Source organism: Aegilops tauschii, chromosome 7, assembly GCF_002575655.3.
Source record: "Aegilops tauschii subsp. strangulata cultivar AL8/78 chromosome 7, Aet v6.0, whole genome shotgun sequence".
NCBI lineage: Eukaryota > Viridiplantae > Streptophyta > Magnoliopsida > Poales > Poaceae > Aegilops > Aegilops tauschii.
In genome coordinates, this window is record NC_053041.3 from 169279350 (window position 1) to 169350583 (window position 71234).

General features: G+C 47.2%; 3 protein-coding genes and 1 long non-coding RNA gene across 5 annotated transcripts; 3 read left to right on the top strand and 1 right to left on the bottom strand.

Moving 5' to 3' along the window:
• Positions 1 to 16414: 16414 nt before the first annotated feature.
• LOC109731713 (putative F-box/LRR-repeat protein 9) lies at positions 16415 to 18440 on the top strand. The gene is made up of 2 exons (XM_020290890.4): positions 16415 to 17076; positions 17635 to 18440. The coding sequence occupies exons 1-2, from the start codon at positions 16514 to 16516 to the stop codon at positions 18230 to 18232; spliced, it is 1161 nt and encodes a 386-aa protein (XP_020146479.2). The 5' UTR covers positions 16415 to 16513; the 3' UTR covers positions 18233 to 18440.
• A 5070-nt stretch (positions 18441 to 23510) lies between these two features.
• On the bottom strand, positions 23511 to 24751 carry LOC109731656 (uncharacterized). The gene is made up of 4 exons (XM_073503882.1): positions 24668 to 24751; positions 24434 to 24558; positions 23963 to 23966; positions 23511 to 23870 (listed from the first exon to the last, which is right to left on the bottom strand). The coding sequence occupies exons 1-4, from the start codon at positions 24749 to 24751 to the stop codon at positions 23511 to 23513; spliced, it is 573 nt and encodes a 190-aa protein (XP_073359983.1).
• Positions 24752 to 25861: 1110 nt separating this feature from the next.
• On the top strand, positions 25862 to 33934 carry LOC109731723 (proline--tRNA ligase, cytoplasmic). Of its 2 annotated transcripts, none has more exons than XM_045232017.2 (12): positions 25862 to 26044; positions 26651 to 26739; positions 27235 to 27327; positions 27900 to 28016; positions 28906 to 29093; positions 29737 to 29803; positions 30397 to 30519; positions 30600 to 30779; positions 32561 to 32845; positions 32982 to 33200; positions 33300 to 33393; positions 33546 to 33934. In XM_045232017.2, exons 2-12 carry the CDS (start codon positions 26695 to 26697, stop codon positions 33608 to 33610), a joined length of 1476 nt encoding a protein of 491 aa, XP_045087952.1. In that variant the 5' UTR covers positions 25862 to 26044; positions 26651 to 26694; the 3' UTR covers positions 33611 to 33934. The 2 variants fall into 2 exon arrangements, with proteins under 2 accessions (XP_045087952.1, XP_020146493.1); XM_020290904.4 differs by having other exon boundaries at positions 25934 to 26044; positions 26654 to 26739.
• A 755-nt stretch (positions 33935 to 34689) lies between these two features.
• On the top strand, positions 34690 to 35751 carry LOC141027993 (uncharacterized). The gene is made up of 2 exons (XR_012190080.1): positions 34690 to 35019; positions 35261 to 35751. It is a non-coding gene; the product is annotated as an uncharacterized lncRNA (long non-coding RNA).
• The last annotated feature ends 35483 nt before the right edge of the window (positions 35752 to 71234 follow it).

Sequence of the window (71234 nt, forward strand, 5' to 3'; positions counted from 1 at the left end):
GCAGACGTCCATTTTTCATTATGCATGTTATTATCTTCGTTATATCAAATCATGCATGATGAATTGTCTTCATAAGTTGAAGAGGATCTCCACAAATACAACCTGCCATGTGCATTTGCATTCCAAAAGCAAATTACTTATATGCACATCTTCAGGGGGAGCCTTTTGCTACTTATGAATACAATACCTTAATCCTTTACAATTTCACATACTTTTATCCCCGTTGAAAACTTCAACCAGTTTGTCATCAATCACCAAAAAGGGGGAGATTGTAAGTGCATCTAGTGCCACCCCTAGTTGGTTTTGGAGTATTGACGACAAACCTGGTTGAGGGACTAATGCGTTTGTGAGAATTGCAGGATAACACAGGTAGCAGTCCCTCATTGATTCGGTTTACCTACCGGAGATGACCCCTAAAAATGTATGAAGACATTGAAGACAATGGTGGTGTGTGAAGATATTCACATTGAAGACTATGACATGGAAGACATCGCGTGAAGACTATGGAGCGCGAAGACTTAGTTGTTTCCTTTTCTTCTTTGTTGAGTCATAGGAACCACCGTACTGCTAAGTCGGGTCCCAGTGAACAAAGTCAGAGTGACTGAAGTGATGCTCAACCAAATCCTATGTCTTCGAGCGAAGACAATAAGAGCAAATCTTATCCAGAGCTGGATGAGTCAGCTTTACTTGCAGCCCAAGTCAAGCTGCCGCGTGTGTTTGAAATCTGACTGTTGGAACACGTGTCAGTTCCTTAGTGACCCAGGGTCATTTCGGACAAATCAGGTCGGGTTGCCTAGTGGCTATAAATAGCCCACCCCTACACCATAAATGGGTGGCTGCTCGGAGTTAGTGCACGGCTTTTGTCGTTTGAGAGCAACCCACCTCCGAAGCTTTTGAGAGAGAGAAATCCTTGCGAGGACAAAGCCAAAACACCCAGAGCCAAAGAGTGTTAGGCATCACTGAAGTCTTTCTGTCCGCGTGACCTGAAGACTTGTTACACTTGAGGACTGTGAATCCTCCAGCCGGTTAGGTGTCGCGTTCTGAGCATCCAAGAGTCATTGTGGATCGCCGGTGAACGAAGTCTGTGAAGGTTTGGAAGTCTACCGTGAAGACTTACCAGAGTGATTGGGCGAGGACTGGGTGTCCTTAGCTCAAGCGGAATAAGGTGAAGACACGGTTTTCTGAGTTAAATCTCAGCCTCCCTAACCAGACGTACAATTGTCACAGTAACTGGAACTGGTCCAACAAATCCTTGTCCTCACCAAGCGACTGGTTCTATCTTCTCCCTCTCTTTATTTACAGTCTGTCTTCGTGAAGTCATTGCCTGCCTGTGTTACCTGTTTGACTTCATTGTGTGACTTCTATTGTTGTTTGGCTTCATACTATTTTCCATCCTGATCATTACTACCTAGCTGCTATTAGTCTTCGTGCTTTCACTTCTGTGTATACTTGACTATGGCTTGCATAGTGTAGTCTACCTTCCACTGCATGTTAATAGGTTCATTTCTATCGTTTGTCTTTGAAACTCCCATGTTTTGAAGACTTTCATAAAAATCGCCTATTCACCCCCTCTAGTCGATAACTAGCACTTTCACAACCCCATGTCGGTTGGCCGCGCCATAGAAGAGGAGATCCACACGCCGCCCCACCTGCTGCGCTTCACCAGCCACGACCCAGAGGATTTTCTGGTCCACTTCGAGCTTCCGGCGCACAAGGAGAACGCCGTCCGCCGCGGCGTCATCAATGCTGAAGGCGTCGAGTTCAAGGTCAAGGGGTGGCACGAGGACGACCACCAGGTGCCGGACGACTGCACCCTCCACGTCCGCGTCGTCATCGAGCGGATGCCCATGCGGCTGTGGTCGCTGGCGGGCGCGGAGGAGGTCCTCGGCGACCTCTGCATCGTCGACCGCCTGGATAGCCGCACCCACGAGCGTGGGCACACCAAGTCCTTCGCCTGCTGGGTCTGGACGACCGACGTCACGCGCATCCCCACCAAGTGCGAGATCTGGCGCGCGGCCCGTGGAGCGGGCCGGGTCGAGGCCATGCTGGGGTTCTCGCCGCCGAGCCGCCAGGTGGCTCCCCCTCCCGGCATCAGGTGCCGTGAGCTGCTGGTGCACATCGACAAGATCGAGGATTGGACCCCCCCGCACGCCGCAGTCCTCCCACTCGCGCCAAAGCGGACTCCCCTCGTCGGAGTCGGGCGACGATGCCCCCTTCCCGGCGGTGTACCCGGCGACCTGGACCTGGCACGTTGAAGACGGACAGGGGCGCCGCTAACCACCCATGGTGGCCTCCGCGGGATGCCACGGTCTGCAGCGTGGGGGCGGCTGTAGGGACCACGATGACCACGACAGCGAGCGCGGCGGCCGGCGCTCCTGGGCAGACACGCTGCTGGGCCGCGGCCACTCCAGCCGGGCCCCGGCGGCGGCAAAAGAGCGCACCCGAGAGCCTCGCCAGCGCAGCCGCACCCCCACCAGCCGCCACCGCAGCAAGGGCTGCCATGGACGAGAGATCGCCATCCGCGCCACCCCCCTGCCGCTGCGTCGTGCACTGTCCCCCACATCGCCACTCCCGCCACCACCAGCAAGAAGGAGCCACGCCAGCCACGCCGATGCCGACCCCGTCGCCGAGTTCTTCAAGAGCGGGGACGCTCAGCTCCCTCCCCCGCCGCGCGTCGAGCTTGGTCAGGAGGAGCTGGAGGAGGCCATTGCGGGCGCCCTCGCCGCCCCACTCGAGTTCGACGTCAACCACGCAGACGCTAGTGGTGCAACGGTGTTGACCACCGATGGGTCCATTGCATGCATGCAAACCGACTCGGTCCACGCGTGCAAGACCGCGCCCCCCAGCGGAAACCACGACCGAGCTGGGGGCAGTGATGCACCAGGTGCAGCAGATGCAAATTGGGCAAGGCGGCACCACCACTCGGCTCCTCTTCTGCGACGCCCCTGCGCCCCTCGTCACCGACACGCCACCTGCTCGCAGGCCGTCCGCTCCGCTCAAGACGCGCGCTCCCTCAGCCCCCGTTAGGCACAACGCCCGCCAGGCGGCCAACCCCTCCTCCACCCCGGTGGCACAGAGGGCCACCCTGCGCCTAGTCCAGGAGCTCGGCATGCTGGGTCCAAAGGAGAGGATGACGGTGAAGGCCGCAGAGGCACTGTTGCGGTGTTTCGACGAGCCGCTTTCCGAAGGCGACATCGACTGCATCTCCAAGCTCACACGCCTCGACATCGAGGCATTGCGCACCATGGCTGGCCTGGCCGGCCCGGACGGTGCAGCGCAGGACTAGATCATGTCAGACGCTACAATGGTTAGCCTCCGGTGGCAGCTGACTTTCAGTCAGTCTGAGTTAGGTTTTAATTCCATGATTACTGTAGGAATGCTGTGTTTAGCTAGATGCCAGCGTGATTTGGGGCCTATTTGTCGGATCTGGGGTTCCGGCAAAACCGTTAAGGTTCAAACTCTGGGGTGCGCGCGAAGTTCTTTCCCTCCTATCGATCCACGCCCTAGCTCGCTAAGATCTCATGGACGAACTCGCAACACAGAAAGACACGAGGTTTATACTGGTTCGGGCCACCGTTGTGGTGTAATACCCTACTCCAGTGTGGTGGTGGTGGTGGATTGCCTCTTGGGCTGATGATGAACAGTACAAGGGGAAGAACAGCCTCCTGAAGTTGAGGTGTTCTTGTGCTTGTCGAACTTGTGTGGGTGAGGACTCGATCAGTTCCAGATCAGATGCCCCCTACGGTGGTGGCTAGCTCTACTTATATAGGCCCTGGTCCTCGCCCCAAATATTGAGCAGGAAGGGAGCCAACAACGGCGGGCAAATTTGAAAGGGGACAGCTAGTACAAGCTATCCTGACAAAAGTGGTCTTCGCCTGCAAAAGGCTCTGGTGGTGACGCCGTCTTGGGCTCCATGGTGACCTCCGTCTTGCCGTCCTGCTGGTCTTCGGTCTCGTTGCACCAATATGGAAACCTTTGCTTGATGCCTCCGTACTCCGCGCCTGCGCCTGCCTCCTTAGCACCAAAGAGGAAACAAGGACGCAGCGCGTGCTGGCGCCTGCCTGGTGTCGATCGTCACGGCTCACGTCACGCGAGCCTCGCGAGGTTTTCCCCGCCTTGATATCTCCGCTCCTCGCGAGCCTACCGGGCGTGGCCGCTCCTGAGGAGGTCTTGCGCCGTCCGCCCCGCGAGGCTTGGCCCCTCGCAAGGGTCTTGAATGCCTTGTCGATGAAGATGGGCCGTACGGCCCGCTAGCTTAGCCACGCCGTGGGCCGCAGGCAGGCAAGTCTGGGGACCCCCGTTCCCAGAACGCCGACAGTAGCCCCCGGGCCCAAGGCGCGCTCGGGCTTGGCTTCGAGGCGAAGCCAAAGGTCAAGTACGGAGCGCCGCGAGCCCCAAAAGCCTGCGGCCTTGGTCGACGCGTGGCGGTTGATTGGACGTGGGCGTCTCCACTTCCCCACGCTGCCTCAGCAACTGCTCGACTTGACAAGTCCCTGCGACATGCAAGGAAAACCATCATTACCTGTGATCGTGGGAGGCGCTGGTTGGCCTTCTCTTGCTATAAATGAGAGGGGGGCGAAGCCCCCGTCGGCCATCTCTTCCTTGCTCGCTTGCTTCTTCCTCCTCTGCTCCACTACTAGCAACGATGGCGCCGTCGAGGAGGTTCTCCGCCGCGGAGAAAGGCAAGGCCCCTCGGGAGGGACCCGGCTCCCCGGCGCCCATGCGAGGATGTGGCCGTCCCCGCAAGCATGCCGCGACCCCCGCCGTGGCCCCTCGGGGTGGCGCCGCAGTATGCGGCAGGAGCCGCTCTGGTCGCGGTAGTCCTGTCGACGAAAGGAGACGCGCTATGGTCGCGCGGCCTCCTTGACCGCAGTTCCATGCGTCAGAGGTGCTGCCAGAGTTTGTTGTTTGGTCGGAGGATTCGGCCGGCAGCTGGCTCCAGCTCCCCCGCTTCTTTGCCGACGAGCTGTCGGCCTCCGGCCCAGGCAGGCTCTGGCTGCAGGCAGACGGTTGCTGTAGCCGGGTTTCTTGGGTCGCAGTCGAGGTCTTTGTCGCGGGCAACATAGCTCTAGCCCGCGGTTGGCAGACGTTCGCCCGCGCGAGCGGCCTGGGCAGGCGGTGCACCCTCCACTTCAAGTTCGACGGCGACGCGACCCTCTACGTGAGGGTGTTCGGGGAAGACGGTCGCCACGCCGGATGCTGCCCCGAGGTGAACGACGACGAGGAGGTGCTTGGCCTTGGCGATGGTCGGGACGAGGCGGGGGGCGAGCCCGCCGGCCGCGCCTCGTCCGGCTACGGTGGCTCCTCCCTTAGCGACAGTTCCAGCAGCGGCGGCTTTGACCAGCCGCCGCGCCCGCTTCGAAGGTGGTAGCGGGTCGTCTCGTCGCCGCGCATCGGTGAAGCGTGAGGAGGGGTCCGACTAGACCCAGGACGTCGCCAAGGCCCTGCCTCCGTCGGTTGCTGCAGGGGCGAGCGCCGCTTTTGTTATGTTCCTCTTTTTCTTCCTGCATCAAAATGAAACCAGCTTGGGCCCGGAGGGGCGTGTATCGAACCATAACTTATTAACCATTATGCTACGCTTGTTGTTCTGTGCCAAGATAACTTAGCCTGGTGCATTCGGGACGCCCTCCTCCTTACGAGCGGCGTTTATTTCCTTGTGTCCATCTTGACCGAGTGGTCTGCGATTGCTCAGGAACTGCAAGAAATTCGTTAGGGAGTTCGCTAGGAGATTCGTCGTTCACTCAAGCCTTGACCTGGCGCTTTGTATTGCGGTACCCGAGGGGCACAGACTAGGAGGGATGCGCCAGTTTCCGGGCTCGAGCGAGGGTGGCTCGTGAGAAGGCAGAGAGAAGAAACACGCTCGCGAGGGCACCTGCCTAGCCCCCTCGCGAGATTATGCGAGAGAGAGAACACGAGCGAACCAGAGTCAGAAAATGCGGTAAGAGGCGAGGGAATCGAATCAGGAAAGAACACCAGAAGCAAACTTCGATTAAGGAAAAAGTGAGCCAACTACGGAAAGCAAATGAAAAGCCGCGTCCGGCACCTAGTCTAGTCTTCAAGTCTTTCACCAGCGCGGAGCTAAGTGCTGCCACTAGGCATGGGAGGGAGCCCCAGGGCCTGAGGCCAGCGCTCCTGAGACTCCGTGGCGTGTACAACCCCACTCATTATTACGTGAGAGTGTCACGGGCGGCGATTCTTCATAGGCACCGGGCCTTCTTCACAGGCTCTAGGCCTTGCTTCATGGGTAGAACTTCCGGAGGTGCTGGATGTTCCAGGCGTTCTGGATGGGTATCCCGTCCTGTGTCTCCAGGCGCACGGCGCCAGGCCTGGAGATGTGGACGACCTTGAACGGGCCCTCCCACATGGGTGAAAGCTTATGCAACCCTTCCCTAGAGAGGACCCGCCTCAGGACGAGATCACCCGTCTCGAGCGTCCTGGAGCAGATGTTGCGGCAGTGGTATCGCCGCAGTGCTTGCTGGTACCTTGCCGCCCTCAGTGCAGCTTCGCGACGACGTTCCTCCCCCAGCACAAGGTCCATCCCCCGCGTGGCGTCCTGCTACGTTTCATCGAACGCCAGGACCCGTGCAGAGCGATGCTTGACCTCGTGAGAGAGGAACGCTTCAGCTCCGTAGACACGGAAGAATGGGGTCACGCCCGTTGGCTTGGTGGCGGTGGTGCGGATGGACCACATCATGGACTGGAGCTCGTCGTACCAGCCCTTGCCAAAGGCCTCGAGCTTCTTCTTGAAGGTCCTGGTCTTGAGGCCCCTCAGGACTTCCGCGTTGGCGCGTTCGGCCTGACCGTTGCTCCTGGGGTGCGCCACCGAAGCATAGCAAATCTGCGTTCCAAGGTTAGCACAGTAGGTTTTGAAGAGGTTACTAGTGAACTGCGAACCGTTATCGGTGATGATGTGGTTGGGGACTCCGAAACGGCTCACGATGCCCCTGATGAACTTGACCGTGGATCCGGCTGGGATGGTGCGAACAGCTTCCACTTCCGCCCACTTGGTGAATTTGTCAATGGCGATGTACAGGTAGCGGTAGCCCTCTGGCGCCCGAGGGAAGGGGCCCAAAATATCCAGCCCCCAGACTGCGGACGGCCACGTGATTGGTATGGTCTGGAGGCCCTAAGCTGGCTGATGTATCTGCTTGGCGTGGAACTGGCAAGCTTCGCAGGACTTCACAAACTTGGCCGCGTCGTTGAGCGCCGTGGGCCAGTAGAATCCACTGCGGAACACCTTGCCGACGAGAGTCCGTGACGACGAGTGATGTCCGCAGTCCCCACCGTGTATGTCAACCAGCAACTCCCTTCCTTGGTCACTGGAAATGCAGCACAGCAAAACATCATTCGGTCGCTTTCTGTACAACTCACCGTCCTAGATACAGTACGCGGTGGCTTGCCGGGCCACGCGCTCTGCGTCCTCTTCCTTCTCCGGCAGCGTCCCTTGCATCAGGTACTCCTTGAATTCCTTGGTCCAGCATTCCTCCTGGGGCTTGAGCGCCAAGAGAAGGCGAGCTCCTGAGGTCGGGCCACAGACTAGGGCTCCTGTGGCAGGTGGTTGTGGGAGCTCCTCCCGAGGCTGAACTATGCTTGAAAGTGCTGGCGTCACCGACGGCTTGAAGAGCCGCTCCTTGAAGATGCCAGGCTCCTGGGGCTACCGCTTGGATGCCCTTCTGGTGATGTCATCGACTTCCTTATTGGTGCCTCAGGCCACATGCTACACTTCCAGCCCCATGATCTGTTTTTCCATCTTACGCACTTCTGCGAGGTAAGCCTCCATGTGCTCATCCTTCGGCTCGTATACTTTGTTTGAGAAGTTGACGAGGAGCTGCGAGTCACCCCTAACAACAAGGCGCTTCACCCCCAGAGCTGCTGCGGCCTTCAGGCCAGCTATGAGGCCCTCGTATTTTGTGATGTTTTTGGAGACCTTCTCGCCCTGCCGAAAGCAGAGCTGCACGGCGTAGTAGAGCTTGTCCTGAGTGGGCGAGATGAGTACTGCCCCAGCCCCCGCACCCTGATGCGCGAAGGCGCCGTCGAAATACATGACCCAGCCGTCCGGCGCCTCGCTTCCCGGTGAGGTGGACCGGTCTTCGCCTACTTCAAGTGCCGGGGCATCCGTCCATTCCGCCACGAAATCAGCAAGCGCGGCTCCCTTGATGACCCGGGTAGTGCTGAACTCCAACTGGAATGCTTGCAGCTCGATGTTCCATTCAGCGACTCTTCCAGCAGAGTTCGGGCTCCTGAGCACTCTATCCAACGGGTAGGCTGAGAGGACCTTGATGGGGTGGCCCTGGAAGTAGTGCCGCAGCTTGCGCGAGGCCACCAAGAGCGCGAGCAGGAGCTTCTGAGGCATGGGATATCATGCCCTTGTGTCCCGCAACACCGTGCTGACAAAATACACCGGGTGCTCGACAAGGGCTGGCGCGTTGGTGAGGCTTGTGTCTTGCAGGGGCCCGGACGTCTCCTGAGGTGGTGAAACTCCTGATGCCTGGTCGCTTACAGGGGTCTCTGTGACGTCGTCCTGCCGAGCTTGGTCCTCGGTTGACGCCGCTGCGGCTCGCGCGGCGCCTTCCTGATCTTGCGTCATTTCAGCTGTAGCCTGGCACAGCGCGCCCTTGGCTCGGTGCTCCTCCCGAACCGCCACCACCGCTGCGCTGGCAGAGTACGGGGTAGCGGCCAGGTAGAGCACCAGGGGGTCGAGAGGTCGTGGCGCCACCATCACCGGCGGGCTAGTTAGGTATCTCTTGAGGTCTTAAGGCTTGGTCGGCCTCCGGGGTCCATTCAAACGGGCCTTTCTTCTTCATCAGCTTGAAGAAGGGCAAGGCGCGTTCTCCTAGTTTGGAGATGAAGCGTCCCAACGCAGTCACCCGACCTGCCAGCTTCTGCATTTCTCTGAGGGTCTGCGGTGGGCTCATGTCCTCAATGGCCTTGATCTTTTCCGGGTTCGCCTCGATCCCTCTGTGGGACACAAGGAATCCCAGCAACTTGCCGGAAGGGACACCGAACACACACTTCTCCGGGTTGAGCCTCAAGTTCACCTGACGCAGGCTCTCGAAGGTCTCTTCCAGGTCTTGGATCAGGGTCCTCGCCTCCCGAGATTTCACCACGATGTCGTCGACGTAGGCCTCTGTGTTCCTCCCGAGATGTCGCCCTAAGGCGATGTGCATCAACCGCTGGAAGGTCGCGCCCGCATTGCGCAGCCCGAAGGGTATGCAGGTGTAGCAGTACACCCCACACGGGGTCAGGAAGGCTGTCTTCTCTACATCTTCCACCGCCATCTTGATCTGGTGATACCCTGAGAACGCATCCAGGAAGCAAAACAAGTCGCACTCGGAGGTGGAATCGACGATCTGGTCGATGCGTGGGAGAGGGAACGGGTCTTGCGGGCACGCCTTGTTGAGGTTGGTGAAGTCGACGCACATTCGTTCCTTCCCGCCTTTGTTCGGTACTATGACGGGGTTCGCAGCCATGTGGGGTATCGAACCTCGCGAATGGTACCCGCGGCCTCCAACTTGCGGGTCTCTTGGATGATGAAGGCTTGCTTCTTCGTGGATTGCCGCCTCACTCGCTGCTTGACAGGGCGCGTGTCGGGGCACACCCTTAAGTGATGCTGAATCACCTCTCTCGGAACCCCCACCAGTTGATTGGGCTCCCATGCGAATATATCTTTGTTTGCGCACAAGAACCTCACCAACGCCTCTTCTTGGATGGAATCGAGGCCGGCACCTATGGTGAAGGTGGCTCCTGAGGACCCGTCCTCGTCGACCGGCACCTGCTTGGTTTCTGCCTTGTCTTGGGTGAACAGCTGCTTCTTCTTGGTAGGCACGGCCTCCTTGGCCTCGGGGGTACCGGCGTCGGCGGGCTGCGCTGCCGCTGCGGTCTTGAAGGCAAGCTTGAGTGCCGTCACGGCCTCCTTGGTGTCCCCCCTGATGGCGAGGACACCTTTGCTTCCAGGCATCTTCATGAGGTTATAGGCCGGATGAGTTGCTGCCATGAACTGGGCTAGAGCTGGGTACCCGAGGATGGCGTTGTACGGGAGGCCGATGCGGGCGACGTCGAAGTCGACCAACTTAGTGCGGTAGTTGTCGCGCATGCCGAAGGTGATGGGGAGGCGTATCTGCCCCAGAGAGTGGGCAGCGCCGCCACCAACCGCTGAGAAAGGCTTGCTGAGGCTGAGCCGCCTGGGCGGCACGTGAAGGAAGCCGAAGGCTTCCACGGAGAGCAAGTTGAGGCCAGCGCCGCCGTTGATGAGGGTCTTGGTGACGGCCACGTGGCAGATGGTGGGCGTGCAGAGCATCGGAAGCGTGCCTGAGCCGGCGGTGGAGTCAGGGTGGTCTTCTGAGTTGAAGGTGAGCTCGGCCTCAGGCGCAGCCCAGCCGGTCGGAGCCCCCGAGCGCCTGGAAGCGGCGCCAACCTGGCGGAGGAACAACTTAATGTGGCGATCCGAAGGAGGCGCCTGAGAGCCTCCTAGCAGGGCCGCGACCGCGTGGTGCGCCGGTGCCGCGTAGCGTGCGGTCAAGAGGTCGCGCAGCTCCTCCCAAGACGCCACCATGGATCCGGGGAGGTTGAGCAGCCAGGCGCGCGGCTCGCCGGTGAGGGCCATGGGGAGCCAGTTGGCCATGACCTTGTCGTCGCCCCCGGCCTCGAGGACGGCTTCCTCGTATGCTAGCAGGAAACTCGTTGGGTCCGCCACGCCGTCGTAGCGCGGCGGCATCTCCGGCTTGAACTTGGTTGGCCACCGCACCCGCCGCAGGGCGGGGGCTAGGGCTCGGAGCCCCCTGGCCCCGTCGTCGATGCTGGCCGCCGGAGGTGATGACGGTGCGCCGGCCATGCGGGCGGAGCGTAGATCGACGGAAGAGAAGCCTCGGTGCACCCCTACCTGGCGCGCCAAATGTCGGATCTGGGGTTCCAGCAAAACCCTTAAGGTTCGAACTCTGGGGTGCGCGCGAAGTTCTTTCCCTCCTATCGATCCACGCCCTAGCTCGCTAAGATCTCACGGACGAACTCGACGAACTCGCAACACAGAAAGACACGAGGTTTATACTGGTTCGGTCCACCGTTGTGGTGTAATACCCTACTCCAGTGTGGTGGTGGTGGATTGCCTCTTGGGCTGATGATGAACAGTACAAGGGGAAGAACAACCTCCTGAGGTTGAGGTGTTCTTGTGCTTGTCGAACTTGTGTGGGTGAGGACTCGATCAGTTCCAGATCAGATGCCCCCTACGGTGGTGGCTAGCTCTACTTATATAGGCCCTGGTCCTCTCCCCAAATATTGAGCGAGAAGGGAGCCAACAATGGCGGGCAAATTTGAAAGGGGACAACTAGTACAAGCTATCCTGACAAAAGTGGTCTTCGCCTGCAAAAGGCTCTGGTGCTGACGCCGTCTTGGGCTCCATGGAGACCTCCATCTTGCTGTCTTGCTGGTCTTCGGTCTTGTTGCACCGATATGAAAACCTTTGCTTTATGCCTCGGTACTCCGCGCCTGCGCCTGCCTCCTTAGCACCAAAGAGGAAACAAGGACGCTGTGCGCACTGGCGCCCGCCTGGTGTCGATCGTCACGGCTCACGTCACGCGAGCCTCGCGAGGTTTGCCCCACCTTGATATCTTCGCTCCTCGCGAGCCTACCGAGTGTGGCCGCTCCTGAGGAGGTCTTGCGTCGTCCGCCCCGCGAGGCTTGGCCCCTCGCGAGGGTCTTGAATGCCTTGTCGATGAAGATGGGCCGTACGGCCCGCTAGCTTAGCCACGCCGTGGGCCGCAGGCAGGCAAGTCTGGGGACCCCCGTTCCCAGAACGCCCACACTATTGGTGGACGCTGGCTCTCCCCGGTTGATCGACGGTGTAACTATACTTGGTTCCTCTCTTCAGTAGTAAATTGTTTGTCGCCGGAGCACACCTGTTTGCATTATGAGTAATACATCCATCCTAATCATGAACTGGAATGTCCTCAGCCTGAATTCACCGGCGAAGAGGACCACCATCTGTGAGGTGGCTGACGCCCATAGCCTAGCTCTGTTGTGCATGTAGGAGACGAAGATCGACATCTGGTCACCACAGATTGTCAGGGAGATTGGAGGCCGTAGACTAGACAAATGCGTCGTTCTGCTAGCGCTGGGCACCCGCGGCGGCGCTGCAATCTTCTGGGACTCCACCAAGATTACGATCAGCACACAGTCAGTTGGGCAATTTTCCATCACAGCCAGGGCTTTCCTCCCTCACGGCGGCCTCTCCTTCTGGATTACTATGCTGTATGGCCCGACTGTCGGCACAAGAAAGGATGAATTCCTCGATGAGCTGAGCAGAAGCAGGCCACCCCTCGGCGAGCCGTGGCTGATAAACGGCGTTTTCAACATCATCTACGAGGAAAGAGACAAGAGCAACCACAACATCAACAGAAGGATGATGGGCAGATTCAGAGATGCAATCGATCGGGCTTGCCTGCGAGAGATAAAATGCAAGAACAGGCGCTACACGTGGAGCAACGAGAGGGAGAACCCAACCTTTGTCGCCATTGACATAGTGTTCTGCAACCAGGAATGGGAAGCGCTCTTCCCCTCCTACATCCTTATGGCTGCATCCACATCGTGCTCTAATCACTGCCCCTTGCTGCTCACGGCCACCGCCACGAAAAGCAATCTTCAGATTCGAATCCTTCTGGCCAAAGTTCCCCCACTTCCACCAGACGGTCCAGAGAGCGTGGCAGAGGCCAGTGAACCACTCCTGCCCATTCACTAGGATGAAGATCAAGCTAAAAAGAGCGGCGGCATACCTGTAGATCTGGGCGAAGAACACTTTCAACAACGCAAAACTGCAGTTTCACATTGCGTCAGAGGTGGTGCTGCGGCTAGATGTGGCACAGGAGAGGCGACAACTAACCCCAAGGGAATTTTGGCTGAGGAAAACTCTAGAACTGAAGATAGTTGGTCTCGCAGCTCTTGAGCGGGTCAGGAAGCGGCAAGCAGCAAGGACTACCTGGCTCAAAGCGGGCGATGCGAAAACAGCTTTCTTCCAAGCAAGATCAACTCTAGACGAAGGAAAAATTACATACACTGCCTAGAGTCAAAGAACAAGCAAGCAACAGACCACAAAGAGAAAGCGGCCATGATCCATGAGCACTTCACAGCACTTCTGGGCAACAAGGAGAGACGGGCAAAAACAGTCAACTGGGATATGATTCAGCTACCTCGTCTGCAAACTGGAGGAGGCCTCGACAACCCATTCACAGAGCAAGAAGTTTGGGCAGCAATATGTGCGTCTCCAGTTGAGAAGGCGCCAGGATCCGATGGCTTCAATGGTGCCTTTTTCAGTGCTTGTTGGCAAACGATCAAGATGGACACCATGGCTGTCTTTCATGCTTTTTACCAGCTCGCCGGGGGCGATTTCGCGGCCTTAAACAGAGCTATGATCGTCCTGCTGCCAAAAGAGGATGGCGCAACCAAACTGTCCGACTTCCGCCCAATCAACCTAATCTATTCAGTGGCCAAGCTGATCGCCAACGTCCTCTCGATCAGGCTAATGGGTGTGCTAGACCAGCTCATATCCCCGGCCCAGAGCGCTTTTCAGAAGAAGAAGGGCATCCATGACAGTTTTCTTTATGTTCAGAACGTTCTACGGTTGTTTCAGAGGAGAAAGTCGTCGCTGCTCCTACTCAAGATCGACATTGCCAAGGCTTTTGACACGGTTTCATGGGAATATATCCTCGAGCTGTTGCAGCGGATGAATTTCCCGGCGCGTTGGATAGACTGGGTCGCCCTGCCTCTCTCCTCCGCGTCCTCCACCTGCATGCTAAACGGAGACCCGGGCCCTGCGATCCTTCATCAGCGGGGGCTGTGGCAAGGGGACCCCCTTTCGCCGATCCTCTTCATTCTGGCGATCAACACCCTTCACCGACTATTAGAAGCAGCTCAGCATGCCGGGGCCATCGCCCCCCTGCCGACCGGTGCAGCGCGTCTGCGGGTCATGCTCTACGCGGACGACGCGATCTTCTTTGCTAACCCGGTGCGCCAGGAGATAGACACCATCATGCAGCTACTGGACAGGTTTGGAGAGGCGATGGGGCTTCGCAGCAACCCCCAAAAATCGTCAGCGGCAGCCCTTAACTGCGGTAGTATCGACCTCATAGACGTCCTTCAAAACTTCGGCGGCACTAGAGTAGGCTTCCCGATCAGGTACCTCGGTCTCCCGCTCTGCATCGGCAGGCTTTGGCTTGTGCACATCCAATACCTCATCGACCGCATCCGTGCACGGCTCGCGGCTTGGAAAGGCCGTCTCCTGCCGACCGCGGGTCACCGCGTGCTGGTCCAGTGCGTCCTATCCGCGCTGCCCGCCTTCGCCATGGCAGTCCTGCGCATCCCGAAAAGATTCTACAAGGACGTCGACAAGGCTCGTCGGCGGTTCCTGTGGGCGCACGATGAAGAGGTCACCGACGGCAAATGCAAGGTGAACTGGCGGCTGGTCACGTCCCCAGTCGACCACGGCGGCCTCGGCATCCCCAACATGGAGCGGTTCACGCGCGCGCTGCGCCTCCGATGGCTATGGCTGGCATGGACGGACCCGGCCAGACCATGGGCAGGCATGGGGACGCCTTGTGACACCAAGGACAGAGAGCTCTTCGCCTCGACGACGACGGTGACGGTGGGTAGCGGCAGCAGAGCCCTCTTCTGGCACTGCACATGGCTCGGCGACCAGCCGTTACGACAAGTCTACCCAGACCTGTTCAGGCGCTCAATCAGAAAGAACCGCACGGTGGCGGGCGCATTACGCGAGGACAAATGGATCATGGACCTCAGGCGCGGCAACAGCTTGGAGATCGTCCCCCAGGCCGTTCAGTTGCAACGCCGCATCAAATGCAAATCCAGTGCTGCGAAAAGGAATCGAAGACAAGATCGCATGGAAAGCCGGAGGCCAATACACAACGAGGTCAGCGTACAACTCCCAATTCCCTTTGCAACCAGCATCGACCATGAAAAGATTAGTGTGGAAGATCTGGGCTCCTGAGAAAATAAAATTCTTTCTCTGACTGCTCCACCACAACCGACTTTGGTGCAACGACCGCCTGCAACGTAGGGGATGGGTAAATCCCTACTTCTGCCAGCTATGCTGCCGCAACCTCGAGTCTTCCTACCACCTGATATGGGAGTGCAGCACCTCGCGGGAAATCTAGTCAAGAGCAGCCACCTGGGAGGGCTGCGCGACACTCTCACCGGCCTCCTGGAGCTCAAGCAAAACAACAACCGAGGCCGTCACCACAATCTTCAACTCCGCGACGCCAACAGAGGGAATCAAGACCATGGTGGCCATGATCGCTTGGCACATATGGTTGGAGAGAAACAATTGCACATTCCGAGGAAAGACGCCGAATGTGCTCAACGTGATAGAAGCCTGCCGGAGAGATATCGAGCAATGGAGACTCGCCGGCGCCCATGCCATAGCGCCCCCGTTTGGGGATATAACGTGAGGAATAGGCCTTGTTTTTGCTCCTGTAACGGTGTGGAGGAGAGTCCCTGCGTGCTCCCTCCCCCCACACCTATGAGAAAATTTTGATCTCTTTCTTGATCTTTTGATCACAATTCTTGTATCTCTCCCCTGCTAAGCCAATGAAAAGCCAGCAAGCCTGAATCTTTCAAAAAAAGGTGAAGGTTATTCTAGCCCATGTTTTCTCGAAAGGCTTTTGCCCCACTTTATTATATACTCTCTCCGTTCCAAAATAAGTGTCTTCGATCAAAGTTGTACTAAATCGAAAACACTTATTTTGGGGCTAAGGGAGTATAAAGCAACAACCGAACAAAGTACATGCCCAAACGATACAATGTGGTGACGTAGCCCTCTTACAAAGTCGTTCTTAGGATAATCGGATGACGCAAAAGGCAAGGGACTATGCTACCGAAAGATAACACAGGAGAGAGAATGGTGGAAAGCGTCGCCGCTGTCGATTCCACAACGGACAAAGACTTTCACTCAGAACCCAAACACGAAGAGGAGTACCACAACGATGTCTTCAAGAAGAGAGTGACGTCCATCATCGGCGACAAAGTTCGAAGCTTTTGCCCGACAGCTCCATCGTGCCACCACGAGGACTCCAAGACAAGCGTGACGGGTTCAGATTCCCAGATCCGGATCAGTGCACCATGACATAGCGCGCTCAAGCCACCCACTGCCAAACCTCTCGCCTGCCCACACGGCCAAGAGACCTAGCCACCACAACCACCATGATGCCCGCCGAAGAGCCAACGGACCGCCTTCCAGGGCCGCCGCCTCGACATCCATGCCACGAGACATCGTCAGCCGCCCGCTTCATAGTGCCCAACCCGCGGCAGGAACAGTCCGGCATCAGTCACCGAGGCTGAATTGTAAAAGAAGATATAGATCAAGTACACGATGTTTTTAAAACACATTATATGATGTCTTGTGTTTGCCCAACGTATTATGTATTGAATGATAGTTAGCGCACACATGGTTAATAATCCTAAAAAAATACATATGCATAGTGCAAAATGAGAGACCTCAGGCTGAGGTCCTATGCGAAAGAAAAAGAAAAATCAAAGGCACCGACCTACCTATGCGAAAGAAAAAGAAAAATCAAGGCACCGACCTACGCTTATCGCAGCCCATAAAACAAATCTTGCCTCGTTAACGCTCCGCATCGCGATCCCGATGCAGCCGCCATCGCTCCACCAGCCGCCGTCGGCGGCCACGCCGCGCGGCCGAAAGGGACGAGCCAGCAGGAGGAGAGACCGGACGTGGCACGTCACGGTGTTCAACCACATGCCGGTGCCGTGGGAGAGGGACTGGGCGGACCTTCCCCAGGACGCGATCTCCTGCATCCTCCGCAAGCTGGACCAGGTGGAGCTCCTGCTGGGCGGCGCCGCGGCGGTGTGCCGCTCCTGGCGCCGCATCGCGCGGCACGAGCCCGAGCTGTGGCGCTGCATCGACGCGCGCGACCTGCCGGCCGTTCCGCCCTTCGGCTGGCAGGCCGTCCGCACCAATCTTGTGCGCTCCGCCCTGCGGCTCAGCGCCGGGCAGTGCGAGGTCTTCGCCGCCGAGCTCTTCGACGATGACCTGTTCCTCTTCCTCGGCGAGCAGTAAGTCTCTCTTATTGACCCACTTTGTTGCAAGGTCTCCTGTTCCTGTTCGTTTTTCGATTCAGTTGCTAATTAAGCAGAATAAACTCGATCGAATTCGCAGGTCAAATTTAAGAGTAAATAGCTAAAAAACATCACAATTGTGCGTGTTGTATAAAAAACCACAATTTTGCTAAAGGTTTGTAAAAGAAACATAAATTCGCATGACAAATTTATGAGTAAATAGCTAAAAACCATCACAATTGCGCACGTTGTATACAAAAAGCACCATTTACCGAAAACATCGATTTTCAGTAATCCGTTTACCGTTACCACTGTATGCTCATTTGACCACGTTTGACACGAAATCTGACAGGTGGGTCCCACTGTAAGGGCTGACTTGGCACCAAAATCTTCGCACCGTTAGTTTGCCGTTAAGCCAGATAAATGGCCCATCCGTCAGCTTTTGATCCTCCCTTTCACGCAGTCGGCCGTAGCTGTCCATTTTACATTGTATAGAGACTGCGTTAATTAATTCAGATCAGAGAGAGTAGCATTAATCTTAATACTATCTTGCAGGGCACCCTTATTAAAGAGGCTCTATCTCATCAAGTGTTATTACGTCTCAAAGAAAGTATTTGCAAAGGTTATGCGCAAGTTCCCTCTCCTTGAAGAGCTCGAGCTTTCGATGTGGTTTGGTAGCACAGAAATGCTTGAGATCGTCGCTGAAGCCTGCCCACGCCTGAAGCACTTCAGTCTCATAAAAAAAGATCGTTTTTACAAACCTGCAGATGATGGTAATGCTTTCGCGATTGCGAAGATGCACGAGCTACGTTCCTTGTATCTCGACAGCAACAGACTCACCCACAAAGGGCTGACAGTGATCCTTGATGGCTGTCCCCACCTAGAGCACCTTAACGTTTTCGAATGTAAGTATCTCAAGATGGATGATGACCTGCTGGAGAAGTGTTCTCGAGTTAACATGGCTGGCCCTCGGTACTCTTTGCCATATCTGCCTTGCAGTTGCTGTTGGAGTCCCGACTATCCAAATCACGAGGATTATGAGGATTACCGTGAGGATTCTTATTACTACATCGGTGATCACATCGACGATGATGATCTTGCAGAACACGAGAGGCTTCTTGACGTCAAGGGCATGCGGAGGTACTTGCCCTAGTGAGATCTGGTTGTTGTGGTTGGAGTTTCCGAATACCGTATTCTCACTGATGGAATGGTGGTTCGTTGTATCAATTAATTCCCCCCGCGGGTTTTCCGATCCACCTTTCCTCACTGAAGTTTGATGTCCATTTATTCTTTTTGAAAAGGGGAATACCCAGCCTCTGCACCAGTTTTATTGGAATATATGATTGTTCCCAATAAAAGAAGTGTTGACGATGTGCTTCTTCATTTTGCTACAACCAGTAGTGCCTCCGAAGGATGCCAGCTTGAAAATGGTACACGGAGGTTCAAGGTTGCTGGTTCTCAAGTTAAACTTCATTGGTAGACAAAAAATGGCGACAATCAGACATCCGTCCGTCCTTGCTCTTCCTGGTCTGAATCAGTGTGCTTTCTTACTTCCTGTACCTCCTGGTAGAATTATTTTTATGATTGAAGGTTTGCTGTCATGGCCTGATCCTGGGAATTTAACAAAGGCGGATCAATCTAGACGCAGTCCGTCAGTCAGATGCTTGTGCCAAGTAATCCTACTAGAAGCTTAAAATAATAAAATAATTTCCACGTATACTTTTGTCACATGATGATGCTGAATGCCATGAATTTATATGCTGCAGAAATTACTACCAAGATCTCTATTCTTGATGATTGCGGCATTCTCTTTTCCTTCCTATATTTGTGCATTTAGGAAAGAAGCAAGGCAATAGTATTTGATGCGTGCAAGATCTTGTGTAAAATAAAATTACCACCAGTATCTCTATCAGTCCCACCTTGACCCTACTCTTGAGGAACTTCATTTTGCGACTAACCCGTTAACGAGAGTGGTTTTTAATAGCTCGAGCTCCATGGTACCCCCATGAACAGTACAATCGAAAATATTAGTAAAAAAGATCCGAAAATTCTGAAACTTTGTGGGATTGATTATGACCAAATTTTGTAGGTGCTTGCAAATTTTTGTGTCCAAATAACATTTTAGGAGCTCATACAGAAAATAACAATATTGGTGCTCAAAACTTGTGTGCACTGTTGAGCAGAATTTTCTTTCTTTTTTGTTTGGGCCCGTTAGATGTCATATGGACACCAAAATTTGAAAGCACTGAAGAAATTTGGTTATAAACAACGTCACAAAAATTCAGTTTTTTTATATAATTTTTACCATTTTTCTGATTTTACTGTTCATAAGGGTACCATGGAACTCGAGCTACACTACAAGTTTCTGATGTCATCAGTGCCATTTCTATCTTCACTAGTTTTGTGTTTTGCCGGAGCAGGATAAGAAATCAAACCAAGAGCATTTCTCTGTTCCCACTCTTGAATCTTCAAGGAAAACTTCTTACCAGCTTCTCATTTTCATGTAAAGGATCTGTCACATCTTGTACAACCTGCTTGCCTTCCTATTTTTCTTTCTCTTTCTCGGTATCCCGAGCATTACCATCACTCAAGCATTTTTTTCCCAGCATGCTAAGCATTCAGGGTGTGTTTGGTTGTTGCCTAAGCTTGCCTTGCTAAAAATTTGGTTGCCAAAAATTTGGTCAAGGTTATTCTAGCCTGTGTTTTGGGAAACATTATCAAGAAAATTGAAGTAGAGTGGGCAAAAGAGCATTGGCATATCGAAAAATCAGGCACGGTCTGAACAAAGACCAAGTTTTTTTGTCATGACCAGAATATTGATAGCCCTCCTAGAGTCCGAAGATACTATCATGTCACCCGTCTCAGTATCTTGTAGAACATGAGCAACTCCAGGGGCCTATTCAACGGTGGGAGCGAGTAAATTGCATAAAACCACCACTTTAAGGGCTAGGTTTGCGAAAAACACTAGGATATAGATTCTCTGCAGAAAGCACCACGTCTTGTGTAATTGTTTTGCAAAAACCATTGATCGGCGGATTGGGCCGTGTTAAGTGAGTTTATGACAGGTGGGGCCCATTTTTCGCCTACATGGCACTCCAGGCCGTCCCGACAGCCGGCAGACGGCGTTAGACGGCGCCGTTCGGTCTCGTCTTTAGTCATCGCCGCATCTCTATTCCCCCATTCTTATTCCCCCTTCCCTCGCTTCTGCCGCCGTCGCTTGCCCCCTCACACTGCAGAGATGGGTAGTCCGGCGAAAGGTGGCGTTGCTGGCGGCAGCGCTTCGCCCGGCAGCGCCGCACGCATCGTAGGTAGTGGAGGAGGACCCGCAGTGGATCCAGGCAAGCTTTGCGGGAGCTCGAACCCTAGCAAGCCGACGGAGGAAGAGTAGGAGGGGGACCCGCAGTATTCGGTGGAATACCGGGCGCGAGAGCATTCGCCGCGGCGGTGAAGGCCAATCCGACTGGAAGCCAACACATCGGGTCATCCTACGGTGGCGTATAGTGAGATCCACTTTTCTTTGCTCTTCTCCTTCCCCTTCTTCATTCCATTGCGTTGCTAGGGTTAGGGTTCATATTGCTCTCTCCTATCAGATGGAGTACAGGCGTCAAATGCTGTGATTTGTTTGTCCTGTGCCCTAGGGTTGACATTACTTAGATTAGTTCATATGATGTGATTTGTTTGTCATGTGCCTAGGGTTGACATTACTTAGATTAGTTTAGAAATTAGCTTATTTAGTTGATTTTAGGTGCTGTATTATTCAGTTTATTTTAGGTACACTGTTAATTGGATGCAGTTAGACATATGGTTAGGTTCACCGTTAATTGAGTTCTCCTGTTAATTAGATGTACATGGTTTTGCCTCAGACATATTTACCAGAACTTTCAAAATGCTGGGTTTAGAGGGCCAGAATTAAAGAAATACATGGATGAAGCAAGTTACTCGTACACTAAACATGGTTTTAATGTTGCAATGGATGAGTTGAAGAGAGTGTGAGGCAACTTGGGCTTGGCTTAGTAAAATCCCAAAGCACACTTGGGCCAGACATGCCAAGGACACAAATTGCAAAACAGATTTAGTAGTTAACAACTTAAGTGTGGTTTTCAACAAGTGGGTTCTAGATGTGAGGGCTAAGCCAATAAGGACCATGGTTGATGGAATTAGAAAAAAGTTAATGGTCAAGTTTAATGCAAATAGAATCAAGACTTAGACTGTCAGATGGGAGATTTGTCCAACATATGCAGAGAAATTGGAGGAAGCAAAGAAGTGATCTAGAAACTACCAATCATTGATGGCTGGCCCCAACCTTTACCAAGTTACTAGTGGGGAGAAAACATATGTTGTTAACCTAGCACATAGGACTTGTGGGTGTAAGAAGTGGGATATGATAGCAATTCCTTGCAATCATGATGTTTCTGATATACACAAGGCTAAGCTTCGGCCAGAGGACTTTGTTCATGATTTCTTCAAAAAATCTATGTACCTAGCAGCTTACAGTCCTATAATATATCTTGTACCTGGCCCTGACATGTGGCCAAGGACAGATAGTTTGGACATTGAGCCTCCTGTTTTCAAAGAACACAAGGGCAGTGCACAGACTAAGAGGAGAAAGGGCCAATTTGAGAAGCCAGCTCCCAAAGACACTTCAAGGATGGCCTCAATTACCTGCTCCAACTGTAATAAGGTGGGCCATAGGTACACCAATTGCCAAGATGCTTTGAAGCCTGCACTGGCTATGAGAAATAACAAACATCAGGTAACCACTATGCTAATAGTAGGACTATAAATTTCTTGGTACTTTGTTCCTTACTAATATTAATTCACTTGTTTTTCATTGCAGCCAAGCACCAGCTCTTACCCACCTGATAGTAGAACTACAGCAGCACCTGCAAGGACTGCAGCCTTTGCTGGTGGATCATCAAGGAGGGCAACAACTGCTGCCAGTAGACCAGCTCCAGCAAGGAGGGAAACATCTGCTGCAAGGAGGGCAACATCTGCTGCTGCATCAGGTGCTGCTACTACTAGCACACCAGCAAGAGGCCAACTAGATCAGCTGCTGCTAGTGCACCAACTGCTCCCAAGGGTAAGGCACTAGGCACTAAATCTTCATCAGCTGCTCCCAAGAATAAGGCACCAGCAACTAGATCTTCATCAGCTGCTGCAAAGGGACCAAGGTTAGCTTTCTTGCCTCCAAGACCAACTGATGGTTCCCAGAGAGTCAGGAAGCCCAGCTACAGAATGAAGGGATACTTGACTGCCTCTGGTGCAGAATGGTGACTATGTTGTCTTGATGCTGTATCAAACTATAGCATTTTGGTTGTCTTGTGTCAAACTATGTTGTGGTGGTACTGTAGTGATCAAGTGATGATCAATTAATGTAGTGCTACTCCAGTTATGATCCTTCTATCAAACTATGGCATTCTAGCAGTCATGTGATGATCAATTAATGTAGCGCTACTCCAGTTATGATCCCTGTGTCAAACTATGGCATTCTAGTTGTACCGTGCTACTCTTGCGATGATGGTGCTACTCTTGTGATGATAATGTTGTGCCAAAAACCAAGAAGCCAAAAACCTTGCGCTTGCCCTAATTGACCCTACTAGATGCCTCGACATCGACAAAAAGCCAAAAAACCCTCACTTGCCCTACTTGATGCCTCGGCGTCGACAAAAAGCCAAAAAACCTAGTTGACCCTACTAGATTCCTCGGCGTCGACAAAAAGCCAAAAAACCCTCACTTGCCCTACTTGATGCCTCGACGTCGACAAAAAGCCAAAAAACCCCTTATTGACCCTATTAGATTCCTTGGCGTCGACAAAAAGCCAAAAAACCCCTCACTTGCCCTACTTGATGTCTTGGCGTTGACAAAAAGCCAAAAAACCCTCACTTGCCCTACTTGATGCCTTGGCGTCGACAAAAAGCCAAAACCCCCTAATTGACCCTACTAGATTCCTCGGCGTCGACAAAAAGCCAAAAACCCCTCACTTGCCCTACTTGATGCCTCAGCGTCGACAAAAAGCCAAAACCCCCTCACTTTCCCTACTTGATGCCTTGGCGTTGACAAAAAGCCAAAACCCCCTAATTTACCCTACTTGATGCCTCGGCCTCGACAAAAAGCTAAAAACCACTAATTGACCCTACTTAAGCTCACAATCATCAGTTGCACAGAAACATACTTAAGATCACAATCATCAATTGCAAACATCTTACTTAAGATCACATTCACCAGCTCTAAATACCACCACATTCGGCACTAGTTCAAATCCATACATAATCATAGTACTAGATTAGTACATTACATATCCATAGTTCAGGAGTACTCATAGTTAATAGAATTTAAACTACTATCATTACAGCAAATGCCAAACCACACTCTGCAAAAGGTCAGCAAATGCCAAATGATATTCCCCATTATTCTCTTCCACAACCACCTGCTTATCCATTTATGATGGCCTTGATCCCCTCCAGCTTCACATTGCTCTCTTCAACTGTCTTCTGGAGCTCATCAATGTGGATCTGTAAGTTCTTCCTCTCTTCAGCTAGCTTGAGCTTCATGTTCCTAATGACATTTGCTTGAGCAGCTGCTAGGTTCTTAACCATGTCATACTTCTCCTGAATCTTGCTACTTTCAAGATCTTTCCTTTCTACCTCTGCCCTCCTTTCCTGAGCATCCAAAAGTCCATTCACATCTTCAACTAGCTTCTCATAGCTGGCTTGCAACTTCTTCTTCTCTTGTGTCAGGTTATGAACATCAAAGTAATTCATCAGATTGTCCTCAGTCCTGTCTCTCTTACTCTGTTCATACATAAACCATAACTTGGATAATGCATTCTCAAGGGTATTGGGCCAAGATGGATCAATCCATTCTACTAGTCCACAGTTTTTACCTTCCTGAAAAAAACAGTATTAACATAAAGAATTACAGAACAGTGACTTGCTTACAATGATGGGCTAGATTACTTTATAAAGTGTCCTAAAATTCAGATCATGCAAGCTCAAGATAGAATATTTAAACATGTCCTAAAGTAAACATCCTAAAGTAAACAATAACTTGCTCTAAAGTAAACAATTACTAAGTAAACAATGATGGTGTGCTAACCCATGCATCTTCTGTCTTAAAATGTGCTAACATGGCAGAGTTAACAAAATGACCTAACTAAACAATGTTGCGAGATCCAGACTAAACAATGCTGTCAGAGTAAACAATGAATGCATCCACTGTCCAAACTTCACAATATAATACGATGCCTGCTGCCACAATACATATCCATGGTAAACAAATGACAGATCTGTTAAGTTAATCCACACGTTCCAATTAGTTAAGTTGGAACCATACCTTCTCTGCGCAACAAAGAAACCTCCTGCCAGTGTGAATTCCTTCGAAAGCAACACGCCTCTCTGATGCCTTCCCGTGTCCATGGCACAAAACATGCAATTCAGTCTCGGGGCCCTCGAAATCTGAGTCTTCAATGCTAGCAGGAACCTAGAGTGCAAAGGAATGCCAGAGATTTGATCCACAACTTGAGAACAAGCTCATTCGAGAAATCCCCAAATATCAAACCCTAACCCTAACCCTAACTCTGAGAACTGACCTTAATGGTGCCGTCGTCGGAAGCTGAGCTCATGTACTCCAAGGTGTGCTCGCTGCTATCCGACCCATCACTCCATGACACCATGGCGCTGCGGCGGCGGCGCGACGCGGCGGTGACGGATGCGGCGACCAAGAACAGAGCGAGAGCGAGAGATGAGCGAGCGAGCAGAGTGGATAAGGAGTAACGGTTCACGCTTTTGACTGCTAGGAGCAAACGGCGCCGTCTAACGCCGTCTGCCGGCTGTCGGGACGGCCTGGAGTGCCACGTAGGCGAAAAACGGGCCCCACCTATCATAAACTCACTTAACACGGCCCGATTCGCCGATCAGTGGTTTTTGCAAAACAATTACGCAAGACGTGATGTTTTCTGCAGAGAATCTGTATCCTAGTGTTTTCCGCAACCCTGGCCCTCAAAGTGTGGTTGTTTTATGCAATTTACTCGCTCGGAGCAGACCGAGCAATTGTCCTTGCACTGCGCTCTGCTGTAACGTAACACTAGGATCAGCACCAGTAGAGCGATGACCGATATATTTACTACAGATCCGGCTTGCCTGCTCCCTCCTCATGCTCCCATCCGTGCTCCCACTTCATCGTACGGCTGTCTTTTTTCTTTTTTCCTTTCTAATCTAATCATCCCCCCCTGATTTTAAAGGGATGGGGCCGGGTCTTATTTTGTTCCAGTCAAATCAAGCCACGTACGCGGGAGCACGCATGGGCACAACCGCGGGGAGCAGGTAAGTCTCGTCCATTTACTACTCCCTGTAATGCCAGATCTGCCAACACCATCTATCTATCTTGCGAAGAAGAAGAAGAAAGAGGCCCGACAAGTAGGGTAATGCGGTTTCCGTGATTGGCGCTGTGGCGATCGGGAGGCGACCCAGGTTCACTCGTCGGCACAGGCAGCGTATGTTACCGACCAGACCACAGCCATGCATGGTGACTGATCGCATCGACCGACCTCCCGAGCTATCGATGAAGCCACGTTCCCCCTCGACGGCATGGGAGGGAGTGGGGCCCGTCGAAATCCCCTCGCTCCCTCGCCGGTCTCTCGCATCGCATCGATCTCCACTCCTCTGCATGGAGACGTCACCGTCCACCGATGAGGTGGCGGCGTCGCCTATTGTCTCTTGAGTCTTGACTCTCCTGGTCTCCTGACAGGAATTATTTAGTCTTCTTTCTTTCTTTCTTTCTTTCCACCACCAACCGTTCCGATTTCTTATTCCTATTTCGGTTCAGTAGCGGACACGGAAGCGGGGCGATATATGCTGGCCGGCTTGCGCTCTGCCCTGCAGCATCCTCCGCCCCCTTCCACCCGAATCCGCAGCAACGCCCTGTCTCACCTCCCCAGCCGCTGCGTATCCGAGCGCCCAAGATTGAGGTACGAATTACTTGGCTGCATGCCGTCAAATCACCATATTTTCTGCTATTTTGGTTGTTGGACCGGTGCTATTCCTTAGTCTTTCTGCTCCTTTTCGTTGAGGTTTTTATTTGTGCGCAAGAACTCAACCGAAATAATTTGGCGTATTAGGTTTTCTTCGCAATCATAGTTGTGGAGAGCATGTAGAGTAATTGGACTCGAACATATATAATACAGCTGGTGTTGAGAGGCGCTTACATCATCACTCATCAGTACTTAGTAACTACAGAAGTAAGCATAGGGGTGGGGGATGAAAAGCTGGTCATCATAAGCTAACAGTATTTTGTCAAAGAAGTTCTAGGAAAAAACTTGCACTGGTCATCTTTCTTCCCGAGTATTATCCTCTTCTTTTTGTCAAGAAGCCTTCAAGATAGTTTCTGCAAATACTATTAGGACGGATATTTTGAGTCTGCACAAAGTCCAAACGAACATGATGGTGAAGTACTTTGCAAATTTTCATAATCGAATCGCCGTCACTACATACACTACACATGTTTTCCCGGTTCTTTGTGAATTCTTCTGTCTTCTGAGTCAACTTAGTTGACATTTGTATTTCATCCCGTGCAGCAGCAGCGTCTCAGGATCCATCCATATCCACTAGTAAACTGGGGATGGCGTTCAAGAAGGATGATAACTTCGGAGAATGGTACTCCGAGGTGTGTTTTCTTACCTTCGTTGGCCCTTGCCGTCTTGGTGAGGCTTGCTAAGTCGATTTGGGCTTAGAAGTGAAAGTGAAGTGTAATATAGGGGCCATGATTAAGGCTCTGAAAGAAGCCCCGGACAAGATTTGATATGATGGTTCCGTTAATATCTGTTATGGTGGATAGCTTAAAATTTATGACTTCGTCAACAATACTGCTGAGATTGCTTCACTTGCTTCTTCTTTTTGTGTGTGTGTTGTGTTACAGTTTTTGCTCTTGAATGCGACATAGTACATTGGTTCACCTGTCGCCTTGATATTGGTGCAGTCGTGCTCTCTGAATTATTCTTGGTTTAATGCTCCTTTTATCATTTAGTTCGTTTTCTCGAAAGAGAAAAGGAAAACTTGATTTGCTGTGCACTAGTTGGATGATTCCAGATACCAAAATTCAGATAATATCCCGTTCTTGCTAGGGGGGTCTTATCTGAAGCTTTGTTCTTTCTTTGCGCAGGTTGTTGTTAACAGTGAAATTATTGAGTATAATGACATCTCTGGCTGTTATATTTTGAGGCCGTGGGCGATGGAGATCTGGGAATTGCTGAAAGTGAGTTTTATGCTATGAAATTCAGTTAATTGAGATGTTTCTGATGGACTGTTAGTATTTTCCCTTCTTTGCAATTAAATACAAATACGCTTTGTTGCAAGTTTTGTAAATGTCATCTTCTGTGGTGATGAAAGAAAGGCATCTCTATATGTAGAGACTTATTTTTAGTGCCATCTGAAGCTTGATTTGTCAAGCATATGCCTTGTCTTCTTTCTTTTTAATCGTTAGTATGGTGACTAATTTGAACTTAATTTGTCCAGTTAACTTATCGACATTTGATATGTTGAGCTACAATCCCCCTTACGCACTTAGATATGTGATACCATATTTATTTCAGCATTATGAATATAAGTTTCACTTCTCTTCGTCAGTCTATGGCTGTATTGTATTCAACTTTTGTTGCATCAGCCTCTCTTATCAGTACCTTCTAACTCTGAATTATGTGTATTTATATCGTTGGCTGCACCGGAATCCTCATTGTTTGTTTCATGTTATTTTTATCTATCAAGTGACATTGACATTATTATTATAGCCCCGTTCCTTTTAATAACCGATATGTAATTTTTGTGCAGGAATTCTTTGATGCAGAAATAAAAAAGCTGAAGCTGAAATCTTATTATTTCCCTTTGTTCATTACTGAGAATGTTGTGCAGAAGAAGAAGGACCACTTTGAGGGCTTTGCTCCAGAGGTGTGCATTTTTCTCTCGTCCCTTACATTCAGTTCTGTATTTTGCCAGTGACTTCGTTTGAAGTGACTTAGAGTGCTACTCGCATATCCAACATTGAAGTGACTTCATTTGTATGATTAACAACTGAAAGAAAAAGAATCTGTATGAAATGATGCATACATGATGCTGGAAAGTTAAATCGTTATTCTTTTTCTTTTTTTCTTCTTCTTGTGGTTTGGACACTGCCCACAAGAAGTGTTTGGTTCTAATAGAATTCCTAAGGGGTACCAGAAAACCAGAGCTTTATGAATCATTTGAAGGATGCCACTGTTTCCTTTTTCTTTCTTTCTTTCTTCTTTTGGTTAAATGTGAGGTAACTGCACCTGAAGCACTCATAATCATTTGTGAAATTTGGTGCACAAGTCTCATGAAGAAACTCCCTGAGCACCTTAATCCTTATGAAGCTGTTGTACTTAGGAAAGGTTGCTGTTGTAAAGACAATTTAAATTCAACGAACTTGATAATTAATGAAGAATGTGTCCTGTCAACCTGTCAAAACTCCAAACTGGTTTGCTGCTGGCTATGAGGCTTGTTTGCGACACGTGTCGCTGCCTCTCAAGCAACTTCCACCAGAGCTCAGTCAGACCAATAAGATTGTGTAAATCAGTAGCTGCAAGCCTGTGATTGTTGGCAGCTGTCATTTTCTAAAACAATTTCCAAGCGGATTTTAGTCCATCAGTGCTTCATGAAATATGTTATTCCTTTAATTAAATGTGTGTGTGATGATCCTAATAAGCCGTGCCATATTATTATTAAGCTTCTGTTTGATGCTTTATCCATTCTCTTATTGCCCTTTGGTCAGTTATGTAAAAAAGGCAAGTACTAAGTAAACTATTAATTTGTTTTCCAGGTGGCATGGGTTACTAAAACAGGAAATTCTGAGCTGGAAGCTCCTATTGCCATCCGTCCCACGAGTGAGACGGTCATGTATCCATATTTCGCTAAATGGATAAGAAGCCATCGGAACTTACCTTTGAGATGCAACCAGTGGTGCAGCGTTGTTCGATGGGAATGTAGCAATCCAATTCCTTTAATAAGGTAGCTCATTGTTTGGTGCCTGGTGGCCTATTACGTTTGTGCACTTCTCCCATTCTGCTTATCTTCAAGATTGCCATTATTGTCTTGTTAGTTATTACTAGTAATAGTGAATGCAAAATATTCATTTCGGTGCGAATGAAATAAATACAGTAGCAAAGTGGCTGCTGAAATAATAGTGCCATGGTGCCTGAGTACTAGAGCCAAGGACATCTGTTTCTTTGAATCATAGAATAGCTCTCTAGCAAATACTTTGTTGCCAACTCTGTGCTCGAATGCCAACATTCTGATTTGTGCCCGAACATTTTGAACGGAAGGACCAAAGGAAGATTGGTAAATAAGACTCGTGCAACTTGGACTTTCACGGAATTATTTCAGCTCGGTTACTCCATAATTCCAACCTTATATGGTATCTACAACCACCAACCATACTGTTCTGCTACAGTAGCAATCTGATGCTCACTCACTCAAGAACTATGACAATTTTTAAAAAATCTTCAATATTTTGAAATGAAGCAAATTCCATGCACCTTGTGTTTCTGCAAAGGCGCATGATTATGGCTGCATCCATTCGGCCTTTTTTTTACCCACATAAAATTCTCTCGTCAACTGCCTGAATTAAACATTCTGCAACTGTTCTACTCAGGAGCCGTGAATTTCTTTGGCAAGAAGGGCATACAGTTTTTGCAACTAAAGAGGAGTCAGATGAAGAGGTATTAACTACTTACTTATGAACTACTACCTCCGTTCCTAAATATAAGTCTTTTTAGAGATTTCACTACAAACTACATACGGATATATATAGACATATTTTAGAGTGTAGATTCACTCATTTTGCTCCGTATGTAGTCCATAGTGGAATCTCTAAAAAGACTTACATTCAGGAACGGAGGGAGTATTTAAATATTGGTTTGTTATGAACTAACACTGGTTCACTGGGTTGGTTTTAACCCAATATGAATTATGAAGGGAACAAATGGCTAGTCTGAAGCAGAAGCTGACCTAGTTTAGCGAATGAAGCTATACGATACGAAACGTCTATTCTATGGATAAAAAAATATCACTGTTTCGTAAATTACATCACTGGAAAGTTGAAACTCATATAACGTCACTCTTTCATATCTCAAACACAAATAATCTTATTTTTATATAAGTAATTTTTCCCAATAACTAGTTGCTCAAGTCCTCGCGTATCAAAGGCAGACCAAAATGAATGAAATATTGCTGTGTTCATTATAAGGTGTGTTTGATAAAATGATTCTATGCCGACCTACATGTGGAATTTCAATTTTCACAATTTTATCAGGTTCTCCATATATTGGAACTCTACCGAAGGATATATGAAGAATTTTTAGCAGTTCCAGTGTCCAAAGGGAGGAAAAGTGAGGTGGAAAAATTCGCCGGTGGACTTTATACAACCAGTGTTGAGGTACTGATATAAGAACTTTGCTACGTCTAGCTTTCTTAAAGCTGTCCTAGTAAGAAAGCAAGCTGTTTCTTTATTTTCAGGCCTTCATTCCAAACACTGGCCGCGGTATACAAGCCGCAACTTCAAATTGTCTTGGTCAAAACTTTGCAAAGATGTTTGAAATCTTTTTCGAGGATGAGAATGATCCCGCTCAAAAAAAGAAAGAGAAGAACAAAAGGTCCTTGGTGTGGCAGAATTCTTGGGCGTACACCACCCGCTCGGTAATTCTTACCCTCTACTTGATATGGGTTTCTTTTTCTTTTCTCTGTTTTACTTTCTTCTGAATGCTGAAGTGTTGGAAATGACAATGACGGTTTTCATATATTGTATGTATGTACTTACCTGATTATACATCTTGCTGGTTGATGTAAATTATTTGACTAGCTTATAAATTCACTTTGTAAGAACAACAGGTGGCAAAATAGGTACATGGCATTTATTTTTCATGAATACGCATTGTTGCGTATCATTTCATTGATAGGTGGAAAGAACATACAGGGTGCCGCTCGAGGGGGCGTGCACGCATCGGCGTCCCCAGGAGCGTGGTGTGAGCATGTATAAGGTTGCTCAGCCTCGGTACAAACATTCTAGATTACAGGGATAATTAGTGCTAAAGCCTCGAGCACCGGCTTTAGACCAAAGCCGGGCTTCCTCCTTGATGGTGTGGACAAGGGCGTCAGTAGATGGTCGGAGGCCGTCGAAGAGAGCGGCGTTTCGATGCTTCCAGATGCTCCAAGTGGTGAGGGCTATAAGGGAGTTGAGGCCTTTCCGCAGGCTTGCCGGAGAAGCGGCCAGCAAGGCAGACCACCACGGGAAGAAGGACGTGTCGGCGCCAGGCAGAAGCACCGGGAGGCGACACCAGGATAAAATCTCATGCCAGGTGATCTTCGAGAAGATGCATTGAACAAGCAGGTGATCAATGGTCTCGAACTCCTGGTCACACAACTTGCAATGGGTGTCGTGAGGTAACCCGTGGCGCGCTCTTCGTTCTGCAGCCAGCAGCGGTCCAGGGAGACTAACCAGAGAAAGAACTTGGCGTTCGTCGGCGCCCAACACTTCCAAATGGGCCGCCAATTAGGCGCGGTGGTGGAGCCGAGGAATAGGGCTCTGTAGACTGTAGGCAGAGGTAGCTGTATATTTCCCGCTTTGAGTCCATTTCCAAGAGATCTTGCCGGGCACGTCGGAGAGTTGGAACTGCTGAATACGCCGCCATAGACCAAAGTACTCAATCGTGGCGGCCGGTCCCAGGGAGCCATGGATGTCGCGGATCCAGGCCCGGTCCATGATCCCGTCGCGCACCGATGTCTACGCCTGCGCGGAATGTGAAGTAGCAGTGTCGGCGCGATCTCGGCAACGGTCTGACCGTGGAGCCAATGATCGGACCAGAACTGGCAAGTCCGGCCATCACCCAGGGTCCAGGTCGTGGAAGCGCAAAAGAACTGTCTGGTCTCCTTGTCTCTGGGGAGCTGCAGGTGATTCCATGGGCGATCGGGATCAGTGGCCTGCAACCATAGCCAGCGCGCACGAATAGCTACTTTCTTTCAAAAGTATCCTGCTAGCACTGCCAAAGCATTCACATATCAATAAATAGGAAATGGTAAGGTCGGGAATGCTGGTATACATCTGGGTGTATTTTTCACGACAAAACTGTTTTTGATATTGTAATTAACTAGACAGTTCTGTGTAGGAGCAGCGGTTAGTGTTCTGTTTTATTTTCCCATCAAGTTGAGAATTTTGATGCTAATTCAGCGGGCTGTCAATAACCATGTGGTAATTTTGGCAATAATGTGGGGTGTTCTATATGTTATAGGAAAATGTATTGCATTGTACTATCTCTGTTCATAAATATAAGACGTTTTAGCGGTATAGATTGAACTGCCAAAACGTCATATATTTAGGAACGGAGGGAGTACATTGTTTTGCGTCTGAAATATCCCATTTGAATATTCCACCTAAATTATGTTCAGATATCTAATATGCAGCACTTTTGGTCTTCTTGCAGATTGGGGTGATGGTGATGACCCATGGCGATGACAAGGGCTTAGTGCTACCACCAAGGGTGGCACCTATCCAGGTCATGGTTATTCCTGATCCATTAGAGGATGCGGACATGACGGCTATTAAAGAAGTATGCGAGACGATTGTATACACTCTCAGCCAAGCTGGGATTCGTGCAGACTTGGATGCTCGCGAGAACTACACTCCTGAATGGAAACATTCCCACTGGGAAATGAAAGGTGTTCCCCTAAGAATCGAGATAGATGTGAAAGATCTGGCAAACAAGCAGGTACCCGGAATTGTCAGCATTCAGTTTTTTTTACAGAGTTAACAAGGATTTACTTCTCATCTTGTCGCGTTTAACTAGTCACCTTCATGACCATTTATTCTGCGGGTAATTTAAGCACAACCTTCTGTCTTTTCAGGTGCGCGTTGTCCGCCGAGATAATGGTGCAAAGGTTGATATTCCTTCGACCGATTTGGTTGAGCATGTACAAGTGTTACTGGATAGGATTCAAGATAGCTTGTTTGAAACAGCCAAGCAGAAGAGAGATGCTTGCATTGAAGTCGTCTACACTTGGGACGAATTCACAGCAGCTGTGAATGACAAGAAGCTGATCCTGGCTCCATGGTGCGATGAAGAGGTAGCTGAAGGCCTTCTCCACATCTATTATATTCTGCATCGTTGTAAATAGGCTTTCTGCTCAGCATGTTTATCATTCAGTTTCTTGCCTTTGGTGCAGGAGGTTGAGAAGGACGTGAGAGCTCGGACCGAAGGCGATCTCGGCTCTGCCAAAACATTGTGTGCTCCATTCGATCAGCCAGATCTTGTAGAAGGTATGGTATCGGATTTCCTAATATTTCAGTGCATGTGAGCTACGTTTTAGGTTTTTTGTTTTGCTGATGCTCGAGGCTCTGATCATGTTTTTTTTTTGAGAAGACGAGGCTCTGATCATGTGTGTGTGGTATTTTTGCGCTGAAAATTTCAGGAACTGTGTGCTTTGCTTCTGGAAAGCCCGCCAAGACTTGGTCGTTTTGGGGCCGCAGCTATTGATTGAATCTTCTCCGTGTGTGCCCTGATACCGCCTGCCATGCTGCTGTTTTTTTGCCATTCCTTGCCGTTTGGGGAGCCCATTGATTTTGAATAGGCCTGCAATCTTGGACTTCACGCACACACACGCACACATATTTAGCACGCGGTGTTGCTTATTACTAGAGGCTAACGTGCACTTCGCCGCGCTGTTCTTCCCCGTGAGATTAACTCTTTTTCTATGTCGTCTTGGGTTTAAATTATGTTATGTTCTTTCATCTATATATCGTGTTGGCCTGCTACCGAAGACTATATTGTTCTGAGAGAAGAGTGAAGTTGTTAGGTGCATGCTTGTGGAGTCCTTCCATGTTTCGACCTCAGTGTGAGCTGATGGTGGTTGTATGAGCCCCTTGAGAGCTCTCATCCCACGTTGAAATCGTGGAATTAGTATTATAAGGCTCACATGGGCCGGCACATGAAGCTCTCGACTTGGCTCAGCTCCCTATTTCACTCGTTCTCTTAGTTTTTTTTTAGTCGCTCCACTGCTAGCTCAGGAAAAAACCCCGCTATAGTACTTTTTACTTAAAGTTCATTGCATCAAAAGTTTATGTACTTTAAAAAAATGTTGGATTTTTATAAAATGACTGTGAATTTAAAAATATTCATGGATTTCAAATAACATACATGAGTTTGAAAAAAATGAAAATTTAAAATGTTCACAAACTTACTATATGTTCGTGAAATTTAAAATTATTCACTAATTAAAATATGTTCATGAATTAAAAATGATTTTTTAAAAGTAAAAAGTCTTTAAAAAATCATATTTTTTAAAAACATTCATTAATTAGCATATGAAAAATAAAAAAAAGAAGAACAAAGGGGAAAAGATAAAACAAACAAAAAAAAATACAGGAAATAACCAAAGAAAAACTATTAAAATATTTCCCTAATAATAAACCAGCGATTGCTTTTGGTCGTCCGTCATCGGGCGTTTTTGCAGAAAAGTACCCCCGTTTCTGATAAATTGACCCGCAGTCCTACTTAAAGTGTGGATAACGTTTCGTTTTCTTTTGCAAAAAACCCCCTGCCACCACAGCCTGTACGAGAACACGAGGGTTACCTCCACCGCCGCGCCCCATCTCTCCCCTGTCGCGCCCCCGTCCCTCTGCTCGCCGCCGCGCGCACCGTCCCTCTGCTAGCCGCCTCGACCCATCCCTCCACCGCCGCGCCCCCGTCCATCCTCTCCTCGGTGCCCGTCCTCGCTCCGCCGTCGCCGAATCTGGAAGAGATCGGGAGAATCCGCCGCATCTCGCGCAGCTGCTCGTCGGCCATGCGGGGAGGACGAACGGGCTGCTCATCGGCGTCCGTCCCACAGCCCCGCTGAAGACGGTGCCCAGCTCCCTCGACAGCGCACTCCTCCTACTTGCCGCCCGGTATACCTCCCCTACTCTCGGGCCCCCGGATCCCACTCCCCCTACCATAATAGTCTGATTTCGAGGCAAACATAGTGTTAGATGAAATTTGACTATAGAATTGTTTTCTGTACTGCTATCGTGCTACGTCGTCAATTCAGGGTGTGTAGAAGATGTTGGTCTGGGCCTGTAGAGGATGAGGTGCGTGGCTGCTTGTGTGTATGCATATATGTTAATTGGTGGCTGGTGTGTGTGTGTTCAGGGTGCAAACAGCGACAACGAGTAGGCGGCAAGTATACTGCGCCGAGAAGCGATACAGGGGCATGAAGCAAGCGAGCAGGCATGCGCGGCTACCTGCTACTGCACTAATAGCAGCCTTGACGGAGCACCGGGGCTGGCTTGATAGGGCATGCCGCCCGCCGGTAGACGCCTGGTTGTGTGAGACGGAGATGAACCCCGCGTCGTCGCCTCTGCAGCCTGGACAGAGCCGCCGGTGCTGGGGATGAATCCTGCGTCTGTGATGGTGATGACGCTCTCCATCTACTTTCTCCAGTGGCTATAAGGGAGTAAAGATCACATCGTGGATGTGTTTTTCTTCAGAGATGTGGCCCTGTCATTGTTGGTTGTCGAATTTGCGATGTAATCCGTCCCTATGTCGGTGTATTAACCACTTCGCCCTCCCGCACAATGAGCAGAACCGAGCAGCGGCTGCAATTTACCCATTGATTTTTTGGAGTGATTCAAACCTAGGAAGCCTGCTACTTGTGCAAGCAACAGGGTAACAAGTTATCCATCTGCCGCAAACAAGAAAGTGTGTGTGTGCGCGCGACCTTCTCCCGCTGCGACCTTGACCAGGAAGCACGTCAAACAGAAATGCCAATCTTTACACCAGCATCAAGCCCCTAAAAAAAGTCTATCACCTGTATGTTTGCATATCACCGAGACGGAGCCAGAAGACAATTTTTTTATCTTTAGGTGTTAACTCCTTGTGACAGGTATATGTGAGTGTCATCGTTTTGTAGAGATAGATGTTCATTGAGCTTATTTTCATGTAAAAAGCGCATGTACATTCTCAGCAAAAACAAGAAAGTGTGTGTGTGTGCCCGACCTTCTCCCGCTGCGACCTTGACCAGGAAGCACGATCAAACAGAAATGCCAATCTTTACACCAGCATCAAGCCCCTAAAAAAAGTCTTATCACATGTATGTTTGCATATCACCGAGACAGAGCTAGAAGACAATTTTTTTATCTTTAGGTGTTAACTCCTTGTGACAGGTATATGTGAGTATCATCATTGTGTAGCGATAGAAATATTCACATTAGCAAACCTCACTACTAGGAAAAGTCTAATTAGTGGCGCACTTGTTTTGGCCATTAATGGCGCACTATAGGTGCACCACTATCATCACGCCACTAGTAACAAGTACTTGGTGCGCCATTAGTATACCAGACAATAGTGACGCACCAGGCAGTGCGTCATTAGTATGTCCCCTGGTGCGCCATTACTACGCCTCCCAGGGGGCCATATTTACCTTCTGCTCTCGGTTACTAATGGCGCACTTTTATATAATGCGCCACCAGTGTGTTTATTGCAGTGCGCCACTAAAGTGCAGTATGGTGCACCACTAGTATGAATATTAGGAAATTTTTTCCTGATATTTGCACAGGTTACAAAATACATTACTGCACAGAATATAGACAGCACAACATATAAACAGCAGATTTATCGAATACAATAGAAGATTAGTCTCCGAATACAATTCATCATATTAGTCTCCGAATTCAAAATATCGAACAAAGTTAGAACATTACAAGTCTCGAGACCGCGAGTAGCGAGTTTGTCTTCACATTACAAGTCGATATCGATCATCTAAACTACCATCACATAGAAGAGAGCTGCGGTCATCACGATGAGCATCATCGCGATGAAACTGGTCTTCATCTGGTTCCTCCAACGCTCCCTCCTCTCTCCCGCTAGATAGCGCGCGTATCTAGCTTCCGCCTCCGCCCTAGTAGTGTACCATTTGTAACTGTTACCGTTGAAACGGTGAACCTGTCTCCGACACTCCTCCCAGTCGTCGTAGACTCCGGGAACCTTACCCTTGTACACGACATACGACGACATCTCTATGCACTAGACAAACAAAACGTTAGTAGCAATTCACAGACAATACATTAATAGCACGATTTATGGTCCTACTAATAAATAGCATCGATTACATATAAGTTGAACGACTGTCCAAACCAAAGAGACATACTTAAAGTTTAATTACAACATGAGCTAATCTATATTTCAGAACTACATAGCATCAGTACTTTTGACTCGACTCAGGGACCGGAGCATGGATGAAGCCGCCGTCTTTCGTGATGGTCATGAATGTGCGTTTGTTGTCAGCCTGCATTTGTAGCGTTGTTTCTATTTCACTGTTGGACGGTTGATATTTGAGGTAGAATGTAACATCCCAAATTTTCAATTTGGAATGTTATACATTAGATCATCATCCATAACATATTTTATTGCATTTTGTTTTGCGATCCTAGAAATTCTACGCAACTCGAGGACCCACGGAGAGAGTTGGGGATTTCGTTATTTTCATATTTTCGGTTTTCTCAAATTTTGAAAATAGGATCATTTGTTTTAATTATTTTTCTCTCCGAAAATATTTCATATCAAAATATATGAGAGGGGATAAAATGACTTCTCCACAAATAATGAAATATTGGAGGAAAAATATTAAAAACAAATATTTGATTTGATTTGATTATTATTTGAATTAGGAAAAATACGCGTTTTTTCAAAATTGCATTTAGGCCCCAAATAAATGTTCATCTTGTCCGGCTTGATTTTAGAAGTCGGGGAAAATTTATTTCGGGATTTTTGGAATCCGTTTAGTATTTCTTTTATTTGTTTTTCTGCGTGAAATTATAAAAAAACGCGAACCGACCTTGGGCCGTATTCGGCCAGGACTCCGCCCGGCCAGGCCTTTATAAGGCGCGCCCCCGAGGCCCCGTCAGCCCAAGTCGCCCCCGCCGCAGCCGAAAAACCCTAACCCTAGCCCGATCCGCCGCTGCCGCCGTCGCGTGTCGCCGCCGCCCCCCCCCCCCCCCCCCCGAGGCCCCGTCAGCCCAAGTCGCCCCCGCCGCCGAAAACCCTAACCCTAGCCCGATCCGCCGCCGCCGCCGCCCGACGCCCGTCAGCCCGAGCCGCCGCCCGACGCCGGAGCCCCGCCGCCCCGCCGGAGCCGCCCGTCACCCCGCAAAGGTTGACCACCGCCCCGCCGCCGGCGGTTTTCCTCGAGAAAACCGTTCGGTTTTCCGTCCGGTTTTTCGTTCGTTTAAAAAGAAAAACTAGATCTGTTTTTTTCTTCGGTTTAGTTTATTTAGCGAACACTCGTTCGTTCGTTCGTTCGTTTTAACGAACGATTTTCGTTTTTTTTCGCAGACAGCGAACGTTCATTCGTTAGCCTGTTCGTCCGTTTTCTTTTTCTCGGATTTTCCGCGATTACTTCTGATCGCGATTTCCGATCTGTTTTTCGTTCTAGTATAACTTTTCGCTCGTTTATCGGAATCAGGCGATTCAAGCGCCTAGAGTTTCGTCTCGAAACCCTCTTTCCGTTTAACCAACTCAAACAAGTTTTTGCTACTGTAAAATTTGACTTAGGTCCAGATTAGTAAACGAAGATTGTTTCTTTCGCCGTTTGACTTTCGTTGCTTCGTTTGATTTAATTCTTTTGCAAACCGGAGTTCTTAAGTTGAACTTTCTGGTTAGATCTTTTATTTGAGTTTTACCTATGCATTAGATGAGTGCTTATTGTATGCTTGTTTGTTTGCGTAGAGTACCCGGAGTGCGCAGCGTGCTACTTCGAATCTCGAGGTTTCACGGATCATCAGCAAGGCAAGTAACACTTTGATCATACCTCTTTTCATACCCAGTTTTATTGCATTAGATCAATCCTCAAACAATTGCATGATTAGGATCTAATTAAATTGTGGGTATCGGGAAGTAGATGAGGCAGTACCTATTACCTGTTTTATTATCAACCTTTGGGAGTTACTTCTACGTTTGCTTATTGCTATGCTATGCTAGTAGACGTGGATTGGGTGAGTGTATTCATGACAGATGTGAGATTGTTAATTAATGGTTTACTTAAGGTGGCAACTTAAACACACATCTGGGTGGATTGAGGCACTTGGGTATTCCAGTGATTGCCTGTTTTTTTTATGGACCGCCACCCAGGCTCAAAGGGATCATGAGATTATTCATGCTAGAAAATTCCGTGTGCAGCCACATGCTATTATGGGCTCTAGCATAGTTGATTAAGTCGTGTGAACTCTTACAGTGGTAGACTAGCAGATGTAGGGGAAAGTAGGTGTAACTATCTACCCATCGTAAGGTGCTAACGCTTCTGAAAGACTGTGTCTCGGTCATCCGTTTCTCAAACACCATGTAGTGCGAGAAATCCAACGGAGGAGATCGAGTCTTGTGGGGAAAAGTGCACAAACCTCTGCAGAGTGTACAATCTAATCATGGTTAGCCGTGTCCCCGGTTATGGACATCTTGAGTATCTAGTTCTTGGATTATCATGTGAATCTCGTCATCTTATACTTAACTAATTCTGTTGGGTTGTTAATGATTACTTTTAATTGGGATTGAGAGGGGGTTTACCTTCTCAATATTTTTCAACCAACTTTGTAGTTAAATAAAAATATATTCCTTTGCAGTAGGGAAAAATTGGCTTTTCGCAAAACTGTAACCATAGAGCTTTCCACCAGCCAAATATGCATGTAGTGATAGCATTATTCTGTTCATTACTCTCTATGTGTTACATTGCCAGCATATTCCATGTGCTGACCCGTTTTCGGGCTGCAACGTATCATGTTGCAGACTTTCCAGACGACGAGTAAGGAGCCTTAGGTCGTGGTCTTATACTCAGTGATGCCGTTGGAGTTGATGGACTCACTTTATCTTCCAAGCCTTCCGCTGTTATCGTATTTAGATGGCCTCAAGCCATATTTATTGTAATAAGTTCTTTCTTGAGACTATTCGATGTAATAAGTGTGTGATTGCTACTCTGTTATAAATCCTTCAAGTACTGTGCGTCTCAGCATTACCGATCCAGGGATGACACTGATGCACAGAGACTGGACTGTCTAAGGTCTGGTCGCTACAAACATGGTATCAGAGAACACGCTGACTGTAGGACACGACCACTAAGCTGAAGCCCTAGATCACTACTCTCTTCTCATTTCTGACTCCTCTCCTTTCTTCCACTCTTTTAGGATGGCGGATGCAAGGAACAAGTTCGCGCAACCGGATGAGGATACACCTTTTGGACAACACTTGAAGGAAGTTACTAGGTACCTGAACATCGGAATACCAAGCTTCACCGGGACCTACAACGCCACACTACCAGAAGAGGAGCGCTGGATGCTTCAAGTTCAAGTTCCAGGAAGGACGTTCACGCCAGTCACTGAACCCATAGAGTTTTCCTTTGATGCACCAACCTGGAGTCTATGAAAGAGTATGGCAGCTCACATTACCATGGGACGCATTGGAGAAGTGTACCACAATGATCTCAAGGATACTATCTACCAGATTTGTGGGCGCCGAGATGAGCAATGGGAGATGATCAGCACCAGGAAGGATAGATCTATTGCAGCTTTCATTCAGGAGTTAAACCAGCACATTCGTCGCCAGGAAAACCAGATGTACGCAGACATGATAGATCTGAAGAAGGCAAAGACTAGGATCATGGAACTGGAAGGAGAACTCAAGGCTACACGCGAGGATTATATGGAGGAAATCGTCGCACTAGTGAGGAAGAACGACGACTTGACACAGAAGCTAGGAGTATTCATGGGAGACCCAGCACCAGGAGGAGAAGATGACGATTCTACTTGCCCGGAGAACTACATCATCATCGACAACACCGACTTGGACCCCAGTGAGGATGATCGGGAGGATGAAGCCGGAGCAGATATCATGGAGTCTTCGACTGAGCAATTTTTCTAGTAGACCACCAAATTAGTAGTAGTATTCCACCATGTATATAGTATAGTCCAAGCACTTGTAACGATAGTTAGATCGATTGTATGCCTTGTTTGAATTGATTGGAGTGATATGATTGTGTTTGTCTCATGTGCATATGGGTAGTGTTTTCCCTCTAGACCTCATTCTATTCTATTTTCTCATCTTTTCTAAAAACCCATCAGATGCCTCCGAGATGCGACGCCGGATTTGTTTTCCCACCGGAGATCACTCAGTTGATTCAGCAGCAGAATGCCCTGATGCAAGTGCTAGTTCAGAACCAGGGGAACAACAACAACAACAACCCACCACCACCAGCACCACCTGTGGACCACTTAGCCCGTTTTCTTAGGCTGGATCCGCCGGTGTTCTCCAACAGCATCGAGCCGATTGTGGCAGATGATTGGCTCCGCAAGGTTGGAAGGGAGCTGACCACTACAGGATGCATAGATGCGGAGAGAGTGCGTTTTGCCGCACATCAGCTTGATGGACCTGCAACATCATGGTGGGAGAATTACACAGCCACACACCCTATTGACACTGTCACATGGGACCAGTTTCAACAAGCTTTCCATACTACCCATGTTTCAGCAGGAGCTATGGCCATGAAGAAGCGTGAGTTTCGCAACTTACGCCAAGGAGGATGCACCGTAGGCCAGTATGTGGAGGACTTTAGTAAACTAGCACGTTATGACCCAGATGACGTTGCTACAGATGCAGCCAAGCAGGAGAAGTTTCTGGAAGGATTGAATGATGAGCTAAGCATGAAGTTGATGGTAGCAACCTTCAACAACTACTAGGAGTTGGTAGATAGAGCTCTCATGATTGAAGGGAAGTAGCAGCAGATTGAAAGCCGCAAGAGGAAGTATGGACAAGGGAAGTACAATTCTGGAGCTCATCAGAAGCCACGTTTTACCCCAAATTCAGGAGGACCTTTTCAGCATACCCATGGAGGAGGAGGTTCGCACAACCATAGTGGACCCAAGAATGGTAATGGGAATGGAGGAAGAAACGGACAGAACCGTACCAACCCATCGACCCCAGCCAAGAGGGATCTAAGCCAAGTCACTTGCTACAAATGCCAGAAGACTGGACATTATGCAAATGAATGTCCCGAAGCTAAGAATGGAAATGTCAATGGAAGCTCTGGGAAGAAGCCCAACCCTTTCAACAAAGGACATGTGAACCACGTGAATGTGGAGGAGGTTGAAGCACAGCCCGATGTAGTAATAGGTAAGTTTTTGGTTAAGTCATTTACTGCAATCGTTCTTTTTGATACTGGTGCATCGCATTCATACATATCAAGGGGATTTATGGATAAGTTTAAGTTGCCCACCAAAGTTCTTAGAACACCTATGTTAGTAACCTCGCCAGGAGCAGAGTATATGGCTAGCCAAGGATGTTTTCAGATGCCATTGGCCATAGGTAGGCATGTTTTCCCCTCAGACCTAATAGTTTTGGAGTTGCAAGGTTTGGATGTGATTTTGGGAATGGATTGGCTATCGATGTATGGAGGAAACATCGATTGCGCCAGTAAGACGATCCTGCTTACTACCCTAGAAGGAAGAAGGATTAAGTATGTATCCCGGCATGTGCCGAATAGGACTCAAGTGAATTCCTTATCAGGAGTTGTACAGGAGGAAGTGCCAGTGGTGAAGGATTTCCCTGACGTATTTCCAAAGGAGTTGCCAGGCATGCCACCGGATAGACATTGAGTTTTTGATTGAGCTTTTGCCAGGCATAGGGCCAATATCTAAGAGACCGTACAGGATGCCCGCTAAGGATTTGGAGGAAATTAAGAAGCAGATTAAGGAGTTACTGGATAAAGGATATATTCGCCCAAGTTCGTCAACTTGGGGATCACCAGTACTTCTAGTGGAGAAGAAAGATGGATCGTTAAGGATGGTTGTTGATTATCGTGGTTTGAATGAAGTAACCATCAAGAACAAGTACCCACTACCGATGATCAATGATTTGTTTGACCGACTACAAGGAGCTAAAGTATTTTCCAAGATTGATTTGCGATCAGGATACCACCAGTTGAAGATTCGAGAGCAGGATATACCCAAGACAGCTTTTACCACAAGGTATGGGCTATATGAGTACACCGTTATGTCATTTGGCCTAACTAACGCACCCGCCTATTTCATGAACATGATGAACAAAGTGTTTATGGAGTTTTTGGATAAGTTCGTCGTAGTGTTCATTGATGATATTCTGGTCTATTCGAAGAATGAAGAAGAGCATAAGGAGCATTTGCGTTTGGTACTTGGAAAGCTCACAGAACATCAGTTATATGCCAAGTTCAGCAAGTGTGAGTTTTGGTTAAAGGAAGTTGGATTCCTTGGACATGTTATTTCCGGAGAAGGAATAGCAGTTGATCCCACCAAGGTTAACACTGTGACAAATTGGGCAGCACCCACGACAGTTGGAGAAATCCGGAGTTTTCTTGGACTCGCAGGATACTACCGGAGATTCATTGAGAACTTCTCGAAGATTGCAAAGCCTATGACGGATTTGTTGAAGAAAGACACCAAATTCAATTGGACCGAGGAATGTGAGGCTAGTTTCCAGGAGTTGAAGAAACGTTTGGTTACATCGCCAGTATTGATTCTGCCAGATCAACGCAAGGTTATGAAGTATATTGCGACACTTCTCGTCGAGGACTTGGAGCAGTGCTAATGCAGGAGGGAAGAGTTGTTTCATATGCCTCACGACAACTTAAACCCCATGAGTTGAATTATGCTACACATGATTTGGAGCTAGCAGCCGTAGTGCATGCGTTGAAGACATGGAGACATTTTCTCATCGGAAACCATTGTGAGGTGTACACGGATCACAAGAGTTTGAAGTACATTTTCACGCAGAAGGAGTTGAATCTCAGGCAAAGGAGATGTTTGGAGCTCACTAAGGATTATGATATGAGATTGCATTATCACCCAGGGAAGGCTAACGTAGTAGCTGATGCGTTGAGCCGCAAGAGCCATGTCAACACACTCATGACTGGAGAGTTACCCAAGGAGTTAGCAGAGGATCTTCGCGAACTATGTTTGGAAATAGTTCCGAGAGGCTATGTAGCAGCATTGGAGATTCAGTCTACTTTGATGGATAAGATCAGAGAAGCTCAAAAGACAGACAAGGAGATTGCTGAGATAAAGGAAAGGTTGAGTAAAGGAAAAGCCAAGGGATTTCGTGAGGATGAGCACGATACCTTATGGTTTGAGGACCGCGTTTATGTGCCCAATGATCCGGAGATTAGGAAGTTGATTTTGCAAGAGGCCCATGATTCACCATATTCGATTCACCCAGGAAATACCAAGATGTATCTGGATTTGAAGGACAATTTCTGGTGGACCAGAATGAAGAAGGATATTGCGGAGTATGTAGCAGTTTGTGATGTATGTCAAAGAGTGAAGGCAGAGCATCAGAAGCCAGCAGGATTGCTACAACCATTGCCGATACCCGAATGGAAGTGGGATAAGCTAGGCATGGATTTTATCACGGGATTGCCCAGGACTTGTTCAGGCTATGACTCGATATGGGTTGTAGTCGATCATTTGACGAAGGTAGCTCATTTCATCCCAGTAAAGACCACTTATACTAGTGCTAAGTTGGCAAAGATATACATGACCAGGATCGTATGTCTGCATGGAGTTCCGAGGACCATTGTATCAGATAGAGGAACCCAGTTTACTTCAAAGTTTTGGAATCAGTTGCACGAAACTTTGGGTACCAGGCTAGAGTTCAGTACCGCTTTTCATCCACAGACAGACGGACAGACCGAGAGAGTCAATCAGATTTTGGAGGACATGCTGAGAGCTTGTGCGCTAGATTATGGATCCAGTTGGGATGACAATTTGCCATATGCAGAGTTTTCTTACAACAATAGCTACCAATCCAGTTTGAAGATGGCCCCTTTCGAAGCTCTGTACGGAAGGAGGTGCAGGACACCGTTGCTGTGGGACGAAGTTGGAGACCGTCAGTTGTTTGGACCAGATTTGATTAAAGAGTCTGAACAGAAGGTGAAGTTGATTCGCGATAGGCTCAAGGTAGCCCAGTCCAGGCAGAAGAGTTATGCGGATTCTAAACGCAAGGAGACAGTTTACGAAGTCGGATCCAGAGTTTATCTTCGAGTATCACCACTTCGAGGAGTGAAGCGCTTTGGAGTTAAGGGAAAGTTAGCGCCACGTTTTGTAGGTGTAACATCCCAAAATTCTAAATTTTGGAATGTTATAATAAATAGATAGATTTGATTGTTTGTTGGATTGTTGTGTGATTGATTGACTGAAAGTGAGTGGAATTCGAAACCTTTTGAAAGTTAAATGAGAGGGAATAAAAGGACTTTCCCAAACTTTCATTTTGCTTTTATGATCTCCATGAATTCAAATACTTTCCACCACAAAACCCTGGAGAGAAGATGACATGACTTCTTCCATTTATTTAAATGACAAGGGGTGTTGAAAATATTTGAATTTCATTTGAAAATATTTCCCATTTCTGAAACTTTATGCAACTCAATGATTTTCACGAGAGAAGATAAAATGACTTCTTCAAAACAAATGAAATATGAGTTGGGAGTTTCAAAGGATTAAAATCAAAGTCCCATTGAAATTATTTTTCAATATTGGAGTTATTTGGGTTTTATTCAAATTATTTTTCTCCAAAAATAAAATATACAGAAAATAGGGTAACATGATTCCCTACATCAGAAAATTGGAGAAAAATAAATTTGAAATCATTTTGGTATTTTTAAAATGATTTTTATTGGATTTTATTAAGGCAGCATCACTGTTTGATTTATTAAAATTTGTGTGGATTTTATTTGACTTTACAAAAATGTTCATGCTGTAGGAAATATTTTTCTGCAAATTTTGATATATTATATGCCTATAGCATATTTTTATTTTATTGGTTTTATTTATTTATTTTTGTAAAAATAGACGTTTTAAAAAAAATCTCTTCTCCGCCGAACTGGGCCGGCCCCGCTAGCCGCCAGGCCAGCCCAGCCCAGCGTGCCGCCCCGTCACCCCGCGCGACCGACTCCAGGCGGGAGTCCGCCGCCGCCACGGCTCGCCGGAGCCGTCTCCCCGCCGGACTCCTCCTCTCCTGCCCCCTCCTCCACGCCTCGGAGCCGCCCCTCCCCGCCTATATAAAGGCCGCAGCCCCGGGCCCCGTCTCTCCCCTCTCCTCCCGCATCTCGCCGCCGCACTCGCCAACCGCCAGCGCCGCCGACGAGATCCGTCGCCGCCGCTGCCGCGCCTCACCTAGCCCGCGCCGCCCCGCGTAGCTGCTGCCGTCGCCCCGTGCCGTCGCCCGCCGCTGCCGTCGCCGCCCCAACGCAGCGCCATCGCCCCGCCGGAGCTCGCCGCTGTCGTCGTTCGACGCCGTTGGTTTTTCTCACCGAGCCGGCCGAACCGGTATAACCCCGATCCGGTTTATTTTCTTATTCGGTTTTTTAAATCGGTTTTTATTATTATTTAGTCTAGTTAGTTAGCAAACACTCACTGTTTAACTCTTCGCTGCGAACGGAATTCGTTCGTTAGCGTTCTGTAACGAACGTTCGCTATTTAAATTTTTCTTTTTCTGTTTATTTTACACCAGGGACCTATTTGTAATAAGTTTTCTTATCAATTAGTCCCTGCTTTTCAAACGATCACTACTTTTTACTCGTTTGTCCAAATCCAACGAAACCAACGCCCTCGTCTTTGTTATGATCCCCTCTATCCAGTAAAACAAATTAAACATGTTTTTGAAAGTTTTAAAATTTGAATTCAAACCGATTTGTATTCAAACTTCTTTTGTTCATAACTTAAGTTCCGTAACTCCGTTTGAGTTGATTCTATTTGCAAATCGAAGCTCTTGACCTAAACTTTCTGATAAGGCCAAATTCATATAATTTTGGTACTGTTAGAAATTGTTTTATGTTGCAAGAGTTATTTGCTTGGTTTTGAAGTTTTCCGAATTGTTTTCTTCGTTCTTCTCGATCTTTTGAGTGATTGCTTATGTGTGGTTACCATTGCTTGCTTACAATAGATTGACCGGAGTGTGACGAGTAGATCTATCCAGAGTATTGAGTGTGAATCATCTTCATCCACATTGCAGGCAAGTTCACACTTTGATCATATCCCTTTCATACCCAGTTTTTATGCATTAGATTCAACCCTCAAACATTGCATGGTTAGGACCTAATTAAACTGTGGGTATTGGGAGGTAGTTGAGGTAGTACCTATTACCTGTTTATTTATCAAACCCTTGGGAGTTACTTCTACGTTGCTATTATATTGCCATGCTATGCTCGTAGACGTGGATTGGGTTTGAGAGATTTACATGACATATGTGAGATTGTTAATTAATGGTTTACTTAAGGTGGCAACTAAAACTCACATCTGGGTGGATTGAGGTACCTGGGTATTCCAGGATTGCCTGTTTTCTTTTGGACCGCCACCCAGGCTCAAAGGGATCATAAGATTATTCATGCTAGAAACTTCTGTGTGCAGCCACAAGCTATTATGGGCTCTAGCATAGTTGATTAAGTTGTGTGAACTCTTACAGTGGTAGACTAGCAGATGTAGGGGAAAGTAGGTGTAACTGTCTACCCATACGTAAGGTGCAAACACTTCTGAAAGACTGTGTCTCGGTCATCCGTTTCTCAAACATCATGTAGTGCGAGAATCAAGCGGAGGCGATCGAGTCTTGTGGGGAAAAGTGCACAAACCTCTGCAGAGTGTACAAACTAATCATGATTAGCCGTGTCCCCGGTTATGGACATATTGAGTATCTAGTTTTTGGATTATCCCGTTGATCTCATCATGTTACTTTAATTAATATTGTTGGGTTAATGATGATACTTAATTGGGATTGAGATGCTGTCAACCATCTCAATGTTTCACAACCACCATGATAGTTAAATAAAATTTATTCCTTTGCAGTAGGGACAAATTGGCTTTTCGCAAAAACATTATAACCATAGAGCTTTTCCACCAGCCATATATGCATGTAGTGTAGCATTATTATGTTCATTATTCTCTATGTGTTACATTGCCAGCATATTCCATGTGCTGACCCGTTTTCGGGCTGCAACGTTTCATGTTGCAAGATTCTTACGACGAGTAAGTGATACGTTAGGGTTACGATTTCTACACTCAACTTTGCCGTTGGTGTTGATGGGAATCCACAACCTTGTTACTTCCGCTATTGGGTTTGAGGTAATAGTATTTACGTTACTTTATACATGTGATTTACCTCTGTTATAAATCCTCAAGTACTGTGTGTGTCAGCATACCGATCCAGGGATGACACTTAAGCACAGAGACTTGACCGTCTGAGGTCGGGTCGCTACAGTAGGACCATACAAAGTTTTGGAGCATATGGGAGAAGTTGCTTACAAGTTGGAATTGCCCGAAGGATTGTCAGGAGTTCACGATGTGTTCCACGTATCCCAGTTGAAGAAGTGCCACGCGGAGATGGCTAAGATACCACTGAAAGATACAGTGCCCCTGGAAGCGATTCAGTTGGATAGTAATTTGACCTACGAGGAGAAACCAGTTAAGATTCTCGAATATGCCAGCCGAGTCACCCGCAGCAAGGTTATCAAGTTTTGCAAAGTTCTGTGGAGTCACCATACCAAGGATGAAGCCACCTGGGAGCGAGAGGAAGATCTACGGAAGGACCACTCTCACATATTTTCTAGCCAACCCGAATCTCGAGGGCGAGATTCATCTTAAGGGGGGTAGGTTTGTAACATCCCAAATTTTCAATTTGGAATGTTATACATTAGATCATCATGCATAACATATTTTATTGCATTTTGTTTTGCGATCCTAGAAATTCTACGCAACTCGAGGAGCCACGGAGAGAGTTGGGGATTTCGTTATTTTCATATTTTGGGTTTTCTCAAATTTTGAAAATAGGATCATTTGTTTTAATTATTTTTCTCTCCGAAAATATTTCATATCAAAATATATGAGAGGGGATAAAATGACTTCTCCACAAATAATGAAATATTTGAGGAAAAATATTAAAAACAAATATTTGATTTTATTTGATTATTATTTGAATTAGGTAAAATACGCGTTTTTCAAAATTGCATTTAGGCCCCAAATAAATGTTCATCTTGTAGGGGAACGCAGCAGAAAACAAAATTTTTCCGACCTACGCACCAGCCCAGGACCACTATGGAGACTGCATACATGGTTTGATCTTTTTCGTTACCGACTCGTAGCGCAGCGGGAAGTAGAGTCGATGACGATCGGCGGTGCAGATCCCCGCAGCTAGGATTTACAACCTCCCAACCGCGAGGATGTATACCCTCATCTGCTCCTCAGACAGCCCTCTAGGAGGCGGTCGAACAGCCCCCCGGACGGTGTCGCGGACAGCCCTTCGGGAGGACCTTCGAAACTCGAACGGTCACTCGGACAGCCCTTCGGGAGGACCTTCGAAACTCGGATGGTCACACGGACAGCCCTTCGGGAGGCACTCACGAACTAAGACCGAAACTACGATCTCTCTACAGAGTTGCACAATACGGTGTCATCTATCCGGCAGGGCTTCGCCGTCCAGAACTAGTTCCTGCCAGAACCCAGACAGCCTTACGGCTCTACGAAACTCTTTTCGTGGGAGGGAGAGAAGAAGCCAGATAATGCATGGCATGTGTATGAGAGCAAGGGATGAGTGTGGAGGGCTGCTCCTCCACCTCTATTTATAGGAAATCCCAAGGGGGTAGGGTAGTTTCACAAAAAACCCAAAATGCACATGAATGAAGTCCTTCCACAAGGACCTAGGAGTGAAACCAAGGAACAAGAGGGTCCCCAAGGGGGGATACCCCATGTGGCCGGCCACACCCCCATAAGGGGCCCAAAAAATGGCTCCTATCCATCCATGTCATCCCCAAGATCTTTTGGAGCAAAGCCCCAAAAGGCGGCTTTCCATAAAGTAACCATAAAGCTGATATTCACTATTCATGACGACATTTTTCAGCGTCTGATCGAACTGAAAATATTTATGTGGGCTAAGAACATTTCCAGTACCCACTAAAATGATCTTCAACGCGTTCCGAAACAATTCCGGTTTTAGTGATTTTCATCTGCGAAACGCATCTGAAGTGGCTCCGGCAGCTCCGGAACATTTCCGGTTTTTATCTCAGAAAATTCCAAAAAGCTTCCAGAATGATTCTGGCATCCTCCAAGAATTATCAGGCATGTGCCGAAACCAATTTGACTTAATGGTGTATCCCGAAACAAATTTTCGGTATCATCGAAGCTTATCCGATGACCTCTCTCTGCGGTACGATTCCGCTGTCCGAAACTTTTTCGGTGATTTTCTCTCAGACTCCCTGTCTAGTATTCAGCAGATAGATGACCCTTAAGCGTGTGACCCTATAGGTTCGGTGAAGTATAGACATGACCCGGAACCCCTTCCGATCAATGATCAACATCGGAGCCGTGGACACCCATATTGACCCCTATACCCACACGAATAAATATTCGAGTGAACCTCCAGTTGCCGTGTGCTATTCCTGTTGCTTCGCGATATGTTACAAATACCTGAGGTGAGACATGTTGGCATTCCTGTGGATCAACAACTTGTCCACTATGCTAGCTACCTCATTACCAGTATTGTTCTCTTTTCTCGTTATCGTGTTCCGGCATCCCCGTGATCAAATCACAAAGTGTCTGGCCAGACGATGATGGATACCGTAACACCGAGAGGGCCCAGAGAAATCTCTCCATTGTCGGAGGAGCAAATCCCAATCTTGAGCTATCAAGTTACTTGACACACTTTTCCATGAACCCGTAAGCCGCCGTAATAGCCACCCATTTACGGATGACGTTTAACAAACCCCAAAGTTCATGAAGCAAGCATGAAGAAACTCGATACTCTCATGGTCTAAGGAATCATGCAAACGTTAACCATCTCTGTGTTATGTACCAATAAACTTGTGACGAATGAATCTCATAGCATAACATCATGCCGGGTCGATTCAACACAAATGTTCTCTTAACATTGTGCCCTCAAGGTTGCTGACATAGACATGCCCATGATCAGGAAAACATAACCATCATGCAACACTTGAGCTAGTCTTAGAGGCCAGACTAGGAATACATTTTACCGTTTATTATTCCACACGTGCATATGAGTCTTCCTCCGAGCCTCGTGGTTATTGCAGACTCGAGAACCATAGCAGTTATAGCATGGAACATAAACATAATTATGAACTCGGAGATAAATAATATCATTTATTATTGCCTCTAGGGCATATCTCCTACACATCTTGTCCGGCTTGATTTTAGAAGTCGGGGAAAATTTATTTCAGGATTTTTGGAGTCTGTTTAGTATTTCTTTTATTTGTTTTTCTGCGCGAAATTATAAAAAAAACCGCGAACCGACCTTGGGCCATATTCGGCCAGGACTCCGCCCGGCCAGGCCTTTATAAGGTGCGCCCCCGAGGCCCCGTCAGCCCAAGTCGCCCCCGCCGCCGCCGAAAAACCCTAACCCTAGCCCGATCCGCCGCCGCCGCTGTCGCGTGCCGCCGTCGCCGCCCGACGCCCGTCAGCCCGAGCCGCCGCCGCCCGCCGTCCCGCCGCCTGACGCCGGAGCCCCGCCGCCGACCCCACCGCCCCGCCGGAGCCGCCCGTCGCCCCGCCGAGGTTGACCACTGCCCCGTCGCCGGCGGTTTTCCTCGAGAAAACCGTTCGGTTTTCCGTCTGGTTTTTCGTTCGTTTTTTCTAAAAACCTAGATCTGTTTTTTTCTTCGGTTTAGTTTATTTAGCGAACACTCGTTCGTTTGTTCGTTTTAACGAACGGTTTTCATTTTTTTCGCAGACAACGAACGTTCGTTCGTTAGCCAATTCATCCGTTTTCTTTTTCTCGGATTTTCCGTGATTACTTCTGATCGCGATTTCCGATCTGTTTTTCGTTCTAGTATAACTTTTCGCTCGTTTATCAGAATCAGGCGATTCAAGCGCCTAGAGTTTCGTCTCGGAACCCTCTTTGCATTTAACCAACTCAAACAAGTTTTTGCTACTGTAAAATTTGACTTGGGTCCAGATTAGTAAACGAAGATTGTTTCTTTCGCCGTTTGACTTTCATTGCTTCGTTTGATTTGATTCTTTTTGCAAACCGGAGTTCTTAAGTTGAACTTTCTGGTTAGATCTTTTATTTGAGTTTTACCTATGCATTAGATGAGTGCTTATTGTATGCTTGTTTGTTTGCGATAGAGTACCCAGAGTGTGCAGCGTGCTACTTCGAATCTCTAGGTTTCACGGATCATCAGCAAGGCAAGTAACACTTTGATCATACCTCTTTTCATACCCAATTTTATTGCATTAGATCAATCCTCAAACAATTGCACGATTAGGATCTAATTAAATTGTGGGTATCGGGAAGTAGATGAGGTAGTACCTATTACCTGTTTTATTATCAACCTTTGGGAGTTACTTCTACGTTTGCTTATTGCTATGCTATGCTATTAGACGTGGATTGGGTGAGTGTATCCATGATAGATATGAGATTGTTAATTAATGGTTTACTTAAGGTGGCAACTTAAACACACATCTGGGTGGATTGAGGCACCTGGGTATTCCAGTGATTGCCTGTTTTTTTTATGGACCGTCACCCAGGCTCAAAGGGATCATGAGATTATTCATGCTAGAAACTTCCGTGTGCAGCCACATGTTATTATGGGCTCTAGCATAGTTGATTAAGTCGTGTGAACTCTTACAGTAGTAGACTAGCAGATGTAGGGAAAGGTAGGTGTAACTGTCTACCCATCGTAAGGTGCTAACGCTTCTGAAAGACTGTGTCTCGGTCATCCGTTTCTCAAACACCATGTAGTGCGAGAAATCCAACGGAGGAGATCGAGTCTTGTGGGGAAAAGTGCACAAACCTCTGCAGAGTGTACAATCTAATCATGGTTAGCCGTGTCCCCGGTTATGGACATCTTGAGTATCTAGTTCTTGGATTATCATGTGAATCTCATCATCTGATACTTAACTAATTTTGTTGGGTTGTTACTGATTACTTTTAATTGGGATTGAGAGGGGGTTTACCTTCTCAATATTTTTCAACCAACTTTGTAGTTGAATAAAAATATATTCCTTTGCAGTAGGGAAAAATTGTCTTTTTGCAAAACTGTAACCATAGAGCTTTCCACCAGCCTAATATGCATGTAGTGATAGCATTATTCTGTTCATTACTCTCTATGTATTACATTGCCAGCATATTCCATGAGCTGACCCGTTTTTGGGCTGCAACGTATCATGTTGCAGACTTTTCAGACGACGAGTAAGGAGCCTTAGGTCGTGGTCTTATACTCAGTGATGCCGTTGGAGTTGATGGACTCACTTTATCTTCCAAGCCTTCCGCTGTTATCGTATTTAGATGGCCTTAAGCCATATTTATTGTAATAAGTTCTCTTTTGAGACTATTCGATGTAATAAGTGTGTGATTGCTACTCTGTTATAAATCCTTCAAGTACTGTGCGTGTCAGCATTACCGATCCAGGGATGACACTGATGTACAGAGACTGGACTGTTTGAGGTCTAGTCACTACATAGAATTGCCCCGAGGTACGAAGGACATCTTGATGGATGATTTTCGCAAACTCCGACTGGATGCGAAAGAATTCTTGTTTGAGGTCCGCGTCCTGGATTGCCGACAAGCGTGCGGCCCAATCTTTGAGACTATTTGGTAGCAGAAGGTGATTATGGTCCCGTACGATCGCCCGCATGTGATGGAGGGCGTAGTAGGCATCCTTCTGACCGCCAGGCGGCTGCTTGACGCAGGGGAATGTCGTTACGTGGGTGAACACGTGCTTGCCGTACCAAAAAATTGGCCTCCTGAAGGTGCCTCCAGATTAGGCGTAGCCGGGGAGAACATCATCAAGAACTTTCTTGATATTTGTGTAGTCTTTCTTCGACTGACGGTCCGAGTCGAAATACGTGGCCATGGAATAGTTCGGGCTTAAGAGGATGAGTGTGCAATGTGTGTCACTGCACAAAACACGGAATGTTAGGAAAAAAAAGAACGATCGAAATCTAAGAAATCATATGTTACGGGGAGGTGAGGGGATGACTTACTCGGGAAAGTAAGGCACGAGGAAGTTATCCTTATCTGGGTTCGCCAGAATGATGCCTTCGAGGTATGAACTCGCGACTTGCCGGTCCCTAGCGCTGCCCAAGATCTTGGCACACATGTAGAAGGGGTCGACTATCACGATGTCCGGGGTCTTGTCTCTAATGATCTGCATCTCCATACTCAGCGAAAATAGCCGAACGAAGGTGTAGTGCAGCGGATGAAGGTTAAACATAGTGAAGATGTCATCAAACCACAGGACGATCATACCCCCGATAGCGCTATCGACAAAGCCCTTGCCCTCTGGCACCTTGGCCACGAAAACCGGGTATGCCACATCATTCTCGGAGAGATGCCGCTTCTCCAAAGAAAGAACACTGTCATGCAGACTCCGCATAGCACCGGTTGCAGCATTGAGCAGATTAGTCGGTAGCATCGGCCTACCCGCCACATGCACCCTCCTCGAGATATCCTTAGGTGAAGGTGGCCCGTCCTGAGCACGGATCGTACTCGGTGCCGGCTGGCTCGCACCCTTGTTATTCTTTCTTTTTCGTCCCTTCTGCTTCTTCTGCTGTAATGGGATCGAGTTCTGCTCAGAGACCACCTTCTTGAGTGTGTTGGGGCTGATAATATTTCGCACCTCGGCTATCTGAGGCTCGGTGAAGGCGGCAGCTGGAGGCATCTCCTGAGAACTGAACGCCTGACGACGCCTGTTGCAATTGGGTTTCTCCACGGTACCAGCTAGATCGCGATCGTCTTTTGCAGGGTTGGGTTCTTGAGAAGGAGGCCCCAAGAATTCGTCATCGTACCCATGTTCGTTGAAGTACTTATCGATGTTGGTAAATGTACCGTCGTCATCGTCCGGATCCTGTGCCATATGCATGTCCGGATCAGCTGACGCCGGTAGCGTTGCGGTGGTCATGCCATGGCTTGGCGCCGACACGACTAGCGGTGTTGTCTGTGGGGTGGTGTCCCCGCCCCCAAATGAATCTGGCTCTTCGGCCAAAGCATGGGCCAGCTTATGCAGGCGCTGAGGGTCATCACATCATCTTCGTCGGCCCCAGGGGGTCGATACGGAGGTAACAAGTCGTCGAAGCCCCGCAGCACCCGAACCAGTTGAACCCTATACACGGTGGGTGGCATCGGATTACCGTGGAACACGCGGCTGCCCGGTTGAACGATTCTGGCCTTGGCGACATCGATCAACTCGCCGTCCACGAAGTCCAGGAGAGTGCATGGAACGTCGGCGGTGCCCTGCGAAAACATGTAGGGCGTCAGGGATGCCCAGTCAAAGGCAAGGAGATGAAGTCATCGGCCGAGAGGCTTAATTAGTTACCGTGATGGCGTCGAGCTCGGCTAATGTCGAGGCACCACCAACGGCGGGCGTGCAAGTGACGGAGGGGTCGCTTGCTGCCGAGGTGCCGGCCGGCGTATTCTTCCCACACCCGGGTGCATTAAGCTGCAATGCCGGCGCCGACGCCGGAGACACCAATGCCGCCTCCGTTGGAGACACCAATGGCGCCGCCGGCGCGTTGTGCGAGTTGCTGCCCGTGAAGCTGGGAATCGGGGGCGGCCCCTGTTGGCCGCCCGCAATCCTCGCCTGCAGCCCCTCAATCAAGGTAGGCACAATGGCGGTGATCGTCGCTCCCAGTTGGTCTCGCACTTGCTCTTCGACTATCTCCGGAATCCGCGCCACTTTTGCCTTGAGTTCTTGAACCTCGCACTCCTGGCTTTCCGAGCTGGTCTTTCTCTCCTTTCGCCCAGCGGTATAGTATTCCGACCATTTCGTGGACAAGCCTTTGCCGGCCACACGACCAGCTGACGACGGCTTACTTAGCTTATCCTTGTTTTTCATTACGTTCAACGCCCTATTTAAAGTGGTGTCCCAAGGGGAGCTCTTAGACGACCCCGCGCTACTGCTTTCAGTGTCCTGCGGAAGGAACGTGAACCATTTAGAAATTTGGCTTCATTAATTAGAATGCAACCATATGGAGCTAATTACACGGGGGTGTATTCCTTACCAGAACAAGCTCAAGCGCCTTGGTCTTCGGATCCATGGTAAGCTCCTTTGTTACCGGGTCAATCTTGTACCGGGCCCTGACATAGTTCCTGGTCTGCTTGTCATGGTATTTATCGAAGAGGGGCGGTAGGCCTTGCTCGGCATGCTCCGCGTCCTCCTTGTCCCATATAGGTTCCGCCACTCTGTAACCGCTGGGACCGAGTTTGTGGACCCCTAAGTTCAAGTCCCGCATATCTTTCCCCCACTGACTTGATTCCGCGGTTGCGTTGTTCTCGCACTTGATCTTGAACTCCAGGTAGTCAGCTTCGCTGATCGAAGGATTTGTCTCCTTGATCTTCTCATAACTATCACCTTTTTCAAACCCTCTCTTCACCGCGGCTCTCCAAGTAGCCAGGGCCGTGCTCATCTTCGTGAGGGCGGCACTATTCACTTTATTCCCTGAGAGGCGTGTGTTTGCGAAGTCACTCGGAAACTTGTATCGTTCGTGCAGCTTCGTGAAGAGGAGGTTGCGCAAATTCCCTCGGTGACGATGCCTTAGGTTCTCGGTGTTGATTGAGACGGTGCTCCGGAGAATGCACCTGAGTTGTCCCGCATACCCCTTGACTAATTCTTTGGGCGCCGTTGGATGCCCACCGGAGGACACTTCAGTAAATTCCTCCTTGACGGTGCCGAGCACGTTCGGGCGCCGGTCCTTCCGTTCCCTCTTCAGTTGGCTGCCATCTGTGCGTGCGCTGCCATCATCAGTGGTGGCATCCTCGGGGGCACCATCAGTGGTGTCATCCCCGACGCCACTAGGGGTTGTGTAGTCAGGATCGGTGTCTTCCGCAGCGTCCTCATAGCGCTGAGGTTCTTCCTCCATCTCCTGGGACAGCTCCCAGAATGCCTTGCTGCCCGAACCGCCGACCTCATCGTTGTGGGCCATGTTCGCTCTAAATAGGAAAAAAGGCTACTAGAGTTATTTCTTAAATGCAGTCTAGGAAAAAATAAATCCACAAGTCAATATATCTGGACCCATCACATCTTCATAGACTCGATGGGGCCTCAAATGCCCTTCCTCATCTACAACTAGTTGTCTGCCTCAATCGATGGGTTTTCTCACATTTTTCTGATTCAAACTAGATTTCGATGGCTGTTAGGTTTTCTCACATTGGGAAGTTCCAGTCTACTAGTAGAGGGGAAAACATGAGGAGCAGCTTGTAGGTTTGCTTGCTCCGGTGGGACGGGATGGAGGATATAGCGCTAGCAACTCAAAGCAGTAGCAGTAGCACCCCTATATCATACATAGATTTATTTTTTGCCCTGCTGCTCTTACTAGTTTTAGCTTATCAAAGTGGATGTATGTATCACATGTTTCTGAAACTAGATTTGTATTGCTGGTAGGTTATTTTGTGTATGTGATCTAAAATAAATACAAAAATTATTTTTTGCCCTACTGCTCTTACTAGTTTTAGCTTATCAAAGTGGATGTATGTATCATATTCTTCTGGTGCATGAGAGAGTGAGGGGTAAACCACAAGCTAGACAAGTGAAGGTGGTGGAGTGGTGCTGCATCCCCATCCATCCATCTATCCATCCATCTGCATCATCTCTTTTGACTTGACCACATTGGCTCATAGCTAATCTAGCCAAGATACCTAGATCCACCTGCTTGCTTGTTGCACATTGTGTGGAGGGAGCAAATCTCACCACTGCTTAAGTGTAAAGCTAGATAGTGTGTGTGTGAGAGTCCACTTAGCTGAAATGTTGGGAGACATGATTTATCTGTTCAGTCACCATCACACACACTCAGATTAACATTCAACACCTGACCTAGAGTTAACAAATTGGGCATCTTCTAGGTCAAACTATAAATGTTGATTAATTTTTGTTTCGGTTGAGAATCAGGCACCTTCTAGGTCAAAAAAATTGGGCATGACCTTTGCTAATTTTATTGACCTAGGAGTGCCCCATTATCAACCGAAACGGAAATTAATCAACATTTCAGGAGAAAGGGGTCATTTCAGAAGATCACAAGTAGCAGCAGCATCACAAGTTGACAAAATCACAAGTAGTACAGCAACAGCATTATCACAAGTAGTACAGCAGCAGCATCATCACAAGTAATACACTTAGCTACCAGTTCAGAAATACAGCTAAGATAAGATCATCACCACATTTCAGAAACATAGCTCATCATTTTCATTCTTGCAGATAAGATCATCACCACTTTTCAGAAATACAGCTTCATAGGTTGTTCATCAAGCAGCCACAAATCAGAACACTAGCATAATGTAGTATTACCTCATTCATCAAGCAGCCACAAGTCAAAATTTCCTAACCACTAGGTCTTCTCTTTATGCAAGCAGTAGACCATATATATGTGACGTTTTCATCTCTCATTAGCACTAAGATCTAACGTCTATTGTTTCTCATGCTGATTACTCACTTCAAAATAGGTCGCTGATGTCTACTACACAACCTTATTCTTGTAGACGTTGTTGGGCCTCCAAGTGCAAAGGTTTGTAGGACAGTAGCAAATTTCCCTCAAGTGGATGACCTAAGGTTTATCAATCCGTGGGAGGCGTAGGATGAAGATGGTCTCTCTCAAACAACCCTGCAACCAAATAACAAAGAGTCTCTTGAGTCCCCAACACACCCAATACAATGGTAAATTGTATAGGTGCACTAGTTCGGCGAAGAGATGGTGATACAAGTGCAATATGGATGGTAGATATAGGTTTTTGTAATCTGAAAATATAAAAACAGCAAGGTAACAAGTGGTAAAAGTGAGCACAAACGGTATTGGAATGCTAGGAAACAAGGCCTAGGGTTCATACTTTCACTAGTGCAAGTTCTCTCAACAATAATAACATAATTGGATCATATAACTATCCCTCAACATGCAACAAAGAGTCACTCCAAAGTCACTAATAGCGGAGAACAAACGAAGAGATTATGGTAGGGTACGAAACCACCTCAAAGTTATTCGTTCGGATCGATCTATTCAAGAGTTCATACTAGAATAACACCTTAAGACACAAATCAACCAAAACCCTAATGTCACCTAGATACTCCATTGTCACCTCAAGTATCCACGGGTATGATTATACGATATGCATCACACAATCTCAGATTCATCTATTCAACCAACACAAAGTACTTCAAAGAGTGCCCCAAAGTTTCTACCGGAGGGTCAAGACGAAAACGTGTGCCAACCCCTATGCGTAGGTTCATGGGCGGAACCCGCAAGTTGATCACCAAAACATACATCAAGTGGATCAATAGAATACCCCATTGTCACCACGGGTATCCCACGCAAGACATACATCAAGTGTTCTCAAATCCTTAAAGACTCAATCCGATAAGATAACTTCAAAGGGAAAACTCAATTCTTTACAAGAGAGTAGAGGGGGAGAAACATCATAAGATCCAACTACAATAGCAAAGCTCGCGATACATCAAGATCGTATCACCTCAAGAACACGAGAGAGAGAGAGAGAGATCAAACACATAGCTACTGGTACATACCCTCAGCCCCGAGGGTGAACTACTCCCTCCTCGTCATGGAGAGCGCCGGGATGATGAAGATGGCCACCGGTGAGGGATCCCTCCTCCGGCAGGGTGCCGGAACAGGGTCCCGATTGGTTTTTGGTGGCTATAGAGGCTTGCAGCGGCGGAACTCCTGATCTCTTCTATTCCCCGATGTTTTTAGGTTATATGGATATCTATAGGCGAAAGAAGTCGGTTAGGGGAGCCACAAGGGGCCCACGAGGGTGGAGGGTGCGCCCGGGGCGGGGGGGGGGGGGGGGGGGGTGGGCGCGCCCCCCTGCCTCGTGCCTTCCTCGTTGCATCCCTTACGTACACTCCAAGTATTCTGGATTGCTTCCGTTCCAAAAATAACTCTCCCGAAGGTTTCATTCCGTTTAGACTCCGTTTGATATTCCTTTTCTGCGAAACACTGAAACAAGGAGAAAAACAGAAACTGGCACTGGGCTCTGGGTTAATAAGTTAGTCCCAAAAATAATATAAAAGTGCATAGTAAAGCCCATTAAACATCCAAGATGGATAGTATAATAGCATGAATACTTCATAAATTATAGATACGTTGGAGACGTATCAGCATCCCCAAGCTTAATTCCTGCTCGCCCTCGAGTAGGTAAATGATAAAAGAAAGAATTTATGAAGTGTGAATGCTAGCAGGTGCACAAGTTTGATCAATGATAATTTCAATCACCTTTTCTAGCATCATTATATGTCATAACAGTAGCTCATAGCATAGAACTTTTCATGATCAAGTAACAAGCTATTCACATGTTAAAGTATAGATCATAAACTTTCTTGAAAACTAACAAACAGTTCTCAGTCATCAAACAATTGCAATTCATCTTATTTTCAGGAAGGGTCTATGTAAGAGCTTTGATTTAGCAAATCCCACATACTCAACTATCATATAGTCTTCCATGATTGCTACCACTCAAAGCATATTTTTAGAACAAATGGCATCCATCGAACACAGAGAAAGATAGGGGCTTAATGTTTCGCCTCCCAACTTATTTATCATATAGATAATTGTCAACAATAATAATTCATGATCAAATATATTTGAATGACCATATATGCTTAGATCTTTCCATCACATGATGCTTGCCAACTAAAGAGTAGGTTGGAATGAGAAGGAATACTACTGACTCTTGCATAAAAGTAAAAGATAGGCCCTTCGCAGAGGGAAGCAGAGATTTGCAGAGGTGCCAGAGCTCGAAGCAAAAACAGAGATGAAAATAATTTTGAGAGGTATGCTTTCATTGTCAACATAACGACCAAGAGTTCCCAATATCTTCCATACTAGATACATTATAGGCGGTTACCACGCAGAAAGGTAAAGTTTTTACTCCCCCTCCACCAACATTCACACTCCACGGCTTGTCCGAAACAACGGGTGCCGTCCAACTATCAACATTCCTGAGGGAGTTTTGTTTAAATTATTTGCGATGTTGTTTTTGATCTTTTGATCATAGGACTGGGCATCCCAGTTACCAGCCATTTTCTCGTGAATGATGAGCGGAGTCCACTCATCGTGAGAATAACCCACCTAGCATGGAAAATACTGACAGCCCCTAGTCGCTACATGAGCGATTTGGGCATACAAAACAGATTATTATTTGAAGGTTTAGAGTTTGGCACATGCAAATTTACTTGGAACGGCAGGTAAATACCGCATATAGGTAGATACGGTGGACACTCATGGAAGAAACTTGGTTCAAGGAATTTGGATGCACAAGCAGTATTCCTGCTTAGTACAGATATTTGGGCTAGCAAAGGATTCTAAATAGCAAGCACCACATGTTAGAGGATCCATAACAATATAACTTCTATACAAATATACCCAAGCATAACTCATTATGTTGTCTTCCTTGCCCAACTTCAACTAATTTGCTTAGGTTTGAAAATAATTAATGGGGATCACAATCATAGAAGATGTCCAACATAGTATATTTATATGTGAAATCTCTCCTCCTTCAATATTCTTTCATGAATTGTTCAAGTGACCAATACAATGTTTACTAACCTTCAAAAAATTTACCACCTCTACTTCTTATATGTGAAGGCATTACTCCCCATGGGAAAAGCATGTGAAACATATATAATTTCAAATTTATGACATTCAAATCATTCAACCATTTACTCATAGGATATAAGTGAAGCACATGAGTAAATGACAAACTACTCCAAAAAGATATAAGTGAAGATCTATGAGTAGTTAAATAATTATGTGGCTATGTGAAGACTCTCTCTCAATTAAGAATTTCAGATCTTGGTATTTTATTCAAACAGCGAGCAAAACAAAATAAAATGACCTTTCAAGGATAGCACTCATCATGTGAAGAAGCAAAAACTTAGGCTCAACCGATACTAACCGATAATTATTGAAGAAGATAGGTGGGATGCCTACCGGGGCATCCCCAAGCTTAGATGCTTGAGACTTCTTGAAATATTATCTTAGAGTGCCTTGGGCATCCCCAAGCTTGAGCTTTTGTGTCTCCTTAATTCCTCTCATATCACGGTTTCCTAAATCTCGAAAGCTTCATCCACACCAAACTCAACAAGAACTCGTGAGATAAGTTAGTATAAACCAATGCAAAAACCTTATCATTTTCTACTGTAACATATCACTAAAATTATTATTCAACACTGCATACTAAATGCCTCTGCATATTTAATACTCCTATCCTCAAATAGAATCATTAAACAAGCAAACATATGCAAACAATGCAAACATAACAGCAATCTGCCTAAACAGGACAGTCTGTAAAGAATGCAGCAAGATCCATACTTCCCTAGCTCCAAAAATTATGAGAGAAAATTCCCACTGTATTAAATTTATCAGATCTTATAATGAAAAAGGTTTCAACATTTTATCACATTCTTACTTTTCTAGGGATTTTTTGCAACAGCGGTAAACTTTCTGTTTTGAAACAGCAACATGTATACTTGCAAAATAAGCATGGTAAAGGCTATCCATTTTTATTGAAAACAAAGATGCAAAACATTATTCTAAATAACAGCAAGCAAATACTAACAAAATAAAATGACGCTCCAAGCAAAACACATATCATGTGGTGAATAAAAATATAGCTCCAAGTAAAGTTATCGATGAATGAAGACGAAAGAGGGGATGCCATCCGGGGCATCCCCAAGCTTAGGCTCTTGGTTATCCTTGAATATTACCTTGGGGTGCCTTTGGCATCCCCAAGATTAGGCTCTTTCCACTCCTTATTCCATAGTCCATCGAATCTTTACCCAAAACTTGAAAACTTCACAACACAAAACTCAACAGAAAACTCGTAAGCTCCGTTAGTATAAGAAAATAAATCACCACTTTTGGTACTGTTGTGAACTCATTATAAATTCATGTTGGTGTAATATCTACTGTATTCCAACTTCTCTATGGTTCATACCCTCCGATACTACTCATAGATTCATCAAAATAAGCAAACAACACATAGAAAACATAATCTGTCAAAAACAGAACAGTCTGTAGTAATCTGTATCAAATGTATACTTATGGAGATCCAACAATTCTGCAAAAATAGGAATACCTAGATAATTTGATTATTGATCTACTGCAATTGGAATCAGTATTTTATCACTTTCTGGTGATTTTTAACAATTGTTTTCGTGAGCAGAAAGTTTCTGTCTTTTTCAGCAAGATGAAATAATTATCATCCAAGAAGATCCTATAGGTCTTACTTGGCACAAACACTAATTAAAACATAAAACCACATCTAACCAGAGGCTAGATAAAAAATTTATTACTAAACAGAACCAAAAAGCAAAGAACAAATATAAAGTTGGGTTGCCTCCCAACAAGCGCTAACGTTTAACGCCTCTAGCTAGGCATGATGATTTCAATGATGCTAGCATAAAAGATAAGAATTGAAACGCAAAGAGAGCATCATGAAGAATATGACTAGCACATTTAAGTCTAACCCACTTCCTATGCATAGGGATTTTGTGAGCAAACAACTTATGGGAACAAGAATCAACTAGCATAGGAAGGTAAAACAAGCATAGCTTCAAGATTTTCAACACATAGAGAGGAAACTTGATATTATTGCAATATGTAAGAGCACATGTTCCTCTCTCATAATAATTTTCAGTAGCATCATGAATGAATTTACCAATATAACCATCACATAAAGCATTATTCTCATGATGCACACGCATATAAATTTTACTACTCTCCACATAAGCAAACTTCTTCTCATGAATAGTAGTGGGAGCAAACTCAACAAAATAACTATCATGTGAAGCATAATCCAATTGAAAATTAAAATCACGATGACAAGTTTCATGGTTATCTTTATTCTTTATAGCATACGTGTCATCACAATAATCATCATAAATAGGAGGCATGCTTTCATCATAATAAATTTGCTCATCAAAACTTGGGGGACTAAACATATCATCTTCATCAAACATAGCATCCCCAAGCTTGTGGCTTTGCATATCATTAGCATCATGGGTATTCAAAGAATTCATACTAACAACATTGCAATCATGCTCATCATTCAAAGATTTAGTGCCAAACATTTTAATGCATTCTTCCTCTAGCAATTGAGCACAATTATCGAAATCCTTATTTTCACGGAAGACATTAAAAATATGAAGCATATGAGGCACCCTCAATTCCATTTTTTTGTAGTTTTCTTTTATAGACTAAACTAGTGATAAAACAAGAAACTAAAAGATTCATTTGCAAGATCAAAAGATATACCTTCAAGCACTCACCTCCCCGGCAACGGCGCCAGAAAAGAGCTTAGTTGACGGGGTGTGAGTGCCACTTACCTAGCCTCCCCGGCAATGGCGCCAGAAAAGAGCTTGATGTCTACTACACAACCTTCTTCTTGTAGATGTTGTTGGGCCTCCAAGTGCAGAGGTTTGTAGGACAGTAGCAAATTTCCCTCAAGTGGATGACCTAAGGTTTATCAATCCGTGGGAGGCGTAGGATGAAGATGGTCTCTCTCAAACAACCCTGCAACCAAATAACCAAGAGTCTCTTGTGTCCCCAACACACCCAATACAATGGTAAATTGTGTAGGTGCACTAGTTCGGCGAAGAGATGGTGATACAAGTGCAATATGGATGGTAGATATAGGTTTTTGTAATCTGAAAATATAAAAACAGCAAGGTAACAAGTGGTAAAAGTGAGCACAAACGGTATTGCAATGCTAGGAAACAAGGCCTAGGGTTCATACTTTCACTAGTGCAAGTTCTCGCAACAATAATAACATAATTGGATCATATAACCATCCCTCAACATGCAACAAAGAGTCACTCCAAAGTCACTAATAGCGGAGAACAAACGAAGAGATTATGGTAGGGTACGAAACCACCTCAAAGTTATTCGTTCGGATCGATCTATTCAAGAGTTCGTACTAGAATAACACCTTAAGACAGAAATCAACCAAAACCCTAATGTCACCTAGATACTCCATTTTCACCTCAAGTATCCACGGGAATGATTATACCATATGCATCACACAATCTCAGATTCATCTATTCAACCAACACAAAGTACTTCAAAGAGTGCCCCAAAGTTTCTACCGGAGAGTCAAGACAAAAACGTGTGCCAACCCCTATGCATAGGTTCAGGGCGGAACCCGCAAGTTGATCACCAAAACATACATCAAGTGGATCAATAGAATACCCCATTGTCACCACGGGTATCCCACGCAAGACATACATCAAGTGTTCTCAAATCCTTAAAGACTCAATCCGATAAGATAACTTCAAAGGGAAAACTCAATTCTTTACAAGAGAGTAGAGGGGGAGAAACATCATAAGATCCAACCACAATAGCAAAGCTCGCGATACATCAAGATCGTATCACCTCAAGAACACGAGAGAGAGAGAGAGATCAAACACATAGCTACTGGTACATACCCTCAGCCCAGAGGGTGAACTACTCCCTCCTCATCATGGAGAGCGCCGGGATGATGAAGATGGCCACCGGTGAGGGATCCCCCCTGCGGCAGGATGCCGGAACATGATCCCGATTGGTTTTTGGTGGCTATAGAGGCTTGCGGCGGCGGAACTCCCGATCTCTTCTGTTCCCCGATGGTTTTAGGTTATATGGATATATATAGGCGAAAGAAGTCGGTCAGGGGAGCCACGAGGGGCCCACGAGGGTGGAGGGCACGCCTAGGGGGGTGGGCGCGCCCCCTGCCTCGTGCCTTCCTCGTTGCTTCCCTTACATACACTCCAAGTCTTCTGGATTGCTTCCGTTCCAAAAATAACTCTCCCGAAGGTTTCATTCCGTTTAGACTCCGTTTGATATTCCTTTTCTGCGAAACACTGAAACAAGGAGAAAAACAGAAACTGGCACTGGGCTCTGGGTTAATAAGTTAGTCCCAAAAATAATATAAAAGTGCATAGTAAAGGCCATTAAACATCCAAGATGGATAATATAATAGCATGAATACTTCATAAATTATATATACGTTGGAGACGTATCAATTTCTTAGTAGTACGAAACAACACACACCAAGCTCCATCAAAAATAGAATAAAAAAATGGCCATGTTATGCTTGGCAATAGCACAAGAGACATGGACCGATATGGTGGCATGGCCATCGAGTGGCTAGCAAGAAACAATGCACACACAGAGACAAGCATCATGTGGCAGCAACAGTTTCTAATAATAAAACGCTCCCACTACCCAGAGGTTTTAGCACTTTGATTGTCGTTGTTGTAATATTCAGTACCGAGTATGGACCCAGCTTATGTACTAGTGCTAACACACCCACAAGAAAACAACACTAAACTGACCAGAAACACGAAACCCGCATCAATGAACTAGAGTACTAGGAAATTAATACTACCGCAAGATGAATTATTATTTCCTTCCAGGCTCCCACCTGTGAAGGGTGGCCCAGTGGTTGTCAGACAGACACAAAAACTTTTTTTCCCACATTATTTTCTCTGTTTTGAAATTATTTACGGTTCATTTCACGATACTGCTAGTGAAACAAACTTCCAAAATTATTTTTTCGTTCTCTAATGCAACATTTTTCTTCTTACCTACGTGGTCACCTTCAAAACCATCTACAAATAATCTGTAGTTTCATTTGCAAACTTCTTTACCCACGTAAATCAAACTCATTTTCCTTACATAATCTTTGTTCTGAAGCACCTACAAACAATCTACAGTTATATACTTTTAACTTCTTTAGCCGCATAATCTATGTATAGTCACAAATCTGATTCATTTTTGAGCTTCTTGAACCACAGAATCTTTTTGCAATCATACAACTCAAATTGACAATGATTCACTTTTTGCAATGGCAGTCAGTACAACCAGACAAATGGTTCACCAGTGCTCCTTCCATATATCAGAGACTTAAGATGTGTGTTTAGTGTGATCGTTGCCCCAGAAGAATAAAACACAGCAACATTTGGGGAGCAACGAGCCACCGCGGCAGAAGAGAAGAACAGATGGATTTGTCGCCCCTGCGTACGTACCCAATGTTTGCGGCGCGGAGAAGCCGGCATTCCTCAGCGGAGCGGGAGCCCCGTCACGCGTGGCGTGGACGGCTGCTTGGTTGCTTCTCCTGACCTCCGGTGGTGGCAGCCCTTGGGGACGACGGCCTTGGCAATCCAATCGTAGGAGAAGAGGAAGGTGAGGACAAGGGAACAGGAGGCGCAAGAACCGAGAGAGGAGGAGAAGGCAATACCAAATCGAACTGGGGCAGAATCAGGCCGGAGCGGTGCCGGCGTCGGAGTAGATAGACAGCGACGTTGCCTGGCCGCCGCGTCGTGTCGCCGCGCAGGCCGAGGGGGGGGGGGTTGTCCGTGGATGGCCCTCCTGTGGATGAGGGGGCAGGGGTGGGGCGGCTCCGAGGCTCCAAGTCTCCGGCGGCGCAGTGGGTCTGGGTCGGGGCGGCGAAGTGGGTCTGGGCGCCGCGGGTTTCTAGGGTTTCAAGGGCTGGGAAGGCGAGGGAGGGGGTGGGTGGGTGCAGCGAAGGCGAGGGAGGGGGTGGGTGGGGGCGACGGAGCCCGGGAGCGAGGTCGCCGATGGGTGGAAGGGGATCGGCGGTGGTGGCGAGAGGCGAGGGGCGAGATGGGAGAAGGGGGAGATGGGAGAAGGGCGAGATGGACAGGTACACACCTACATACAGAGGGGGGAACGTTAGCAATGGCGCACCTTCTAGGGGTGCGCCATAAAACCCGTGATAGCAATGGCGCACCTTCCCCCGGTGCGCCATTACTAACTTTTTTTTGGATTTTTAGAAAATATTTATCAAATTTGTTATTTGAAAATATTTATGAATATGAAAAAATATCATCAAATTTATGAATGTGAATAATTTTTTAGAAAACATTTATGATATGAAAAAATATCATCAAATTTGTTATTTGAAAATATTTATGAATATGAAAAAATATCATCAAATTTATGAATGTGAATAATTTTTTTAGAAAACATTTATGAATATGAAAAATATCATCAAATTTGTTATTTGAAAATATTTATGAATATGAAAAATATCATCAAATTTATGAATGTGAATAATTTTTTAGAAAACATTGATGAATATGAAAAAATATCATCAAATTTGTTATTTGAAAATATTTATGAGTATTAAACAATATCATCAAATTCATGAATGTGAATAATTTTTTAGAAAACATTTATGAATATAAAAAATATCATCAAATTTGTTATTTGAAAATATTTATGAATATGAAAAAATATCATCAAATTTATGAATGTGAATAATTTTTAGAAAACATTTATGAATATGAAAAAATATCATCAAATTTGTTATTTGAAAATATTTATGATTATGAAAAAATATCATCAAATTTATGAATGTGAATAATTTTTAGAAAACATTTATGAATATGAAAAAATATCATCAAAATTGTTATTTGAAAATATTTATGAATATGAAAAAATATCATCAAATTTATGAATGTGAATAATTTTTTAGAAAACATTTATGAATATGAACCATAAAAATATTTAAAAATTAAACATTTATCATGAGTTTAAAAATATTCATGAGTTCAAAAAATATTAAAAAATTTAACATTTATCATGCGTTTTAAAAATATTTATGAGTTCAAAAAATATTAAAAAATTGGTATACCAATGGCGCACCGCCTAGGGGTGCGCCATAAGTACCTTGATAGCAATGGCGCACCTTGTCCTGGTGCGCCATTAGTAACTTTTTTTTTGGATTTTTAGTTGCATTCATTTGTGAATTGGTAAAACATTTATGAATATGAAAAAATATCATCAAATTTGAAAAAATATTCATGAATTCAAAAAGTGCTCATGAAATTTAAAAATATTCATGAGTTCAAAAAATATTCATGAGTTTAAAAATATTCATGAGTTCAAAAAATATTAAAAAATCTTCATGAGTTCAAAAAATTAACATTGCAATATTAACAAATAAACATAAATAAAAATTGGTATACCAGAATAAACATAAATACCAGAATAAACATAAATAAATATTCATGAGGACTAGAACAGAAGAAATGTCATTTCCATATGTCGAAATACAATCGAGAAATGAAGACTACAATTTAAATACAATCGATCTTAGCTAGCTATCTTTTCACAATCTTCTTGCCCTTCTTTTTCGCAAATGGAGTTTTTCTCTTGAACGGACGACCTTTAGGTAGGGTGGTCCTGCTTATTCTTGTGGTGTATGACACTTCATCGTCGTCGTCATGTTCCATCTTCAGGTCGCCGTACTTGTCGAAGTCTTGCTCATTGGCGACTCCATCCATTCCGATGATCTTCCTTTTGCCTCTCCTCACGACAACACGACTGGGCTTTGATGGGTCGGTAATGAAGAAGCATTGGTCCACTTGGGAAGCTAGTACGCATGGCTCATTTTCCGCGGTGACGTTTGCGCCCGCGGTCTTGGATTTGGCTTCGGGTATAACCATGGTGGTGCAATACCGGTCTTCTTTTAGGCCGCTCTTGGCCCATCTGACACGAAACATCGGGACCTTCTCTCCAGCGTAGCTCAGCTCCCAGATCTCCTCGATCCTTCTGTAGTATCTGTCCTTGTCGTTACCGGTGTAGGATTCCATCGTTACCCCGGAGTTTTGATAACCATTGCTCTTCATGTCCTTGTCCTCGGTGTAGAATGTGTAGCCATTGATATCGTACGCCTCATAGGTCATCAGGTTGTGCCCTGTGACAAGGCGAATATGAGTTTTTCTTCCGCGGAAGAATCCTCATATAAAGGGTACGACAGAAGCTTCTCCTTGAACCAACGCGTGAAACATGAGTTGTGCTCTTTGATTATATCTCCGTCCGTCCTCTGTTGGCCTCGGTCATTGTACGTCTTCTCAATAAAGGTTTTGTGCTCTACCACCGAAGGATCGACCACATCTATGTGTTGTAGCGCAACTAGGTTTGCTCTTTCAAAGTCGGCGAATCGACCCTCGAAGTCGACATGCATTTCACAGCGACCATCGCGGTGACCCCATCCAGCGAGCCTGCCGAGGTGCCTGTTGACGGGCAGACCAATGGGGTTCTCGATGCCTAGATAATTCATGCAGTAGGAGATGCACTCTTCGGTCAGAAAGCCCCTGGCTATGCTTCCCTCTGGACGTGACATGTTGCGAACGTATCCTTTGATGACACCATTCATCCTTTCGAACGGCATCATGCTGTGCAGGAACGTCGGCCCGAGTTGGATGATATCCTCCACGATATGGACCAGCAGATGCACCATAACGTCGAAGAATGCGGGCGGGAAGTACATCTCAAGCTCGCATAGTATCACCACGATCGCTTCCTATAGCCTTCTGAGTTGCCTCACGCCATCCGACTTCCGAGAGATGACGTCGAAAAAGTTGCATAGGCCAAATAGCGTTTCACGGACGTGCGCGTCCATGATCCCACGGATTGCAACTGGAAGTATCTGCGTCATCAGCACGTGACAGTCGTGAGACTTCATCCTGCTGAACTTCTGCTTCGTTGAGTCTAGGTATCTGCTTATCTTCCCCGCGTAACCGTAAGGAAGTTTTACTCCTACGAGGCAGGTGAAAAACTGCTCGATCTCCTCCTGACTTAGAGTGCAGCACGCGGGAGGGTAGTCATTTCCGATCTTCTTGGCCTTTTTGCCTTTGCGACGACTTTCCGTGTCCTGCTTCGCCTCATCATCATCATCATCATCATCATCATCATTAGCGTGAAGCTCCTCCCTGATGCCCATTGATTTCAAGTCTACCCTTGCTTTCGGCCCATCTTTGGTCCTCTCTGGCATGTTGAGGAGGGTACCAAGCAGACTCTCGCACACCTTCTTCGTGATATGCATGACATCAAGGCTGTGAGGCACACGGAGGATCTTCCAGTACGAAAAGTCCCAGAAAACAGACCTCATTTTCCATACCTTCAGCAGCGGCTCTGGCGCCTTTCGCTTCTTTCCCCGCTCTGGCGCCTTTCGCTTCTTTCCCGGAAGTGGGCAATCTTTCCAATTTTTCAACAGCTCGTGTATTTCCTCGCCGCTCCTCGTACGCGGGCGTCTTCGGGGTTCGGTTTCACCATCGAACAGATCCTTGCATTTTCTCCATGAGTCATCGTCGCGAAGCCACCTTCGATGTCCC

Bases quoted from the DNA above. Each gene is read 5' to 3' on its own strand.
- LOC109731713 (XM_020290890.4), top strand. From the start codon at position 16,514: ATGCGAAAGAAAAAGAAAAATCAAAGGCACCGACCTACCTATGCGAAA. The intron at 17,077-17,634 runs GTAAGTCTCTCT...ACTATCTTGCAG, and splicing joins TTCCTCTTCCTCGGCGAGCA to GGCACCCTTATTAAAGAGGC.
- LOC109731656 (XM_073503882.1), bottom strand. From the start codon at position 24,751: ATGGTGTCATGGAGTGATGGGTCGGATAGCAGCGAGCACACCTTGGAG. The intron at 24,559-24,667 runs GTCAGTTCTCAG...TTTGCACTCTAG, and splicing joins CCGACGACGGCACCATTAAG to GTTCCTGCTAGCATTGAAGA.
- LOC109731723 (XM_045232017.2), top strand. From the start codon at position 26,695: ATGGCGTTCAAGAAGGATGATAACTTCGGAGAATGGTACTCCGAG. The intron at 26,740-27,234 runs GTGTGTTTTCTT...TTCTTTGCGCAG, and splicing joins TCGGAGAATGGTACTCCGAG to GTTGTTGTTAACAGTGAAAT. The intron at 29,804-30,396 runs GTATTAACTACT...CAATTTTATCAG, and splicing joins AAGAGGAGTCAGATGAAGAG to GTTCTCCATATATTGGAACT.